The sequence below is a fragment of the Falco punctatus genome (assembly GCF_963210335.1).
Source record: "Falco punctatus genome assembly, chromosome: 6".
Taxonomy (NCBI): domain Eukaryota; kingdom Metazoa; phylum Chordata; class Aves; order Falconiformes; family Falconidae; genus Falco; species Falco punctatus.
This window is the reverse complement of record NC_137585.1, coordinates 56,829,342-56,890,289: the sequence shown is the minus strand read 5'-3', so window position 1 is coordinate 56,890,289 and position 60,948 is coordinate 56,829,342. Positions and strand designations below refer to the sequence as shown.

Below are 60,948 nucleotides of genomic sequence, written 5' to 3'. Positions count from 1 at the left end.
GATTAGAACAAGCTTTGATAATTCTGTGCCAGTGAAACAGGAGGTACCAAGTATTTGGGTGTGCCATTAATTTTCAGCAACACTGCCAAAATCAGGAAATCATCCACAGTCCATGCATTTCACTTCACAGTCCAACAGTGTTAACAGATATTTGAAGTCTGCAAAACTCTACCCTCAATACTGAAAGAATGCTCTTCTGCAGATTTCCTTGAAACTAAACAAATATGGTTTAATCATGCAGAAAAATGGATGTATTCCTCCCCAAGAGAATTTTTTTTAGCTACACTAAGTCAATTTTAACAATGAATTCTTCCTGGAAAGAAGGAAAATAGCAAACAACAAATTTTCAAGTTCCCAAAACAGCCACTGATACTCTAACCTTTGAAGACATACTTTTCTGTTAGACTTTCCCTTACGTTAGAACTTGGAATATTCCAAGTCCAAAACTGCTAATGGAATTTGATTCAGTCTGAAATTCATCCACCCTGGCACATGGGATGGCATTAGATGAAATATCTGTGGCAGAAGACAAAGTCACAGTAGTTCCTTTTCATCCTAAGATGTATGAATCTGCACTGCGCAAGAGATTTAAAGAAATCAGTATTTACTACCACTACTAAAACAGAAAACATTCCAGTAGTATATAACTGTAATGCAAGCCCTTGCATGGCAATCCAAATTTATTGAACTACTGATGCTAAGTCATACAAAATTGCACCACTTTAATTAAGGCTTTTAGTTTACATTTGGCCACCTCAAAGCAGTTGTAACATTAGGTTGGTCAATTTAAATACTGTGGCTCCCTGTTGGATATACACACAATCTTTACACCCAAACGTTAATGCATACAAAGCAACAAGGCATTGTTAAATAAATCAGCAAAAGTTAATTACTGCAACTTAGGCCCTGTGACCAATTACACATGATTAAAATTACTTCCCACATTCACATCCACAGTACTCTTCCACCATTTAACATCTCAACCAAAACGTTACACATGTAAAACAATCACTAACAGGCAAAAGTACTAAACCTGTATATTTGGTATTGCAAATACACTTATGCATGAGCAAGCAAGGGAATTCACAGTGAGAATCTACAGCTGCAGAAGCCCGAAAATGATTTACAAAAAATTGTTAAATCATTAAAAAATTGTTTTAAAATATACACTTCTTGTTGTAGACCCCCACTGTACACACAACTATAAACATTGTTCCCTATGTAAACAAGGAAAAGGAAACATACAATAAAAGGTTGAAAAGTCTGGACATTTCCTTCCCAACAGATATTAAAGGCCATGTCTTTAGTCAGACGTTATACTGAAAGGATTCTTAAAGACTAGATCACTGTCTCCACAGGTTTTTCCTAAAATTAAAAAACTATATAGCTGTTGTGTTAATCAAAGCGCTTTTGTACAATACGATGATGATGATGATCCTGTATTTCTTTAAAAAAGTTACAATAAGCTACAAATACCGATGAAGCAAAGTTATCTGGAGTAGTCTATATAGGAGCTCTTTGGACTTTCTTTTATTATGCTAAAATAGTGGTGCTTTTAGGATTTACATTATTGTACTCTCCAATAGAAAGTGGGGGTTGTTGAAGTATACAGTACACAGTTTTCATACATGTACAACATTGGTGGATGAACAATGTCTCTTATCAGTAATACTGGATGTAGGCTCTGGTTTTACCAGTTGCATACACTTAGAATATTTATAAGTAAAAATCTCTCATGACACTGGAAAGTGATTAGAATGTGCAAACTGATGTAGTAGCTTTCATCCATTTCTTAAAGGGTACCACCACAGGAAAGTCCATTTAAGATGTTGGTAGGTTTAATAAAGTTGGAATGCTGGCACTGTTGAATTGGGCAACAGTTCTTCAGACCTGTAACAACAAAACAAGATGTTAGTCTTAGGAACAACTATTTGTCATTGTTCTTTAGTTAAAGGAACTAAAGTAGGAACTAGCGAAGTTCTGAGCAAACAGACTTCAAAAATAATCTTATTACTTCTCCCCTACTAACATAATTTCTACCATACACATAAAAGTAACAGTCTACCTCAACTAGTAAAACTTAATTGGGATGCATATAGTAATCCCAGATGAACTTGGAACTACTTGTGGAAGTAGTATGTGATGGATAGAACTGGTTTTGCTTACTGTATGACAGTTCCAGTAGCTTTAAAAGCAAAAACACATTTGGAGGATCAAAGCTCCTGAACCAAAAGCCCTGTTAAAGAAATAAGGCAGCCATTCTTGCCATCCTCAGCTAATGCTTTTAGAACTCTTTCAGTTTTGCTTTGAACGGATTCAAGTTGTTCAAATTAAGTTAGTTTTAATACCAATACCAAAAATATTTAAACATGGCACTATCTGAATATTAATAAAAGTAAAAAATTTATGACAGTGAAATACTGGAGCATCCTGGTGGGACATAACAAATAAGTCTATCAGAACAAAATAATGGATTATAGCACTGAAGCAACAGAACCACCATATGTCCAGTAAAATCAAAAGGAATCAAAATAACATAAAAAATCAAAAAAAACATACATAAAACATAAAAAGGACATAGACCTGTTGAAGCGAGTCCAGAGGAGGACCACAAAGATGATCAGAGGCTGGAGCACCTCTCCTATGAAGACAGACTGAGGGAGCTGGGGTTGTTCAGCCTGGAGAAGAGGCGGCTCTGGGGAGACCTTACAGCTGCCTTTCAACATATAACGGGGGCTTACAAGAAAGATGGGGGCAGACTTTTAAGCAGGGCCTGTAGCAAATTTAGACAAGGGGGAATGGCTTTAAACTGAAAGAGGGCAGATTTAGATTAAATATTAGGAAGAAATTCTTTACTGTGACTGTGATGAGACACTGGAACAGGTTGTTGCAGATGCCCCATCCCTGGAAACGTCCAAGGTCAGGCTGGATGGGGCTTTGAACAACTTGGTGTAGTGGAAGGTGTCCCTGCCTATGGCAGGGGGTTTGGAATTAGATAATCTTTAAGATTCCTTCCAACCCCCCATTCAGTTCTATGAACAGGCAATCTGCATGATGTCAGGTCAATCAAGGGAGACCTCGGCCCATACTGAGGCTTGGAGGTAGAAAGAAGGAAACAAGCTGCCCTAGAACATGTTGCAGAAAAAACCCCCATGCCTGCTGACTAACTTCTGAAAAGGCTTGCTTGAATGAGCCTTTAGCAGCATTCTTAAAGCACGGATTTAGTCATGTAGAACATTAGCCAACTGCCAATGAGTAAGAAATTGATCTAGTAACCAACAGCTCCAGGTCAAATATTTGTAGTGTTACAATGATCACTTCGTGATTCTCTTCCAAATGTACTAATTACAATAGAGTCTGTGAAATACCCATGTAGCTCAAAGAAAGCAAGCTAAATTCTTATGATATCATTCAGATATATTCAGGAGTTCAACGCAGAAAGTGATATTTTAGCATGCAAACTGCAATATTTTACAGCGTGCGTTCCTGACCAGTATATTTGATCAGCCTTTAAAAAAACCACCCGTTTCCAAACGCTAAAGTTCTGAACTATTGGAACACCACCGTTAATCTGGCTCTACCAACACATTAAATCTTATATATTAAAAAAAAAAAAAAGATGCTAGTGTGAGCAGTATATCTTGCACCTATTTGTAGTTCTGACTTTGGAAAGACAAAATGAAGACCTTAAAAATTTCTATGATAATGTAAATCAAGAAATTTCAATGCTATTCTGCATCAACAGCTACCACAGTTGTTTTAGGTTTAGTTTTTTCTTGTTTTGTTTGTTTTTAATAGACATAATACACAGACAATTTTAAAAGGTTTACCTGGCTCAGAGCTACAGTACAACTATGTATTAAAGTAGCTGACATGATGACTTTTTGCGTGCTTTTCCAGGCACTGGAGTTTTTCTGTTAATTTGTCGCACAAGGTCATAAAAGATCTGTGAAAAATAAAATCAGTTGGTTATTGGAATTAAGAGGCTTCTCTCATAACCTTAAGCCTTGAATCTTCACACATAATGTACTCACGTACTCAAGAACCCCTGTAAATATTTAGTTATCAAAGCCAGAAAGTTACATTGTATGCTTAATTAATACCTGGGGTTTTTTTCTGTTTAAGATAATTGTCTGCCAAGGGTTTTCCACTTTCAATGAAGCCAATTGAAGAGGCATCTGTAATCCACATCTATTTAACCTCTGGGTTAAGTTAATCTGAACATGCACGATACATGCCATAGCGATCAACTACTATATGCTGTTACTTTGCAATTTAGCACTGAGGTCAAGAAACAGGGCACAGCTTTCTTTAACTCAAATCACTCTAAGGATATTTTTTATAAAGTAAGTTTTATTATGTTTTAACTACACATCTTCATGGTAACTCAAGTACAATGCATATTCAGTAATAATCTCCCTTTTTTGAATGAGATCATGCTTTTCCAGATATTTTAAAAATACTGAAGTCCACAGAATTAATTTAGCAGCCTCTCTAGGACTGCAGCATGACATAAGCGTAACATTTCCTAGAGAAGTAATTCATGTATGAGACTCACTCACACTTTGAGTCTCCTAGAATTCTAATTAGAACATTATTTTGTTGAAAGGCTAATGTAAGACAAGTCTACATACTACAATTAAACAGCATCTGTTTCATTCATAATTGACATTGTTCCAATTATTTCTGCATCTCCTAAATCAAGGAAGTGCTTATACTAAAACCGTCTTAACAGTTTCCTAAGCACTGGCTGCAAAGCAGCAAACATTCCAAGAAGGGCTTTTAGCATTTGATGGAAGTAAGTTCTAGTTTGTTGAACATATGACTTTTATATAGTTAAGACAATTAATTTGTATTTAAGAAAAACTGAATAGCTTTCAGGAATTCCCAAATAATTAAATACACATTACTCATTTTAAGAAAAATCAGCTGTGCTTAAACCCACCATATTCTTTTGATTACATGCAAGTCTTGCAGAGGCCCTTTCAACTTGACTGATATGGCCAACATTTTCCAGAAGACACAATGCACTGTAGAGTTTATCATAAAATTCAAGCTGTTCCAGAAATGTAAATACTGACACAGCTTCTTTCTGTAAAAATTTTTGCATTCTTTTTTTATGCTGGCACCCCCACTGGATAAGAAGGCATGTGCCATGGCAAGTCCCAAAAAATGCACATTTGATCAGTCAGCTCATGCTAAATAAGTAGCTAGAAAGCGAAGAGGCTTTTGCCCATTTTTTTATTTACAGAGCTGTTAGTTTTGACAAAAACCTTGAGAGTTCTTGTTCTTACTATCTCAAATTATGTAATACGAAATAACTTCAATTAAATAGTGTTAAGGACTTCACTCTTAAAAAAGTAGTTTAGCAGTACATTCTCAGTTGATACATCTCACATTCTCACAATAGTAGGGTACAGTTTTTGTCCATTACATGGATTGTTAATCATTCTTCCTTGACAAACTGTAAATATTTGGTTACTAGAACAGCATCCCCATCCTTCTGTCCTTGCCATCTCTCCCCCCGCACAGGTAATGGGCCTTACCTCATTAACATTTATCTTTGATTTTGCAGAAGACTCTAAGAATGCACAGTTATTCCATTGCCTTGCTAGGTTCTGACCTTGTTCCTTTCCCACAACTCTTTCATCTTCCAAGTCACACTTATTGCCAACCAGAATCATAGGCACCTAAAAAAACAATTTAGTACCAGCAAAAAAATCATTAAGATTTTGGGAAGGCACAATGTGAATACACACCTAAAATCTTATCTGAATCCTTAGAGGATCCCGACTTCCAGAATAATCAAGCTCTGATATAACTGAAAATTAAGTTTACAGTTCTGTGATACTTTAATCTTAAAATCAAAGTAACTGCATTCTTTGCTTGCTGTTTGGTCAGATGGTGGTGGGAATGGTTTGAGGATTCAGTACACTGCCAATTGAGCGCATTTCACATCTTCTAGGTGACCTAACGAAATTTCATTTCTAGATGTTTGAGGCGTCACGTCTACTGAAGAATCTGCTACCAGATTTTTAAGTGTTCAGAAATCCTGGAAAAAGAGGCCTATAGCGGGTAGCACAATGAACGACACTAAAGCTCCTTTCACCATTCCTCTACTTCCAGCGTATCTGCACTCTTTTCAAGAGCAGTTTGCTCACACAGTTCTTCTTAGGAAGCTGGCGCCCACACAGGAAAGAAACATGCTACCTTAACAAAATTACCAATGACAGAAAATGCTGAATTGACCTTTGCGGCAAGAGAAGGTAATCATACAAAGTTGTTTGGGTTTTTTTTAAACTTCTTTTTACTAATTTAAGGACATAGCTACATTTCTTCCAAATTCAAGTGCTAAAAAAAGGTTTACAATATTTTGACCATTTAATTTCCTCCCACTGAGAAGGCAAGTCATGCCTCAGCTTTGGCACAGGAAAAACTTAATGGAAAATCTGGTGAAAGCTTGTAACTTAAAGCTTATTATCTTTCTCCTGACACTATGGAATGGCTTTCAAGACTGAGGGGAGTGTTCTAAAAAGAAATACAATTCCAAGGAAATACTACCAAAGAAAGCTTATGCTAGTGAACATAAATATACCATGTGAACTAAGGTTTCAGATATCATCACATTTATCTTGATTTTAGTGTACAAAATTAATCTGATGCTAAACAAGGCTGTAACTTGGTAGGTTCTGGATGGGAAAGGTACACGCAATTTCAATACTATCCCCTTTTGAGCTACATTTGTGATAACTGGCAATAAATCACTTCTAGAAGAAATCTGCTGAACATAGACAAGACCTGCAAATGCTTATGATTAAGAAACTGCAGTGTGGTTTGCATTACAAAAGTCCCAATGAACTTCCCTGAAACATTATGTATCAGGTTTGCATAGCAAGGTGGGGGCACTACAGGGGTGGCTTCTGTAAGAAGCTGCTAGAAGCTTCCCCTATGGGTAGAGCCAATGCCAGCCAGCTCCAAGATGGAACCACCCCTGGCCATGACTGAGCCCATCAGTGATGGTAGTAGCACCTCTGAATGAGATATTTAAGAAGGGGCAAAAATAAAACACCTCTGCAAGGGCAACTGCAGCTGAAGAGAGAAGTGAGAATCTGGAGAGCAGCAACTCTGCAGACACCCAGGTCAGTGCAGGAGGGGGAATGAGATGCTTCAGGTGCTGGAGCAGAGATTCCCCTGCAGGCTGTGGTGAAGCCCTTGGTGAGGCAGGCTGTGACCCTGCAGCCCATGGGGGTCCATGATGGTGGAAGATATCCACCTGCAGCCCATGGAGGACCCCATGCCAGAGCAGGTGGATGCCCAAAGGAGGTTGTGGCCTGCAGGAAGCCTGCGCCGGAGCAGGATCCTGGCAAGACCTGTGGCCCTGTGGAAAGAAGAGCTCACACTGGAGCAGGTTTGCTGGCAGGACTTGTGACCCCGTTGGGGACCCACGCTGGGGCAGTCTGTTCCTGAAGGGTTGCACCCCACAGAAGGAACCCATGCTGGAGCAGTTTGTGAAAAACTGTAGCCCGTGGGAAGGACTCCTGTTGGAGAATCTTGTGGAGACCTGTCTCCCATGGGAGGGATCCCAATGCTGGAGCAAGGGAAGAGTGTCAGGAGGAAGGAGCAGCAGAGACAAGGTGTGATGAACTGACCACAACCCCCATTTCCTGTGCCCATGCACTGCTAGCGGGGAGGAGGTAGAGAACTCAGGAATGAAGTTGAGCCCAGGAAGAAGGGAAGGGCGGGAGGGAAGGTGGTTTTAAGTTTTGGTTCTATTTCTCATTATCCTACTCTGATTTGAATGGTAGTAAGTTAAACTGATTTTTCCAAGTTGAGTCTGTTCTGCCTGTGACAGTAATTGGAGAGTGATGTTTCCCTGTCCCTATCCTGACCCATGAGCTTGTAGTTATATTTTTCCTCTGCCATGTCCAGCTGAGGAGCAGAGTCACAAAGCAGCTTTGGTGGGCACCTGGCACACAGCCAGGGTCAGCCAACCACACATTTACTACATCCCACATCTGCTGACAGCAGAAGCATATATGGGTACATGCATTAAGGAGGGCATGAAAGTTTCCATGAGCACAGTTTAAATGAGATGGGCACACTTTAAAACTGCTTGCTTCCCCCCCAGCCTCCCGCAAAGGAGGATTTTCCTGCCCAATGGCTACAACCTACAAGGTGTTTCTGTTAAAAACACGCTCTTAGCGCTGTTTCACATTTGAAATACCATTCTTACTTTTATTTTATTAAGGGATGGAGCATTTGCTTCCTACAACCACAGTGGTTTTTTTAATCAATTATAATCTGGAATGTCTTAGCCTCACTTTATATCTTTAAAAATGCTGAGGTGCATATCAAAATTGTGTAGAAATAGGATGACCAAACTTACTTGCAAACGTATACACGAAATATTAAACTTGCACGTTACGCAGCTTTTAAGCTCACAGTATTGTCTTCCATAAGAACTTAGAATTTTGTTCTTTTAAAATACCATACACAGTAAGCATACTGAAGACAAATTAAAACTGTAGGGTTTTCTTTAAATGTACATTGCTACTAAGGCAAGAATAGAGTTGCTTTAGAAATGTTTTCTGCAGTATTAGAGAACAAGGTTACATACAGTTTCAGATGGAGTCTTTTAAAGGAAGAGATTAGAAAGACAATTCTCTATGTGACACATGAGAAATTAGAATTTCTCCAGTTTGCCTTTCTGTATTATGCTGGTTGATTTGTGTCTTAATTTCAAGCTTGGAAGCTATCTGATTCACAGTGTATATATTACAACATCTGTAATGAAAACTCTAAACGTAAGTATTGAGCATTTTTAGAGATGCTTACATCATCAGTGTCTTTGACTCGAAGAATCTGTTCTCTTAGATCCTGTAAATCATTAAAAGTGGACTGTGCTGTGATGGAATATACTAATGCAAAACCTTGTCCATTTTTCATGTATAGGTCTCTCATTGCTGTAAACTGTTCCTGTAATTAAAAAAGATACAGATATTGCATTCAACCTGCACTTTCATTGCACAAACTACAATACACTTCAGGTCACAAATGGATCCACAAGTATGATGCATTTGTGTCCCCTCCCTCCCCACCTTTAAATTGACCAGTATTTAACCGTTCGACTATAAATATTACAATAAACCAAACTGCTTTTAAAGAAATCTTAAGTTTAGGACAGTATCTGTGGGGTAGCTGAACAACATCTAGATATTGCCAAGGGGTATACTCTGGGAAAAACAGCACAGAAACTAGAGTGATTTCTTAAGAGAGGAAAGGTGCAATAGAAGATGAAGTGTAATCTGTAGACTACAAAAGTTAGATTCCTCCTGAATCTCTCCTTACATACCAACTTCTTCCCCATCTCCTGACTGTTCTTTAAAATGCATCAAAAAATAAACGCATCACTTTTCAGCCTCCATTTTGTAGTCTAGGCACTTGCCTATATCAGATTCCACTTTAATTTTCAAGGAGATTGACTATAGGATGAAGACACTCAACAGACTCGCCACATTTCCTAGCCTTCGGTGACAACTATGATACTGCATATTAAGAGCTGCTGGTGCACTGCACAGCAGCATTAGGACTTCTCACCATTTGAAAACTCTCACCAGTAATGACTGTGGAATAGCATTTACCTTTCTCACACTGATGACTGCTATCTTGTGCCTGATCAATCACTCACCAAGTCCCTTACTGTACATCACATGAAAAGTGCAATTTATTTTGAGAACAGCCACTCCATCTTGCTATAGTTTTACATGGCCTTACTCTAGTAAGGAGTTTAAATTAAGTTATTATTATTATTGGACCAGAGTACTATTACAGTTCAGAGAACACATTACACTCTAAGGGTCTTGAGCTTATGCTCATTGGAATCAATGAAGGAAATTATTGGTTTCAGTAATTTTGTAACAAGATAGAGAAAAACCTGACCAGTATGCAAAGGGTCCACATAAACCCCATGCTTTGAGTTCCCATAAGCTGACTAAAGCAATTTTTATCCCAATGTCAGAGTACATCTTACACACAAAAGAAAAAGGAGATGAGAAGAAAGCACATATTCTCTACAGCAACAGAAATCAAACCTGAGTAACTATTGGGCATAAATTTCTCTGGGCAATATAAACTTGAAAGCAGCACAATCTTAAAATGCTCGGTCTCGTGTTTCCCCTATTACAGAACATCAACTCACAAGAAACCTGCAATTCATTTTCTGATGCCATACTCAAGTTTTGTTTAAATACCACTATGTTAAAGAACATCCTTTAATCCAATACACCAATCACAGTTACTCCTTAGAGAATAAGGAAGGAAACATGTCACCATTTACATCCCTACAGCTTTTGATGATTTTTAACACTGTACGTCAATATTTCAGGAAGTCTGACATACCGTTCCTGCAGTATCTAAGATTTCAAGCATACACTGTTGTGCATCTACTTCAACTTGCTGTTAAGAGAGAAAAATGCGGTTAGAATTCTTCTTCTTGCAACCCCCCCTCCAAAGACACCAGGAATTGTGTGATTTTTATAAGCAAATTCATAATGCACAAAGCAACATAATGGCTAAAGTAGTTCATATGGATATACACTTTGAAAACAGCAGGAAGAAGCCTTTCAAAAAGCCCTAATGACATTTTCAAAAGCAGAGTCAGCAGCCAAGAATCACTTTGCAAAGTGATCAAGAATTTTTGATTATTCAAAAGGAGACCACTAAATTTGTAATGATTGTTATCAGCAACTCACACAATTTCTACTTGTTTCAGGGATCATTCACAGAAAAGTACAAGTGAAAGCTAGAAACTTGGATTGGTATATTAATGCTCATTTAATAGTAATTCAGATGAACAAGAGTGCAAGTAGCACACAGCAAACAATAAACCAAGCAAATAACTAAGGGTGCTGTCCCCAAAACAAGCTTTTAGTGATACTAATTAGGAAACTGATCCAGCTTAGAAAAACTTAGAAAAAAACCCAGAAGGTTTAAGAAGCCAGATCAATTTCTTCATATATTTCAGAGTTCCTTTATCTAGTTTCTACTTCAAAAAAATCCCACAAGCCTGCAAGGGCAGCAAAAGACATGGAAATGCCCTCAAGCTGTTTCAAGCATGCTATCCACAATTTCTTATTATTTTTCCAAGCTATTTGCATGTAAAATTTTTAGTTGGCAGATCAGCACCCAGAAAGAACTTTGTGTCCCCTATTCCCAGTGTATGCATTATCACTAGTATAACTTTGAGCTTTTCTTTTGTATCTAGGTTTGGGGGCGGGTGTGTGTGTGGTGGTGCTGGGAAGAGGCATATTTCCACTCCTCTCACAACTCCCCCAAATTCCCTAGAGATGGAGATTCCTTCAACAACCACTACTTTAGTATGTATTGCTGACAAAGTTATTCAGCTAGTTAAGCAGCATCTATTCTCTTTATAAAGAAATATTTGGGGAGTAAACCAAGGCATCAAATTTCAAGACTTCATGCTCAATGTAGTTATAGACAAAGTACTTCAAGCCATGTCTTCTCAACTTCAAATATTACAAAATTAGATTTAACATTAATAGTATAGAATTGCAACTGCCAAACCAATATATTTTAAAGTCACCCAAGTCAAGAAGCAAGACAGAATTGTAACTAACAGTCAGGGGAAGAAAACAACTGCATAAAGTGTTGTCCAGATTTAAGCAAGGCTTCCTTCAACAGTATAGCCGATTTGGAAAGAATACACAGAGATATTCCTAGTCATTTCAGGACCAAACCTGAAAGGAGCATTATAAGATCTTTGTGCGGGGGGCGGGGGGGCGGGGCAGGGGAGGTGTGTGTGCAAAAAGCAAAAAAAAAAGCAAAGGGCAAAATTTCTTAAGATGGCTTTACTTTTTCAGGCTCCACAGAAACAACCTGTGGAAAAAAATCCACCCAGCAAACATCATGAATCTAGTATGACCTGAAGAATGTAAATATATAACAAAGGAAACATTTCCACTGTAGTACAGCTTGTGAATATTTCTGGAGTAATTTACTGGGCCTGACCCAGCAAAGGCCTGCACCAAACACTGGGCCAGGGTCCAAAATTCCTGCTCCTCTAATACAGAAAAAGTAAGTGGCTATATAGAATTTGTTGTTGCTGTTGCCTCTTTAATAAGAGCTCTAGCTTTGGCTGGAAGCCCACATGCTTAAAACAGACTAGGATTTTTCCAGCGTACAGATTTCTAAGAGGTCAAAGAAAACAAGTCTGAAATTATCATTTTGCTCTTGCTAATTCCTCTTCTGTTCAGAAAAGATTCTGGTGACTCTAAGCTGCAATGGCTGTTAATGCAGTCTCTTTATACCAATATAAATGTAGTCCAGTCCTGAAAGAGGAGGTCCTGCAGTTTTTGCCCATTCCCATCTTGGGTTTGTGCATCTTGCCTCCCTTGTATAGACACTGGCATTTTTGTGGCCACATGGTGAGCTACATCAGATTATCAATGTATCTGAACAGTAATTCAGCTAAAAAAAGAAGATTAAGAAATTGACACAGCCAAAACCCAATCTGCCTCACGAAATAGTTAACTCTTTTAGTAGCAGTCCAGACTTAAACTATCTCAGTCTGGAATATTAATCACGGTCTCAGCTAAAACTGAAAAGCGAGCAATATGGAGATTCAAGATGATGCAAGCAGAGTCAGACCTTTCAGCCTGTCACGCCAAAGATATGAAGAGAGAAACTAACAGCCCGCTGTGTTTGTTCTTTTATGATAAGTTTGTGTTAACTTATTAATAAAACAACAACAATGGAAGCATATCAAGCTATTGGTCAAATTTTTAGAAATACAGTACGATGCCTCCAGTGTTCTGAAGGTGGGCATGAAGTTGTTTTTAGCAGACTTTCCTAGTAGCAAAGCTTAGAACCTCCAACATACAAGTCCAAATGTACCTGCAGATAGTAACACACAAACTAATAGTAAATATTATAAAAAAATAAAAAGTGTCACTTTTTTTTTTTAAAAAAAATCAATGTTCCCAAATCTAACCATGAAATTAGCATTTTTTACTGACTAGCTCATAAGGTATTATGCTTAAACATAAAAAAATTAGCTTTGAATTATTCCTTTCAGACAGACTTTAAGAGCACCATTACATTTCAAACTTCTTACTTGGTATTACATGGGATCACCATGCATACCCTTTTTCAAGCAATGACAAGCAAATATCTAACAACATATAATGCAGTTTTAAGTTTCCGTAACACTAGACAGGTCTTTTGCATATACCTTTCTGTAGGAGTCTTCTATCGTAGGATCGTATTTTTCAACAAATATTCCTTGAACAAACTGTACAGTCTGCAACACAAAAGTTCTTGTAAGATTCTTCTTGTATAGTGACATATTGTAAACACTGTAGACAAATTACTGTTCTAGGTGTATACTCGGTTATCCATTACATTTTTGAAGGCAAGTGATCAACATAACTATAAATTGTAAGAAAGAACAGGAAGTTAGATGCATATGCCTGTTTAACTAAGTACTGTTAGATGAAGCAGTGCTACACCTTCCTTTATGCACTCTCACTTAGGAGTGTAAGAATTAAAGCATGCATTGATTTAAGGTTTGTCTAACTCTTGGAATCATTATTAGGTTTTAGTTGAATAGGATACTATACAGCTGCATGGCTTTTACATTTAGAACTACCGCACCTTCTGCTATTTATCTGCCAGCACAGGAATTAGTCAAAAAACAACTGCCAGCATTTACTAGTCTTAACTAGACTCAGTAGAATATTCCTTATACCTAGCACGCAGGACGTTTTTAGCACAAGTCATATGGAACTTTAAGACTCAATGGCCAAGTCAGAGCAGACAGGTTCAAATCCAGAAATGCTGCAGTAAGATAAAGAATTCAGAGGTGAAGAAAAAGTTCTTTCACAATTTAACATGATCTGTCATTTTAGGTTTTCCTTTAGGAACCGCTCTGTAAGAGAAGAGTTCTTACCTTATAAGAGCGGACCTCTAGACCTTATCTTATGATAAGGTGCACAATTAAACTGGAAGGCGTGAAGTTCTTAGGTGGGCTGAGAACATCATATTCTGCAAACTTTTTCCATGCTAGCCTAGGTCAGACTAGACTTCTCTGTAATCATTTAACTAAAATACATGAGCTCTGGGGTTTACAATCATCTACCTGCCATTTCTATACATCTACTTGCAAGGAAAGATGTAGAAAACATTTTAAACTTCCTAGAAACATGCAAATTTGTATTTGCACTAAAAACCCTAGAGCTTTAGAGACTGCAATTCAACATTAAGCAAACAGCACCCTGAAGACCTTTCTAGAGACAGCAGTTACCAAGGCCAGACATAGGCAAACCAATTCATCGTGCGAGTTTCATGAAGCAGCTTTTCCCACAGACCTATGGCTGGGTTATCCAGTGAAGCCAGAGACCTTCATAATGCTGTAGCTATGCGCTTCGCTGCATAGGACAGGCAAAAGACTGACCATGCACCATCAACCAACCCCGTACAAAAATAGTAGCATGTGAGAGTGCACTGCTAGATGCAGATACACCCAGTAAAGGATGTACCTATTCGAGCCAGGAACCCTCAGCAGTCATTACTTACAGATATGTTTATTTGTGCATGCTTACCTAAAGAAATGAGGTAGTAGAGAGTGTATTAGAGAAAAGAAGCTTAAGAAAACATACTTGAACTGCCTCACAGAATACTTACCAGAGCAGACTTTCCAACACCTCCAGAACCAAGAACCACTAGCTTGTATTCACGCATGATGCAAGAGGTAAATCACCCTCAATACCTGAAACACAATAAATTATTCACCATTTCGATCAACAGGACAACTATGTTATCATTACGACAGCCACTGCAAGATTGCATATATAACAAGACATGAACAATTAAATATCGATCAACTGATAAATGCACGAGATATACTATCATAACCAGGCATAACCTAAGCAAGATGTCACTTTATTACACCATACGGAAACTACAGATATTTATTCAAGACACGGTAATTGCTGAATGATGCTACTTTTTCATCCAGCACAAATAAAGTACCTCCAAGGTTTTCTTGTTATCAAGTTTTAACACATGGATAATGGTGGTTCTTTACCTGTTATCTAACCTAATTTCACAGTACAGACTTGGCAAGTTTTTAAAATTCCGATTTTTTTATATCCCATGAAACGGTAATTTAGATAAGAGGCAAGAACAAATTAAGACTCTCTGTAATAAAGACCTCAGTATCATGATCCTGCTAAAGCATCACAGGTGTTTCAAAGAAAGCACATTAGTATCTGCAAGAACTGCTCACACCTATATGCACGTATCACTTCCTCAGAGGCCTCTGGATGAATTCAACTCCTTTATTTACAGCAAAGGGGAATCAGGCATAGAAACTAGTTCACCCCAACTGGTAGACCCATTACTTGGATTACAGTGAACCATCCAGTGAGGCATATTCATCTCATAACATTTTCCAGAAATCTACAAAATCTCTTCAGTCAAACGGGCCTGTAGTACCTTTCAGCTATAGTCACAGCAAGTATTAAGGTTTTTCACAGGTTTCTCAAGATCTTTCATTCACTCACAAGTTGCTCATACTGTACATTTTGCAACAACAGACCAAACCCAGTATTTCCAAAAGCGACACAGATGCCTAAAGAGCTTGCAGTTTTATAACAGCTACAGAGTATTGTATAGGTTTATCAGGTAAACAGCTGCTAATGTTAGTTACCTACGGTACTAACACAGTAATTCTAAAAAAGTTTCTCAGATTTCACAGCTAGTATCTGCTCACCCATCCCCCAAACTTATTTCATATCACACAAGTTTTTGTAATTGCATGTATGTACACATGTAAATGAATTGGTTCGTACAAGCCGATACGCATGAAATGTCTCCAGTCCCCTCTGAAGAGCTGAAAGCATCAGCATGCTGACAAAAAACCCACACAGAATGGGAAACTTCTTTAGGCAACAGCATTTCTTTACTTGCAGTTATTTACTTGAAGTAACAACCAGATCTACTGACACAAAGTTTGATCTATATGCACAAAGTACAACCATGATGCTAAAATCCGGTACACTAAGCAGGGTTTGATAAAAAGGCTTAGTTAACTCTTTTAATAGTGGCCATTTTCAAACTATCAACTCTTAATGCAGCTACGATAAAATGCTGCAAACCATCAGATACTGTATTTCCTCTGCCTCATTACTGTTCTCCCATAAAGAAATACTGAATAAACCCTACTACAGTAAAGCTAACAGTTACTATTAATAAGAAACAATTATCCAAGAGGATGTAACATGCATTTTCTCATTCTGAAACATTTAAACACTAAACAAAGAACGACAGAGATCTGTGTAAGAAAATTAAACCAACCTCCTTCCAGCAAACAAACATTTCTCAAAAAGAACAGCAGGATCCCAGAAGTCAGTTTTCAAACTGATCCCTTCTTAAGTCTGAAAGTTGATTAATGTTTTGCTAGATATCTAACTGCAGTTATAATGACTGTAGTTTCATGAATAACTGGAGGCAACTAAAATACTCTTTCGAGACCATTGTTCTACAAGCTACCTCTGTTCCCCTCTTCCACACTAGCTAGTGGGGCTGCCTACAGTTGTCTGCCAGATCTGCTTGCTCATCTTCATTCAAAACTGACCAGCAAACAAAACAAAATTTAAGGACACATCTTTGGGTTATAATGCTCAAGAAAACACACCTCTTACAGTCCTGCTAGCAACTGAGCTAACAGGACTCTTACTGCTGCCCTGGGAGGGAGGTCTCATCTCAGTTCCTTTCCTGCAGGGGCTCTAGCACTTACCCGACTGAGTTACCCGTTTTCTCCCTTCTCCACCCCAGGGGAAAGAATGAAACCCTCCCCAGCCGACAAAATAATCTGGGGACAAATAACCTGGGGGCTGGGGGAGAGAAGCGAAGGGAATCCAGCACAGGTACTTGTACAAGACAAGCAGCAGAAGTAAGGTAAGAAAGACCCTTCTCACAGCATCTCTGTAATTTCACAGCATCTCTGGAGTCACACCATCTGTTAGGTGTTTAGCACAAAATGGTAAGATGATTTGCATAGAAAAAGAGCACCTACAAGTTACTGTCCATCTTTACTATCACTGATTAACTCCACGCTGTCAGAAGACTGAGAAAGCAAGAGGCCAGATCCTCTTTAATTTTCTTCTTGCAAAATACATAATGAGCAGTCTTTCAGCTTACCAAAACCATTCCTTGCACCTTAAGCAAAAGGAATACAAGGAAAAAATCACTAACCTGATGCCCAGCAAAGCAGGTCTCCACAGGTTTCTCTTACCAATACGTTTTGGGGCTCTTCAGTGTTTTTCACACCTAGCAGAACAACTTTTCACTCTTGACTTTAAAAAACTGTTTCTCCTTCCCCACACTGATTTTTTTGCAAACATGGACCACCAGAACCATTCACACCACAAGTTTCATCTACTTGGCACCACTGTAGATGTTCAATTAGATCCACAGACTTGTAAATCGTCCAGCCTTTCTACAAAGGAGAGGAATAAAGGATTGTCTCTAACTGTACTGAAACACACCTTTCAAACTCATGATGAGTTAAGCCTATAACTACATTACCTGTCATTTCTTTAAAACATTTAGTTATGCCTTTAATTTTGGAAAGGTGTCAGTAGAATAACATAAAGCTAGTCAGTGTAGGGGAAATCCCAGTACAGTAATCTGAGTGAATTGCAGTAATTTCACTACAGTTTAAGCTGAGTTTTTCAGTCTGAAGTTAGCAACTAAATATGGAGATGTCAGTACTAAAAGTGCCTAATTTAGGAGTAACAGAAATTAAGCAGCGGGTACCAAATACCTGTTTTACCTACTGTTTTGAGTAATCTGTGACTTTTTCTTACTGAATGATCTAAAATTCCTTAAAGAAAATTCCAAGTACTGGAAGAAGCAGCCAACAAACTTGGTTTTAGTGAAAGACTAGCAATTAATTCCATTTTGGCTCTCAAACAGGGATTTAGGAATTTAATGCAAGCCAAAGCTTCTTTCAGTATCTAGATTTAGAAGTTCAGCCCTAAATATCCAATTGCTGTACAACATTCTGGAACCAATTTCACTACTTTTAAGTGGTGGTACATAATTAAAGTATTACACACTATTACACATTGGTTAGCCAATCATCTTAATTTCTGAAGCACCCAAGCAAAAAGCATTTTTAAGATCTTTGAAGATGAGACAAAGCCAGACTGTAGTTCACTCAAATGTTTCTCTGACCTTCCACCCAAACTTGGGCAATGAGCAATTTAGATACTGATTTCCTCTTTCTCTATAAGAACTTGTTTGTCATTTGTACAGTTACTCCCTAACTCACCGGGAGCACACAGTAATCCTTTATATATACACACACCTACACAGCATAGAAGTAGCTTGCAAGTCATCAATCATGATCAGATAGTCTGGCCATGACATCTTGGAATGAAACACAAACCAATGTATTCTCCAAAACACTTTAAGAAAGCAAACTTGGAGATCTCTAACACAGCATGCAGCAGAAGCACCATCTATCATTTGTTCCCGCTTAGATCCACCACCCCAACAGCTTTGAGGAGCAGTCCTGATGTCACTTTACCTTTCTCTTACTGTTTTCTAACAGAAAACCTCAATTCCTAGTTAAGAGAACTTCTGGTTACATACAGGTCTTTGCCACCTTCTCAGCTAAGAAGCAACCAGCCCATGAAAGTAGGAGCTGCTTTACAACACTGAGGTCTGCCAAATTATTTGGTATAATAAAAGCCTATCATGCACCTTCACTGATCAGTATGCCTGTTGGCTGCAAGCATGCTCCAGACTGAGTTCGGGCTCTGATCTTGCCTGAACTTGACTTTCCAGCGATTCCCAACTAGCCTGACTTGACTGCTGTAGCTCAAACCCACTTTTTCATATCACAGGTTGTACAGACTGCTTGCATCCTAAACCTCGACCATGCTGTAACTTTACTTTTAAGACTGATACAATGCTTGACTCTGGAACTAATATTGTATTCAGCTCCATCCAGTGCCAAGAGGATTTCCTTTTGACTCATTTATGACAAATGAGTAGGGGGCAGAGGAGGAAGACAACGAAGTATAAAAGAGGATGTTTAAGCCATAAAAGCACCTTTCAGTTACCCAATAGTAGTATTTGAAACAACAGAAGCCATTAAGCTTCAAGCAAGACATTAGAAGTAAAAAGTTGAACTGCTGAAAGAGATGCAAACTATAAATGGCAGGATGGAAGTGCAAAATTCTGGTGGATTCCCTTTTCTGCCTGGAAAAAAAAAAGTGCACTTCTCTAGCCATTCTAAAACTGATACTGGATTTCTTGCATGGAACACCTCTTTATAAAGCCTGTGCCTTGCATTTCACATACTGTCATCCTCTGCCACCCCCCAAAAAAATAAGTTACTGGAAGAACTTTGGAGGAATTTGTAATTATGAAACCATCTGTACAGTCAAAACAGAGCTCAATTTAGCACCTGAACAATAATTTTCAGCAGTCTGCACTGACCAGTCATTTCAACGATACCCTTCAGTTCTAAAGCTATCAGAAAGAAATGTATTAACTGGAAAGGAGGAGAAAGGACCATTAGATCACATGACCTCAGCCATTCAAATAAGGAGACATTCAGGTTTACATGTTTCCTCATCTACAACTTAGCATTCTAAAGCTACAGCTGTATCACAGCATGGCCGTAATTTCTAGAATATGAGTGTTAAGCCTAACAATAGTATTTGTCTGTACTCCCCAGAACACCTCATCTCAGGGCTGTAAAATTGGTATACTCAAGGGTCCACAATAGAAATAAAGAGACTATGATAACTAACAGATAAGCAAAAACCTCCCAGTTTCATTAGACAGTTGATGAGAAGTATCCACCTAATCACTCAATAATTAAATACAAGTTTAAACTTATTCCTAACCAAGTAAATCAAGTAACCTGTTTGAATCCCTCTTCATTTAGTGGAGTCTATTTCAAGAAAGAAATTTTGCTTTGGATGCTGGCTACCTTTACAATGACAGATCTGCAAAGAGCGAGAGCAATGCCAGCTTCCTTTGCTTTTTTCATTTTTCTGCTCCTCCATCTTTAGGCAGGAAAATACTGTTAACTGGTCTCCATGCAGGTGCTAAAGAAATTTCCTCTTAATTGGAGCAGGTTTTGGCTTTGAACTGCTGAGTCAAGTATTTATATGGACAGATGTTCGACATAACTGTGAACTCTGGAGATGTCTAATGCAAGATTCAGCTAGAAAAATGAGGGAAATTACTCTTCAAGACATAGCATTTTCACATAAACTGGACTGGATTCTAATGATGTCAAGTACTACAATCCCTTGAAATTACACAGTTTGCTTTCAGATTGCCTCCATTAACTGCCAGTGGCACTTCAGTAACTGCCTTGTACACTTCTGGAAACATACAGTCCATAAAACCACCACATCTGTGAAGTCCCTCTCACTAGTCTGTTCATATTACTTTCTCTAATTAATGCATGTATGAATGTATTAGTATAGTGTACTAATTTAACTGCTTAATTCTCCTTCTTCATGGCATACCTCTTAAAAGCACTTGATAAACTAGATGAGCAACAGCTTCACATGGACAGAAATGGACACTTTTTCCCATAAAGATTCTCTTTGAAGGATGAACAGATCTCTGAATAAATGCACAGAAGAAAGGTTAACCAGAACAAGTCACTAGAAATGAAGCATCTTAAAAGCTTCACATCTGTCAAAGACCATGAACATGGAACTTGCTTTCCACTTCTGCCCTTGTCAGATAAACCAGGAAAAAGCGCCTCTCCGTCATTTTCTTGAAGCATGTCTCCAGAAAAAGGCAAACCAAAGTGATGATGCTAAGAAAGTTGAGGAATAAGAAATCCTACTTTAGCAGCAAATGAAGAAACTGCACACTTACTGCTTTGTAAAGCTTTCCTGAAAAGCAACCACGCAACAAAGAATTCACGGAAGTTCTAATACCATTGATAACTGAGCTTGATATGATAGTTATGAAAGCGCGTTGTTATGTTTTTGGTGGATTTTGGGGGGTTTGTTTCTTTTTTTGAGTAGAATTTAGTTTTCTTTCAACTCCTTCAGCTTCAAATTTTCGTTTCTGATTCAACTTTGTTACCTGAGGAATGGGAAAGTTAATAATACAATCTTTCCAAGTGATATTAAATCAAATGACACTGTAACTAGAGCTCAGCCGCAGACCAAAGACATGAACTAAATACAGTTACTACTCAAAGACATCCCCAAGACTTGCTTATTTGAACTAGTTGTTCAAGTACAGAATTAAACAAATACTCATCTGAGAAACATTATCGTTTTCAAAAGGCATCATGATTATTCAGCACTTTGCAGACACCATGATTCTTGTTCAGACCCTGACATTCTGGTTGTATTGAGAAGTTGCAGTGTATTCACTAAAATTTTCATAATGCTTCTGCCCCAGCCCATTTTTATCTCTGGAAGAGATGCTTTGTTAGAACCACCTTGGGAATAGCACTCCTAAATTAATCTCAACTGTTTGCATGAGGAAAAAGTTTCAAGCATTAACATAACAGACGAAGCAAATTAACCAACTGGTTTACCTGCTTACAATTAGCAGTGGAGGGGAAAAAAAGCCAAGGAACTAAAAACCTGCTTCTCAGAGGGTATACTAGCGCTGAGATGGAGCAAGACACCAATGGTCAGACATCTGGAAAAATAGCTCTAGTTCAGTCACAGGACCAACCAAGGTCAGAAGATTAAGTCTTTCCAGACAAGATGTTTCCCACTTCTGATACTGGAGCAGCCTCAGACAGCCAAACTTTCTAATTGTACCATCCAGATTCCACTAAGTTTTGAGTCTCTTGGTTTAGAATCCCTTCTTCAGGGAAGCAATGAATTAGAGAAGAGAGGATGTGTGCTGTTCTTAACATTCCCCAAATACTTACATGTAAGGGGAAGTCCAAAATTCTTATCCCTCAGCTCCAAGAAGGTTCTTTTTTCCCCAGAGTAATCTCAGGGTATAAGCAGCAACCTACAACATAACCTGAAGTGGAAGCCTGTTCATTTTCACCAGTTTTTAGATGCAACTCAGATAATCCTTACTCAACAGGGTAAGCAGTGTGTCTTATGAAAGAAGCTAAAATACTCCAGAGCTGACTTTCACACTTATTTATAGAAAACATTATTCAGAAATCAATTCTGAAGACAAGATACACTGAAAAGCTCATCAGGTCTAATTAAAGGCTTTTATACCCAGGACTCCTGGAAGTAGAGCTATTTCATTACTAATGCAGACTCTTTGGAAGTGAGTCAACTGTTCCATAAACAAAGCTAGAAGCAATTTTTATTTCCAGTTTTTACCTCGTTTTGAGACAGCTTCTTAACAGACACGTATTTTATCAGTTGGGCAGCTAGTTTTTATGGGCACCAATACAGTAATTTCTCTTGGACAACGGTATTTCTTCAATCATGTTCAAATATTTTAACTGACACTAGAGAATCTTCAGAGGATTTTCAAAAAGCTGTCTGGGTGATTAAGCTTATCCAATGACATGAAAACATACTAACCACCTGAGAACAAGTTACTACAGCACAAACATAGCGCTGAGGTTTAAGATGCTCCTTGACCTGCCTATAGGCACACTTATCCACAGCTTAACTAAGTTTTCCTCCTTTCATTGAAGGGAGCTATCTTGAGTAATACTGCACACAGTGACAAGTTCCACAAAGCAGCTAACATGAGCTTACCTTGTGAGACTAGTTCCACTCTCTATAATTAGTATAGCTGAATAAAATCTGGTGGGTTTTGGGTTTTTTTCTCCCTTAACTCAGTTACTTCCCAGCTAGATGTTAAATCTGAACATAAACTTAACACAGGTTCTAAGGATGAAAACTGGCCTGCTTGAAGCCACCATCTCGAGATGAAAGCTTCCTAATGCAAAAGACTAACAGACATGTGCAACTTGCTGTAGTTTCATACAAAGTGTAAAAAGCAAATTCAAAGCAAGTGATGCAATGAACATTAAGCTACTAAAAATATGCTATGCTTCAACACAGAGTTCAAGTTTCAACTTTGTGCAAAAATTCAAATCTGGAGTCCCTTATAAAACCTAAGCTACAAGGTCTATTTAAGCCCCAATTGGAATTTGTAACATTTATCAGATTTGTTCTTATTTTTTGGTAACTGTTTGCTATGGTTTTACATTTTCTCCCTACTTCTGTAAAATAGTCACTGTCCTCCATGAAAGTTGTGCATGTTCTACCATTCAGATTTCCAGCTGAAAAGATGATCTCAGAATTCCTGAAGAAACTAAATTGCAAATGTTTTTTATGCTTGCAAAGAAAATCCAGGCAGACAATAAACAGAAAGACCACCACTCAGATTTTAAAAAATACAAATATATTAAATTCAGAGAATGCATAATTACCACTTGACGATACCTTGCTATGCATAAGCTAAGTATTCAACCATACAGCAAGTTTTGAGAACTGAGACAGCAATTTACTGCTGTACATTTGGCTCTACTGTCATTGCAGAGAATAAACAGTATTTAGCTCTAAAACTTTTATCAATCAATGGATTGGCACATCATGGTATATGCAACATGCTTTACCTGATATGCATCCTTCTGATTAAAAGCAGGTATAAGCATTTGTTTCTCCTCATAACTGTTACAGTAACTTTATCTTTCAAGCTACAAAAACAATTAAAAACAGCAGGACAAGTAAGGCATGGAAATTTTCAGCAGTCAAGATACCTCTCTAGTAAAAATGCACTCGTGTACAGTTTGAAAGTTACTTCAAGAATAAACTTGCCAGTTGGCTTAAGATACTCTACTTTGGAAAAAGGCAGATTAACTTCTGTTGTAGAAACAAGACCTAGCCTCAAATTCCACGTGATATCTGCTTAACATCTGGCAATCCTATCTGTACTCTGATTGTGACACTGGCTGCTGAACCAGTAAAGCCTTGTATTGGGTTTCCTTCTACTGACATAATGCAATGCTCAGTTCAACTGCAGTTCCAATACCACCTGAATTTTTGTTCCTCTTGTCTATTCTTCCCTATAACCAACACATCATATACAACCCCGGCAATGCCAGAGCTTGTATCCCAAGGTACCATTTCTTGCACTGTCTTCGGTATTAAAAGTTTCAATTCACAAATGCTTACCTTACTAACACATCATCAAGGCACAGATATATGTTTCCTTCATGACTGTATGATCTGTTGTTACTGACCATTTAAGACGGGCTGGTATAGGCCCTTTATATACAAAGTATTCTTCCATATATCATTTGCAGTAATTCTATTACAAATCATGCTAGTAGCCTGAGAGCAGTCTTACAAATTCCCGTATGTCATTTTAATTAAGTTTAGAAGTTTTATCTGTTGAAAGGACACTGATTCTATGCAAAATGAGAATACTAGCTACTAGCACTCATTAACAGGAATAAAATTAGTTCTTCCATGATAAATGAACCGTATCAGCAAAGTCCTGAGTAATTGTAACTCGTGTCTGTTTTGACCTCTCAATCAATACTTCCCTAACAGAAACACAATATTTGAATGTGAGCAGCAAAAGTCACTTGAGGTCACCCAAATTATACCTAGTTTCACAAACAGTTCTTTTGTTAAAGCTTGAGACATCCGTCTTGAGGTTAAGTTGAAAAAAGTATACACCAACACCCACCAATAACTACCATCATCTGCCACATGGTTTTGCTGGCCCTGCAGTAATGGAGGTGCAACCTTAACTGCTTCTTTTCAGTTAACTTTATTAGCTGAATCCACTGATGAAGGTGGGTTTGCAAACGGTCTGAAATGTTTAACTGAAGTGGCTGAAACTTGGGCAGAACATCCTGTTCTGTTTTGGGCAGTGAGGCAGTAGCATCTTGAACCTAGGGATGGCAGCTCCTCAGGGAACATTCAACTCAAACACACCTTGACTAGAAGATGACAACTGTAGAAGTTGACCTCCGCAACTCTGCCAACAACCTGGTTGTTTCTGAGGTAACTGCTAAGTTGTCACAAGCTGCAGAGCAGAGTATTTAAAAAAAAAAAAACCAAAAAGACAAAAACCCCAAACCAAACCATCCCCGCCTCCCCTCCTCCCAAATGCTGACTTATCATAACATGCCAAGCTGTGAACTGCCATAGTTCTGCATCTGCTTTTTGAGCAGCTGATACATCTTAGACAGGCTCAAGTCTCATTTTTAATGGGTCATGTATTTCAGAGAGGTTAAAATCTGACAGTTATGAGCAGGAACCCAAAGGTAAGCAATTCACACTTGCAAGCCTGAGCTCATAGACACAGTGACACCTACACACACACAAAAAAAAAAGTAAAAAAAAAGTAATTTTAACCAAATGAATCTGAATCACACTTATCCCCACACCACTTTCTATTATATGGACTAGATCTTTAGCAGAGAGTTACCAAATTAATGAGGGTTAAACTTCTTTAATCGAGTCTACTTGAATCTTCTTAAGATCACTCTAGTTCTTGTTTAGACCATGCTTTTTGGTTCCTCTGCATCTTCAAAGCTTGCCGTTTTCTGAAGAATCCCATTGTACCTTAAGACTCACTTTGCTTTACTTTGATAAGGTAGTAGAAGATGTCCAAAGCATACTGAAATTTAAAATCAGCTCCAGAAGTTTGAATGGGAAAACCTTTCTGAATACAAATCAGCATGTCTGGTCTTCTAAGAGTCATCTATTATTTAAACTATGACAACCACCACGGCATTTAAAGAAGTGTTACTAGAACATCCTAAATCTTCTACTGGAGAAGACACTTACTTTCAGCAAGTTAAAGATACACATCTCAAAACAACCTATATTTTGGTCAAAGCCTGAGCGGAAGAATGACTCTTTAGCCCACCCTGACTGTTCCAGCAAAGTAAATTTATCCTTCATGAAACCACAGCCTTGTATTTCCACATTGCTTTGGGTGCTCCCAGTTTACCCAGTGCACTCTCTATTTAGGTTCTTGGGATCTATGACTTTGACCTTTTGTAGGTAAGGCTATGAATGGCTCCTTATTTTCACTTTCATTATTAAAGGAGATTCAGCATTCAGCTTGGAAAAGAGGCTTCAGCTTTTCTCTGTAAAACTTATCACACCGGATTTCATGTAGTCCACTATAAGATTAAGCAATGGAAGGAGAAAATTACCTGAAAATACAAATATTTTCAAGTTTATATATTTGTCTGTCAAAAAAGTATTTGCAAATTGTGTCTTAAGATCTTGCCTCTGGCTAGAAGCAGGATGTACTTTCAGTCAGCAAGACTGCACATTGTTTAATATATTGGTTACAGTAATTAAATTAAGTCCAAACTAACATGCACTTAATGCTGCTTCTTCATCAGTTTCCTGGCTAAACAGAACCCAAATTTCTAGCAGAAAAGCATGAGGATTTCTTTGTTCTTCAAGAATAAAACTGTGCAACCTACTTGATCTTTTTATTCGAGGCTTCACTTGAAATCTTTCTTTCTCACTGTAATTCCTACTCATATAGATACAGCGCTTTTCTGAGATTACTCTTAAGAGTTTGATGAAAAGCAACACAAAGATCAAAAGGATGCCAAACACCAGCAAATACAGTGGTCTAAAGCAATTAATTGTAAAACCTTGTTTTCAGCCACTCAATTTTTGAAGAACTTCAGCTACCACACTTAAATTTTCTATGCAAGATCTCCGGCTGAACCTCAATTTAGCTTAGAGCATTTCCTGAAATAAAAAGTTTAGGGAGATCAGAAAAAAAACAAACCACCAAAGTATCCTTAAAAAAAGGCAAAGTTCTTGCTCAAATACAAAGAAAGGTGAAAAGGTAACAATAAACTGTAAGAACATACAAAGAGAGAAAGAAGCATTTCTGAATGATACCTATTTCTGCTTTAGTATTCAGATATAAAAAGCAAGTAGAAAATTGTACACCAAAAAGTAAGAACATCTGAAGACCAAGCATCCAGTTAAAAGATGAGTTATGAATGTCTGCTTATTATAGTATCACAGACTTCTCTCTTGGCCTCCAAACTTATACAATGTCCAGTATGATCTATATCAAGTAACAGGGTGTCTCTTCCTTGGTGAGATCCCACCTAATGTGCAACTTAAGTCAAAAAAGATGTATTGGAAAAATCAAAGAGGTTCTCCAGCATGACCATCAGCTATTCTTGCCTCTTCCAGTGCTCCTTCTTGGTGCCACAGGACTACTATACACTTAGTTTCCACCAAGTGCTAAGATGACAATTCAGCATCAGGAGAAGCATGGCATATTCTCAAATAACTAATGTCAGCAGAAGCTGGATTTTGAACACAGCATTTTACAGCCCACTGAGAACACAAGTCCAAGGCATCTCAAATTGTATACTTATATTCAGTAAATATTGTTAATATAAAACTATCTTGAAAATTCATCAATGGACTGGTATATGTGCAAGAACTCGGAAGATGAATTCACACTTGCCAAGAACTCATTTCTGATACTGCTCATCATAAAACCCACGAAAATACATAGTATTTTCTGGACACTTGCACCAATATAAACAATAGTAAGTAACAAAAGGACCACTCCCTGAACAGAAATAAACCCACCACACTCACAGAATGCCTACTGCCCATCAAATCTCCATTTTAAACAAGCCAGAAAGGTCACAGAAAGACAGTAATGGTATATCCTTATACATGCTGCGTAACTCCAGAAACTAAGAGTCAAGATTTTGCATGCTGTATTCATTTATACACTTTCCCAACCCTGAGAAAATCCTTCATCAATACTGAACACAAAAAGCAATCACACGAAGGCTATGTTTATGGGTCATCTTGTACATCAAACTTTCAGAAAGTTACCTTCTAAGTAGCTTCACAATGAAAGATAGGAGGGTTACTGACTGCATCTTAACGTCTAACAATTCACCTTAACCACCTCACATCTGCAAGATTAATAAGATGTTCCTGCACAGTATGTTGTTTGCCCCTACACTTAACTGAGCACATGAGACTGAGTTGTACATGGCTCTGTGTCCAGGCACAACTGTAAATGACACACTATAAACAAATAAATCTAGTCCTAAATACTTTATTGCAGAGAGTAAGATTCTTAAGTAACTTCCACTTAATAGATTACTTCCACTCCACATTCCAGTCTATCGTTCTCCACATTCAGAAAAAACAAAACACATAGCAGCTTTCCACTAGTTTTCTAATGAATCACTTTAGGGGGGAAGCATCAGACTAGATGTTATAGAAGTTTGATTAACCGCACAACTTAACTATCAGTATTGTCTGCGTTCTGATCCAGTCCAAGCACTGTTCGGCATTCTAGCTTCATCTCAAATAAAAAATATTGACCATACACAAAACCTTTAGAAAAACATAGAAGTAGCTGGTCTGGCCCTGCAACTACTGAAAACACTTTGATTTCAGTAGTGCTGAAGTGCCACCCCTAGCAACATACAGTCTCCTGTACCTCCCCTCTTGAACTCCACATAGGCAACTCACGTTACCTGCAGTTCATCTTTAACACAGATGATGTGGTGGTACTCTTTTTGCTTCTTCCTGATATATGTAGAATGCTTTTAAGAAACTTCCCTTCATTGCAGACATGAAAAAAAGTAAAGGCACAACTGGTTAGGTTGCAGAAACAGAGATTATGAGTGGAAAAACTACAACAAGACTTCAAAAGCTAACAACTAATACAGAGAAACAAGAAGAAACAGTTGCAGGGAGTATCTGTGTCCACATCTTATTTTAGATCAACTGAAAAGCAGGCTGGCCAACATACATTATTTGGGCAACAGCAAATTCGTGTAAGAAAAAACCCCAAACTTTCACATGAAGTTATGCAGTAAACCACACTAAAGAAAATGTTGTTATACTACATCTTTTCCTTTAACCCAGATTACCTACAGAAATCAAGTATTTCTAATAAGTGTTATAATTAAAGCAAGTGAGAGTAACATTCACCTCAATGTCAACAAATTTTTGTGCAAGAAGCACTTTCTCCTCAGAGTTTCTGTGAAAAAAAAGAGTAACTACAGATCCTTTTAATTTATGTTCATAACTGTAGGGAACCTTTTCTCCTGTTCCACTTCTTCAATACTGTCCAGAAATTTAATGACAAAGTTTCTCACAGCTCTACAAATAGACATATATTGAAAATTATTTAATGAATGAGTAACAGCAGCACACAATATCCTTCTAGCAGAAGACCTGGTCAAGTCATTCAGATTTGGGACACCTTGCTGTGCTGCAACAGCTGCAGGAATGATACAAAGCGATCTAAGAAACTAGGGGTTCCATGAAGAGAATCTCCGTCTGGAGAGAAACATGAGATGCTGCTTCTCTGCCACAGGATACAAACACCGGTCCATGAGAAGGGTTAGGCTGTCCCCCTCCTGCACTATGGTCTGGCCTTCCTCCCTTGGCCAGGAATAAACTAACCATGTGTACTGTAATTGGCAGTCTCTTTTCATAGTTGCATATCAGGGATTTACTTCAAATAACACCAAGTTCTTAGATTAATAACTAGAAATGTGAGTGGGACAGCATACAAGATACTGTCAAATGCCTCCTCTTCCTGGTTCAACTCTAAAAAGTTCCTTTAACTCTGCTACACACATTCCTGTAGGGTCTTACAGTAACTGTCACTCAATTGCTTCAGTAGTAAGAGTTACTATTAAAACACTGTTCTTGAAAAACGAGCATCCTGAATAGCTAGAGGGCCCCCAAATAATTTTATATTTCAAAAGTTGCCTAGTAGGCAGATTTCCAACCTGGCGCTTATAGCCTTCCTCCCTTTCCTTGCTGCTAGAGGAGAGGAACACGTCAGGAGCTCACAACAGCATATACTACACAGGCACACACAACAATTAAAACCCCCCCACCCTTCTCCCTTTTAGTTGTCCGACATTTCTTTAGGCATTCTAAAGCTCAAGAGGTACCAACTTCAAGCCAGAACCCACTGCTGCTTTTAAAGGTAGCCTCATTCAACTGCTCCGTGGAAGAAACATTCTGTGCCAGCAGACAAGGTCTTTGACTTTCTACAAATAGTGCTTGCCTACTACAGGCAAAATGCCATAGAAACTTCATCAGAATATTGCTTCTAGTACGCCTGTCCCACTCTGTTTTTTCATGGTTGACAGGTCCCAAGGAGAAAGTGATACATTAGATGCTTAAGTGAGATACTAAAGCTCTACTGTAGTCAACTGCTGAACAACTCTGAAAACAGGTTCCTTATTAACAAGCATTCAAGTAGCAAAAAACCCCCTTCCTTTCTCCCTGCTTTATGCAAGAATAGAAACAGACAACCTTAGCCATGTCTCAGCAGGAAAGCAAAGTTTACCTTCGAATATGAAGGTGTAGCTACTGTAGCTACTCCTTTAATCTCTCCAAACAAGGAGGCTGTCTAAAATATCCCTCTACCTGACCTAGATGCAACAGAACACAGCAAAAGCCTGTCCCAACTCAGCAGGGATTCAACACACTGACATTACACAGTGCACTTCGGTCTGCTTTCGTATTTGTTCTGAGGCAAAAGAGTGGCAGTGCTTGCAGCCACAAGCTAAACATGAACTTCTGTTGCACAGGGTATGCTTAGTGATCTGTTTATTGAGAGCAATTTTGATTAAAACTCACAACAGCTTGAACTTACCCTGAAGAACACTCTCAAACATCAGTTAGGTATCCAAAAGTCATCTAAGTGTTACTTAGGCCAATTCATAAAGGACCCACCTACCCTCTTACCATACACCCAAGAACAACAGAATGCCTGTTGCTACCTACAAGATGCTCTTACCCCGAAGAGCACCTCATACCTAACTAGGAGCAGCTAGCAGAGCTCTGCAGATGACAGGATTGGCACTACAGCAGTAAGCATCAAGTATTTCCGTTACTCTTGCACTTTACACATCCCACATGATAGGTGGACAATTGTTTTAGTTCCCAAGTCACATTTAGTAACTGTTAGATCACAAGCTACAGTGCACAGTCTTCAGCACACTTCCTTCCTCAGCCATACAAGTAACTTCTCTCTCCTTTTGTAGGCCCTCACCTAGATTCCCATCTGTTTGCCTCTGCTCCAGAAAGGTTCTCAATTAAAAAGACAGTCAAGTTTTACTCTGCAAAACTGGCACAGCACAAAAAGAACTGTCATGGCTCATTTCAGGTTTATTTTTGATGAACTGTCCTACAGCAGAGCTTTGGAACAAAATAGCACAATTTTAATTCCACTCAGAAAACTTATCTGGTGCACGTATGTAGTAACAGAAGCAAGACACGCAGTTTCAGACAGTAAAAAGACTACTGGGGCTCTGCTGCTGCCGCTGCCCCCTCCCCCCACCCCCAAATTCTGTTTTTACACTTATAGTCTTTCAGTTCTGTTTTGCACATTATTTCACACTCACTCGGCAGACTGGTGCTCCAAGTATGATCAGTTTTGCCGCAAAAAGATATATGACAGTTATATCATACGGTGCAACTCAAAACTCCGTTATTTAGCTACAGATAATCATGAAGCTTTGCACCGCAGTTGCAATTTGAACTTAAAGTAGTTCATACCACTAGAAGCAGCATCCCTGAAAATATGCAGGTACCAAGGAATAAACCCTTGCATCTAATCAGTTACTTTATTTGCAAAGCCTTTGATGTGAACAGCCAAGGTAACCTCCACTATTCACTCAGCTCATTTTTAGCTACAATGAAATCTACAGGACAGACTTTGAGCAAGCATAAAAAAAGATGCAACGAGTAAAGAAAGTGAAAACACTTGACTATATCAAGTTTGTTAGTGGTTATTTTGTGTGTGTATGTGTCTATCCCCCACTTGCGATTTTAACAGAGGCAAGTCTAACAAAAGATGACATTTTGATTAATTTTTCAAGTTTCCCACAGAGGAGAAAACGACTCTTTCCAAAGGGAACTACATTTGATTTTGAATGGTTATGATATAAGACAATGTGATTGCTTCTTTACCTTTTAATTATAACCTATGAAAAAGACGACTGTTTTGCATCTTCTTTTTTATAACAGTAATTTCAATGTATATTTTACCATGAAAGAATACTGAAAAGCCTTTGTCAAACTGTGTACACAGTTCGCACTGGGATAAGATGTAGCCATTATATGCTGGAAATAACAAATTACACTAATCAAAACATATGAATGCAAGAACACACAGACAATCTGTGCGACTTTCAAGCCAGGCATCTCTGAAACACCCTCCGTTCCATCTTGGAACCGTACTACCTTACTATCATACCCCACAACAGCATAGAAAAAGACTTTTTTTAAAATTTTTTTGTGTTTTACCCTGAATGGCAAAACCCATCCCTTTAAGATGGAAATGGGAGTAAAAGCACACCGATCTTTTTTTGCAGGAAACCTTCGTTTATTATCCTTTTTGTAATCCGAGGCCAGTGCAAAAATACTCGGATTTGGTTTTATTTTCCCCTCTGCAAACTTCACTTTCGTTCCACCACTTCTTCACCAACACAGGCAGAAGGATATGCGGATCTCGGGCTTATTAGCCGGGTTTGGCGCAGGAAGCGTCTGTCAAATTCTTCCATTTGCTTTGACACGGGTAGTGGTGGTGGCCGGGTGTTCAGACGAGACGCACATCCCTGTCAACCCCTTTTCCTTTATGTTTTGCGATAAGCAGGAGGGGAACTCGCTGGCCGCGACGCTGCCCGTCCGTCCCACTCCGCGGCCGCCCCGGGCACCGGCGGGCCGCACCCGGCCGCCCCCCCGCCTCGCCCCCGCACGCCGGCCGGAAAGAGCGAGCGGCTTCTCTCCGGCGACCGGACTAGGTGGGGCTCCGGCTCGGACTTCCCGCTGACAACGACGGCGGCAGCCGGGGACCGTCCCCTTCCCCGCCCGCGGCGGGGCCGAGCCGGGCGTCACCCGCCCCTCCCCGCACCCGGCCGGGCCCCACGTCGCGGCCCCGAGCCGCGGGGTTACAACTTTCCGCTTCCGCTCCAACTTCTGCTCCGGGGACCGGCGGGAGGGGGATGGCGGCGAAGGGCAGGGCCGGGCCCTCAGCCCGGCTGGCAGCAGCTGCCCCTCGGCGCCCCGCTCTCCCCCCTCCGCCCCCCTGCGGTGTCCCCCCGCGCCGGAGCCCGGACGAGGCGGCGGCTCCCAGTTCTTCCTCCGCCATGTTCCAGGCTCGTGCCCCTTCCCTGGCAGCGCGCCGCTCCCCGCCGCCGCTCCCCCCCCCCGCCTTCGCCGCCGCCGCCCCCACCGGCCGGTCCCCGCCCCGCCACCTGTACCAGACACGCCGCTCGCCGCTCCCCCGCCACAGCGGCCCGGCCCGCACCCCCCGCCGCGACCTACCGGACAGCGCCTCCGCTCCCCGCCGAACCGCCGCCGCCGCCTCGCCGGCCGAGCCTGCTGCGCTCCGCCCGCCGCCCGCTCCGCTCCCTCTCGCTGCCTGTGCCGGGGCGCGGCTTGGGGCCGTCGCCGTGACGCCGCACGCCCAGCCTCGCTCTGGCGCGGCGGGGCGGGGGCGGCGCGGAGGGGAGGGGTGACCTCGCCGCTCCGCTCCCCTTGCGCAGGCGCGCGGCAGGGCGGCCGCGCCGCCCCTCCCCCACCCCCCGCGCCCCCCGCCCGCTGGGCCCCACGTCGGGGCGGCCGCCTGGGCGGCGAGGGGCGGCGCCGCTCCCGCGGGGCACTGACACCCCGCGGGCACACCCCCGGCACCGGCGACTGGTGGGGGGGCGGCCGCTGCTCGGGCCATGGTGCCAGGGCTGGAAACCCCGCCGGGCCGGGCCGGGCCGCCCGCCGCGCGGCTCTGAGGCCTCCCCCGGCCTGTCCCCGGCCTGCCGCCTGCGGTGGCAGCGAGTGCGGGGGCCGCCGCCGGGCCCGGGCCGTGTGGGGGCCGGGGGCGGGCCCTCGTTGTCAGAGGTGCTGCTTTGGGCTTGGAGGGTTTCGCCGAGAGACGGAGCAGGGGCTGAACGTGCTGTTGCAGGGGCTGGGAAAGCGCGGCAAGGCTGGAGCTCAGAGCCTAGGGGCGCCCTGCGGGCCTGCAGAGGTTCCCGAAGACACCTCGTGCTCCGTAGCGGCACGTCCCTTGGGGTCACACAAATCCCTCTTTCCCCAAGTTCTCGTTGGCCCCAGGTAGGAGCCGTAGGTTAGCTACAGCTCGAAGGTGGGTGAAAAGCACGTTGCGGTTGCTTTAAGTTAATTTAGAACATCAAGAGCCGGAAACATAAATGCCAGGGCAGCATTACTTACAGTTCTAAAAGGGGTTTTGAAGAGTGTTTTGCAAGTGCAACATACTGCTGTTTTTACAGCTGTGGATTATTACACCTCTGGATGCAAACTGCCTATCATTAGCCCTGCTGATACAAAGCAGGATGCCCGTTGCCTGCAAATAATTGAGGTGGTTTTTAGCCTTTCTCTTATTTCAGTCCTAAATAATATAAGTCACTTTTTTCCAGAGTGTCGCTAGTATTTTCCAGTTACAAAGGGTTTGATTGATAAAGGTTAAACATAAATGAGCATTTATGTTTCTAGGAAACAGTAAGCAAATAGTTAACGTGGTACCTTCAGATAAAACTTTTGCTCAGAGGAAGTCCACAGCAGAGTGTGTAAAACTGACAGGAAGTTGCAGTGAGGCTTCTGGCAAGGAGTGTGGGTGTGGAGGAAGCACAGGCTTTCTGTTCGTGGGACAGAGATAGAAAAGGGATAAAGAGAGAGATTACATTTCCCCCAGTTGCATGATGGAGAGTTCCTTGCTGTAAATGCTTGGAGACCATACAGCTTTGGGTGATGTTTGAGAGACAGAGACACTAGAGCTCAGAGCAAATGATGTCAGAGAATGACTGGTGAAGTGAACTGCCCTTGGTAAGAGAAGCTTCATCTAGATTCAAGGCGTCCAGAAAGTGACGCATTTAAAAATGTTTTTCTTTTAGAGTGTTGCTCCTAAATCCCAGACGTCATAAAATCTCTTCCAAAGTCCAGACAAATCTCTTGGTGTTTTACAGCTTAAACCCTTGTGCAGTACTTTGATAATGAATCCCTGTAAATGACGGATATTGCAAGAGAGCTCAGGTTGTGAGAAATCAAGTGTATAGAAACCAGTCCTTTCTCAGTGGGGCGTCCCATGCGGGGCAAAAATTGTTTATGAGAGATGTCAAAATAGGTAAAATATGATCTCTCAAGTAAAAATCGTAAGAGCATCTCATGCAATTATTTGCTGTATAGCGTGTTTATTCACCAGATAGAAAAATGTTTCTATTTCTTTAGTCTTTTCTGCCAGCAAATACTATTATCAGCACCCAAAAATATTCAGAGGAAAAGAACAAACAGAAAGATATATCCTCTGCCCTCACAACTTTCTTCAGTGAACTAATCACAAATAACAAGCAGTGTTCTGGGAACAGATGTGTGTCATTACCCTAATAATACTTTACAGTGTGCCTTTAATTGCCTTGTGTTTTACAGGCAGCAGGGCAAATACTGCTCTTTGCTATACAATGACAAAACAGGAAGGGGCCTTTGGGAGTCTGAGTGAATCTCCTGTGAGCAGATCTCAGTGTTTTGAGTTTCATACAGAGGAATCTGAAACTCAGTGTTCTAAAAGAATTGTATTTACACATATGGCTTACTTAATGCAGACATTATTGGAGATTGATCACTGTAACTAGAAGAAATAAGCAACTAGGATCCGTTCTGACCAACTCTCTCAGCCACATACTTTGAATGTAAAGTGGGCCCTTAAGTTTGGATATTCCTGTGAATCATCTAGCTAATGCTCAGCATCATTCTTAAACCAGCTTTACTCATATCAGTGTGACGAGCAAATAGAAATTGATACGCTTGTTAAGCATACTCACCCGGTACTCTACAGGGCTTGTTCTGCTTAGCTTGCTAAGCGTTTCACACGTGCCTGAGCTGCTCACTGATGGTCACTCAAGCGACTGCACCAGTGCAGAGGTGCCCCTATGATAGAGCAACTCCCAAGAGAACCAGGAATACAGAAAAAATGGAGGAGATAGGGCCAAAGTGCTGTTGTGTTAATAGGAACAATACAGACACATCAGCTTTCCTTAGCAGGCCTGCCTGTGCCCATCATCAATCTGGAGTTTTTAAAAGAAGGAGGTCAAATACCCAGCTGCCTGCTAACTGAATAAAAAAACAGAAGAGACTTGCTTATGTCCATAAACCTTAATGACAAATAGACCTCTCCAAAACACTTGTCCTTTGTGCTGTAACTTCTGTCTCCCAATTTACCAGTTGCCTGCCCGTACTCCAAAAACTCTTATTTCAATGACCAGTACTTAGTTGGAACTGATTCAGCCCGCTCACCACTAACACAGTGAGCTGTGTGATAATGTCATGGCTATTGTGAGGAACAGCTACAAGGGAACATAGAAGATCCCTTCTGATGGAAGAAGAGGAGGAAAATACTGACGGATCTTAAGAATTTCTGTGAAACTAGTGCGGGGGCAAGGGGGAGTTGATAGATTATTTGGGGAAAATAAAGGAATTTTTTTTTTAAAATAATGCTTTAATAAAAGCTTAACAAGGTGGCCTTTGGTCACCTCCGTACAATTTTTCTAACTTTGCCTGCATTGTTTTCACTGGGGCTGCATGGGTGTTGGAGCAAAGAATGTAGCTCTATGTGTACTGCAGTTTCATTACTGCTGAAATACAGCCATCTCTGGGACAGAATGCAGAGCTGGCTTGTGCCAGCAAACCCTGAAGTTTAATAGGCATGTGGTGCCAGGGAATGTAGTGCTGGCTACATGCCAGCTAGCTGTGAACTTTTCTAGAAATTTGTCCTGAAGGGAGAAGAAATGTCATTTGGTTAATCTAGGAGGATGCTTTGCTTTCAGAGTGGAAGCAAAGTTCTTGTCTTTGGTGAATGGACTGAAAGGGGTGGATTCTTAGCTCAGACACTTGGTTGTTCCAGCAAGAGAGTGTTTACTAGATCAGAATGTGCTTTGGATTGTGAGAGCAAAAAGGAGACAACATCTCCAACACTAACGAAAAATGTCTGTTATTTTTGAGACATAGATGCGTGAGAGCTCTTTATCATTCTTTATCTTTCAATATGATTTTTGTTTGGTGTTTCTCCATACTCAGAAGATTTATCCACATAATGTGGGAATACCTGCCTGCCTGAATAGCTCCTTGAGATGTTTCAGAGATGTGCCTTCTCCTGAAAACTCGATGCAATTTCTCTGTGTCTTCATATCTGTTGATACAACTTCAGCCTGAGATTTTTACACTGATAATTATCAGTTCTGCTGGTTCATCATCTTCACTTTTGACATAGCTACCATTATGCAGTCCTGCGTCTTAACCTCTCTTCATTGCATCTTCTTGATCTATTGCCATTTACTAATCAAAGCGTTTAAATTAATTTAATCACAAGCTTGACTGAAACTTAACTCCAAGATTATTTTTTTTCCCCAGCCTTTCACTTGCCATATGTTTACCTCATTGTTGAGGAAAATCCTCAGACACTTCTCTGCTCCTCTTCCTCAAAACTACCTTGAATTAGTGCTTTTTCCTATCTCTTAGGGATGTTTTATGACTCTTCCAATTTATCTGCAAATATCTCTTACTGGGCTAAGTCTTTTCCTTGCCGTTGGCCCAAATCTGACTATTTGTTGATATAACATAGGCCTCCCTTTATCTTGTGATTTGTCTCCCTCCCTACCCTGTGATAACTGCTTTGAGGAGCAAAATTTGCTTTTATTTTTTTAAGCTGGGGAAGCACAGGCAATGGACGCTACTGCAGTTTAAATTGTAAATGTCAGCATTTATTTACAAGGGTCTCATGTTTTAATCTATTTTCTCCTGTCTTTGAGGGACTACTTTTATGTCACTGCAGTTACTTCAGATAAAGCAAGGAATAGCTGTTTCACAACATGGCTGTTGTGAAAGCACAGTACTCTGAATTGCAGAGAGATTCAAGAAAATGCCCTGAGCTCTGGAATTTCAACTCCTAAAAATAAGGATTAATTTGATAAAAAGAATAGCCTACTTTATTTTATCCGGTGTTGAAAACATCTTTCAAATTGCATTGGACAACCAGCTGATCAGATAAGGAACAAGATTGCCACAGCAATGTAAGTGTTTTAAAAGAGTAAATGAAGAATAATGTAGCCAATTGGAACTAGAGAGGGAATGTAATTACCCGGAGCAGATCTGTCGAGGATATGGGAGAACACTTATCTTAAAAAAAAACACTTATCTTAAAAAAAATGCATTTTAACACATGTATTTTAACAGTTTTAGAGCTTCACAAGTTTTACTTCCCTGCTTTTCCAGGAGTACACTTTTAGCAGTATATGATGCAGAAGAAGGTTACTACCTTCTTAATCAGATACCTAGATAGTTCTTTAAAGTCTTTCATAAAAGGACTGGGTGCAACAGCTGGTAACCAATGATGATGTTTGATACACTCACAATTTAGATAACATGGCAGTATGGCAAGTGGGTACTTTTGACTCTGCTTTACCAGAACAGGAAAGTACAGAATTTTGACTTGGGAAAAGAGTGTCTATAATTATAACTGAATGTCAGTATCAACATTTTAACTATCATACCTTTCTTTAGTTATTTGATTTTTTCTTTTCCATTGTTACTCTTGTTTAGAATACTCTTTTGTATCCAGATTCAGACTCTTCTGGAGACAGAGGAAAAGTTGCTGCTGATTTTAATGAGCTTTATACCGGGACTTAAATTCAGCCCTTGAGGGATGTGCAACATTTAGCAATACCTGCATTTAAAACATATATTCACTTCTGGTTTATGTCAATATTAAGACAGGAGCAAGTATATTTAATGATGGCAGGTCTAAAAATACTCGGTGTTTTTTGTCCTGCTTCCCCCAGCAGCAGAATTATATCCCAATTAACATAGTAATTTACCCTGAAATATAGAAATAGATATGATTTTTCTTTGCTTCCTTTCGTTTCCTGTCCGCTTCAGAATCAAGCATTAATTAACACAATGGGCCAAAAGCAGTCACAGGGAAATCATTAGTTACATTAGCAGTTCATTAGTTTTGTTACTGGGTTTGGTTAGAAGAACAAAACTGAAAGGAGAATTTATTTCATAACTTTGTTAGGTATTTTTCTCCTTAGCTTTCTTTGTAGATATGGCCTTGTTCTGCCATATCTTTCCTCTGGCCATGGAAGCTGTTGCTGAAACTACAATCAGGAGAGAGGTCTTAATGAGGATAGTTAAAAGTCTACACCAAGGAATACGCATATTCCTTGCTTTTTAAAGCTAGCCAAAAGCGGGGTAATATTTTTTTTTCATGAATCTTTTTTTTTGCAAAAAGAATGCATTGTGGGTTTTTTTAGCTGATAAAAATGTCTTTGTTTGACTTCTTTCTTAACAAGTCCATAAATGGCAAACCCCTCAAACAGCCCTTTCGTTGAAGTGTTTATTGCTAACCCAACTGTATATATTTTAGTTTTAACATGATCTTGTAGTGAAACTTTGTATGCTGTAAATAACCAATGTAAAACCAGGAAAATGTTGACTGCTGATTTTGGGTGACTGCATATATTCAAACCATCTCCAAGTAAGTTGCTGCATCTGCCACAGGCCATGACTCTCAGTCTGGTCTGGGAAAGTTTTGATGTTCTTTCGTGTTTTACAGGTGCTGTGATAATCAATGGCATCAGAGCTGTGCGGAGGCATGTTGATGCCCTGTTCTGCCTCCTCTGCCTCCTGCTTGCCATACTCCTTGCAACTTGCTTGGTTCATTTTAGCCTTTCTTTCAGGGTGCTTTACCAGCTAGTAGGCCTACAGCCTATTTGCCCCTTTCTGCTGTCACTTTCAGAAGGGCTCGGGGGTCAGATCTTTTCTTGTTCCTTAACTGGTTTGAGGTTATAAATAGATTATTTGTGTAATAGATTTATTTTATGAATCCTTTCATTTTACTGCTGTTATACTATGCAGTTCTGCTGAACTTCAAATTGAAGATTTCATAATATCCTATTCCCATGAGATATCTGTGTTGTTATATTCAATTTTTATCAATAAAAATATGCGTTTGAAATGAAAATGCTATCCTCTCCAAACCTTCCTTGCAAATTCAGGATTGCTTCAAGGTCCCAAGCCTTTTAACTACCTCTGCACTACACAGAATCTTCTATTACGACTTCGAGCAGCATAAAACTTATTCTAATTTGAGCTCTAGACGTTATTGTGGTATTCAGAGGAGGCTGAGTGAAGGGGAGCCCTATGAATCACTACCAAAGATAGGGACAGAATGGAAACTGTTGCTCTGGTGTTGCATTTCCTTGCCTGAAGAAGATACTCCTGTTGCCCTGGTGCAGTGTTTCACCTGGCTATGCTCCAGTATGCACCAGCTATACTCCACTGGCTATGCTAGTTGTACAGCCTGTTTGTGTGTGCCATGTGGCTTTTCCAAATTCGGTTCAAGTGTGAGAAGACACAGGGCCGTGATTTTAATGATGTAATGTAAACTAAAAATTCTAGGTTTTTTTTTTGTTTTTTTTTTTTTTAAATTGTATTGCCTCGAGTTGTTAGTTTTGCTCCCTGCTTCTCCTAACTCTTGTTGTTTTCTACATTTTTCCTTTTCCTTCCATTCTTCCTCTTCCTTAAAAAATGAACAAATTATAGAAGTTTTAGACTCCAGTGAGGACACATTGAATTGCAGTAATGGATGTCATGCCATCTTTCTCTAACTCATGTATTTTTGTCTAAGCTTTATTATATATCATTCCATCATCTTATAAAACAGCAATTTTCACCCTCCCCCCTTCTTCTTGTCTCTGTCTTTTATCTTGTCTCCCATTTTGCTTTAACACAGCAGTTTAAAGATTGCAAGTTAGTTTTGGGGTGGGGTTGTGTGATATAATCAACTTCAAGATAGTCTTTACATTTCCTTTCATTCACTACAATGCTGAAATTTATGCTCAGAGATCAGCATTTACCCTTACTTTATTTCTTTATGTTCCTTGAATGATATAAAAAGAGAGGAATGTAGCTTATTTTCCTGAAAACACTCTTAGATTAGCACCATGTTATTTAACAATTTTGGGGGGTAACAGTGGATTCAGAGAAAGATCAGTGCCTTGGAGATAACAGTCATTTTATAGCCAGTTCTTGCAAATAGCTTATTATCATTTAAGCAATTTTTTTGTCTGTCTTTGGCCATTCAGTGATGGAGGAAAAGCCCTCAGGAGGGAATCCTTCCTTTTATAGAAGTTCTGAGGCGCTTCAGGCTTTCCTAGGTTGGCCCATGTCCTGTTCTCCCTGTATCTGCCCTGGTCCAGGCATAACATTGTATTTAGTTCCTAGGAACATTCTGTGCATGGTTTAGGCTGTTCATGAAGGCTGCATGTGTGGGGTTTGCAGTATTCAGGCACATGGACTCCAGAAAGTAAACAGAGCTGTCCACATTATTTAATGTACAGAGAACACAGAGTGTTGTCAACTCACTGGACCAGTAATTCCCAGCATTTTCCATACTCAGGATTTCTCCTCATCTAGCCAGAGTGTGATTAGATGGCTCTCTCCTATTGCAGTGTAGGGAGGACAGTCAGTCCTGACTCCTTGCCACACGCATACATTGATGACACCCACATTGAAAAGCTGTGCATATACTTGTCCAAGTTGCGCTCTGGAGATGTATGTTTTTCGATGCTCTGTAATAAGCCACCTATTCACAACAGTCATCAACCGTTCCGTCAGACAGATGCCTGTCAGCTTGTTACAACTCATTTCAGGTTTGTTAGTAGATTTCCAAGGCTGCTTTGCCCATAATTAGGAAACCTAAACACCACTAATCAATCTCAACTCCCATTTTCTTTCAGAGTATATCACTAGCAAAAAGCTTGCCAGCTGAACCTATATGGAAGCTGTCATTTCTTTAAAGGACAGTTAAAAACATATACACCCAATCTCCTATGGTTTGGTACCAGTATTGCATAAAATAGATCCCAGGTAGTTACATGGAATTTGTAAGATGGATGGATCAACCTTAATTCTGCCTTCCTATATATGCAATCACATAATATATAAACAAATTACAAAATTCATCAAAGAATATTGTTAAATAAATATCCACAGCAAAATTGAAGTAATTGGTTATTTGCTTACCCACACACTTCATAAACACACACACGGAGACAAATAAACAAATAAGCAATTTTTTGAGACATCAGTTTCCTAATAATTTGTCCATATTTTTAATAGGTTTTGAGTGACAGCAGTAAAAATATCTGGGAAAATACACTATACCTATATACATGTTAACATACAGTTAGAATTGCTGTGGGAATCCTACCTTTTAATTTCCACACTTCTTTGCAATGAAATGTTTGACCTTCAATGATGTATTAACATACTGATTTTTTTTTTTTAAAAAAAATTAATATACTGATGAAATTGGGGCAGAGAACACAGATGACTGCCTCTGAGCCCTCAGGCTCCTGATTATCTCAGGATAACTGTGCCTTCCTGGAGTTGCTCAACTGCTGCATTAACAGTCTTTACTGTGAAGAAAGCCGTGTTAGATAAACATCATTCAGAACAGTATCTGTGATTGTTTGAGCCTACAGAAATAACTTGCCCCAAGCATCAGCAGTAGATAGGTGCGGTTTTCAGATCATCAAGAAATATCTTTGGCTACTATCAACTCAGTGCTGTGTCATCCTCTTGCTTTAATTGACACTGAGTGTATCACTTACTCATTCTAAGGTATTTAAAAATCTTGATTAAGTCACAATAGTTAAATATCAATATATTCATAGCAGTTTTATAGGCTAGGGTGTTACCTGCCTTTTTTTGTGTGTTTGAATACCTCATGCAGAGACATTCTTGCAAATTTATTTATGCCTGGTTTTGGCTAGTGCCAGCAACAGCTGCCAGCATCTGAGAATGGCAGTGGTAAGATGCAGCGCTCGACAGAGGCATCCTGGTAGATATCTTCACTTCCCGATCAGGCAGCTTTTGGAAACAAGCCTCATCCTTGTGATTGCAGTCATGATAGAAAGCAGATCTAGGGAGCGAGGAGTTTTAAGCCTCACAGGGCTACCACATGGATGCAAAACTGGCCTGTAACTCCACTAGAGCTGGAGACCTTGCAGTTGTCATCTGTGTGTGTTGTTGTCAAGGAATGTTTTGAAGATGATCCTCTTTGCCTCTCAGCTTCACATCTTCAGTGTGTGTTTGCTCCTTTTTACACATCCACCATTTTTTCCTGCTGCATATGTCACCCAAATCTTCAAATAAATGTCCTGCAGTTTCCTCCCTGCTCAAGTGCAAAGGCTATGCACTTTGTGTCACTACACCTGGAGTTCATAGCTTATGTTACTACCAGCACAGAAAATGGATATATACCCTACAGGAAGCATGCCAAAATAGAAATGTTGGGGTGCTTGGAAACTCCAACTGGAAGGTCTGTGCCACATAAGTGAGGCCACTGTTCCAGTAAATGGTATCTGTTTCTGCTGTGTAAAACTAGGTAAAGATTGGTTTCCTGGGACCTTACCATACTTCCATATTAATGGCATCCAAATGAAATAGAAAGTGCTGTTATTATACTGGCAATATCAGATATTACTGTTTCATATACTGAAAGACAAGTTCTGTTGTATTTCCCCATGAATAACAAGTGGCCTGATGGCAGTTCCTGGATTTGGGATCTATTTGAATACAATAAAAATCAAAGTCATTCTATGAGGGAAAGAAAAGAAAATATAGTTTGATTGTTGATAACTTTTTTTTTTTTTTGGGGGGTAGTTTTATTTTAATCTGTCCTAAAAAATACTTTATCACTAACAATTTGGATATTGATAGAATATCTATAGCACTGACTTGCCATCAGAATCTATGTGTAGGCTAAGTTTTATACACCGCTTTTATTTAGCTCTTCTCTCTTGTTTTCTTTCCAGGGAATTTAGTTTGAACTAACATAGCTCCTTTTTTTTATTTCTCAATTTTTTATTCATATGTGATTCAAAATACAATACCCTTTGTCAAAGTATCCATCACTCCCTTGTGCATATATTTATCAAAGCACCTACATATACACTAATACCTGCCATTTTATACAGCACAATATTTTAAAGACACAATACATATACTTACATATACCTATAGCATATATAATTATCATATAGGGCTATGTTGTAATAATAATAATAATAACAACAACAATAAAAATATTAATAGCAATTGTGTGTAAATGTATGTGATGAGAGAGATCATAAGAGGATTGTAACAACATGCTAGCTATTACTAGTGGTACTTATTTGCAGAGAAAAAATTAACCAAAATAACTGTGGTAGATTACCTGTGCCTGAAAAAGTAGCTGTCCTGGAATTGTCATTATAATTAAAATTCATACCTTACTTTAATCCAGAGAAATATTAGGGGGTACAGAAACCCTATTGTTATTACTGATAGATTCCCCACAAGTTGAGAGATGCATGTTGTGAGCATTTATCTGTAGGCAGAAGTCACTGTACTTTTTACAAAACCAACACATTGCCACAGAAAAGTGTTAACACTTCTGCTCTAACATTGTGGTTTGTGAACACTGATGGCTTCTGAAGTCTCTCCTCTTTCCAGAGCGAACACTCACAAATCAGCTGTAGGAAGAGATAAATAGCTAGACTTCAATCCCGGCCTGCTTCGACTCCTCTGAACCGTTTATTCAGAAGCACTTGGCTTTACAGACATTTTATCCTGAGGCTTTTATCACTGAAAGGAAGTGGGGACATAACTTCCCTGTTCCCACTGACAGCTTCCCAGGTTGCACATAGATCTGCTGCCACGATAGGCTGTAGTCAGGTTTCAGCAGCAAACACAAAACAGGCCACAGCTACAACAAACAGAGAAAGAGGAATAATAATAGTAATAACCTCGGCTGTTCTCAAGCTGAGATAGGTCCATGAAGTACCACTGGTATTTTGTTTGCAAGATGAAGATATGTGAACTTGTTTGAATGATACAAAGTAATCCATTATAATTATATTAATTAAAATAAGAAGGATGGTAGACCAAGCACTTTTGCATCATAGATAGTGGCTGTGAGGTTTTAAGGTCTGAAAATAATTTGTTCAGTCATTAAAAAAATGTTTCTATCAGTGCAAGGTTTAGCAGTTTAATGATAACTGCATTCTATGCAGCAAATATTCCTCCATTTAAACAAGTCAAGGGTCTGATCTCATGTTTATGACCAAGCTAAAACTTTCAGAGCTCTGAGTGCACAAGGAATGCACAATCGGATTTTAAGAGACTCAAATCTTCAGCTCACAGCTGCTTTGAATGTCCCTTAACAACATCTATTGCTAAGGCTTCCTCCCAGCTTAGAGGGAGAGGAAAAGATATTAATTAAGAGTGCTGCACCACTTCATACCAGCCAGAGATCCAACCTAATAGCTATAGTCCGCAATAGAAAGAAGAGTTTTGATGGAGGTCTCCAGGATACATATGCTAATTATCCCAAGGATAATTACCGGGTGCAATGGTAGGAGATGATGAGTACTCTTTACTCACACTAGAACCTGTGGGTCAAGTGTAAAATGGTGCCAGCTCCTTTCCTGCTGTCTCATAAAGTATTAACATGAGAATCAAAGCAATGCTAAGGAAAAAGTCCTATATGAAGACTGTATTTATATTAACCAGGAGCTCTTTTGAGCAGAGCAGGAATTTTCAGATTTGTATTGATAGTCAAAAGGGGTGCAAGAAACTGGCTGTTGGATTTCAAGTAATGAAAACTTTATCCCTTTCTCCTGTCCTGTCACAGTAATCTAATATTTCTTCTGGGTATTTCCAGTCCACATGTTCTGTATTGTGCCTACAAGGTTTTCCCAACAATTAGTCCAAGATGTTGATCTGCTAAAAGGACTCCTCTGGACCAGAAAATAATTTGGGAATGTGGCCTATTGTGGCCATCCTGCAATTCTTTTTGCCCAAGTGTGACAGAAGCTTTCCTGAATGCCCGCAGTACATTTATAACATAGGATACTACAACAGAGAGATTTGGGTTGTGAACTTACATTGAAGTTTACTCTGTCATCTAATACAACATTTCTGAAGGGATTTAAGAACACAAGCACATAAGAAATGCCCTATGAGATTAAACTGACAATCTATCTGGTCCTGAAATCTGCCTTTAACACAGGTGGGAGACACTGTACAGGTAGAATAGTGAGTAAGCTCTGACATGCTTTGTGGGCCATTCCTTGCATATTCCCAACATCCAGAACTGTTGTATTGGGGGTATTGAAGGGTACCTGGTGCTTTTGATACTAATTTATGGACCTGTTGTCTGTGAATGTGTTGGAAGTTGTTGAGCAGTTGTGCCACTGAAATCTGACTACATGTCTGAAAACAGTTGAAAGCTCAGAGTAAGGTTTGCCACTGATGATGCTGTGCACTAAATATTTGGAGTTTTATCAGCATGAAGACAAATCACAGGAAAAGACAAAGAAATCAGTTTCCCTCTCTTGCTTCTTAGACTATTATCTTACCCCTTTAAATTCCTTTGTTCCATCTCATATTTGTAGCACTTTATTGTTGTCGTGGTTTAACCCTCGCTAACTGATAATGAAGTATTGCTGTTGCTGTCTGAGTCCTACAAAATTCCCAATCTACCTCTTTGTACATATTTCCTTCATTCCAATTCCTAAATTATTTTTTTTTTTTTTGCATATTAGGTTTTCACTATTTCTTTTCTGTTCTTTTCTGGTTCTTGTACTCATGTTTCCTTTCATACCACACATCCATCTTGTAAAACAACTAGCTTAGTGTCATCTACCTCATTGCATTATACTACATTTATTTCACAAAGATTTTTCAAAGTAGTTCTCAGAAAAAAAGATATCGGTGACCCTTTAAACTGGATATTATATGTGGCTTCTTATGTAGTTTTCTCAACTGAAAGGTGTGGGAAAGCATTCACAAACAAGTAGTGGTGGCTTCTAATACATGGAAGAGTTAAGTGCCTGTGTTTGCATTACAGTTGCCAGTAGAAACACCATGTAAAATACAGAGTTATGGGGAGGGGCAAACCCAAAATTTGGAGCAATCTACTGATCCTCATACAGCTTGTAGTCTCTTTTGGACCTTTAAATGTTCATAAGTTTCAGTGGCCATGTGAGGAGGCACTAGATCAGGTGCCTGAAGTTGTCCCAGGATTTAATGCCATGTATCCATCCCCCACTTGTAGACAAGTTGTGCTTACTGCAAGATCAGGCTGATGAGAGCCTCACCTCTGCTGCTTTGCTGGAGATCACACCAGGACCTCTCCAGGAAGGACCAGGGTGATGTGTGGGGTGTGTGTCCAAAGATACTGCTGTGAGGACCACGAGACTGTGGAGGTCCACCAGGTTGCCTTCCTCAGTGCACAGGAAAGCACATAGCTCAGTGGACGGTTTCCCAGGCTGGACCCCCAAAGCCAGGCACAAGGGCATGAGCCAGCTGGGGCAGCTCAGCCAGATCAGAGCCAGCAGCTACACAGTGTGCTGTGCAACAGCAGCTCCCTATGCCTGCCCTTACATTGGTGCTACTCTGTTGCTGAGATATAGTCAGTAGTTCTAAATCTGCTTCAAAGCTGGCTTTTAGTGATTGTGAGGAGTAGGGGACACAGAGTTGTAACTTCAGTCCGTGTTAATTTGCCACTAATTAGAGTCTGGCCATATCTACAGGATAACAGTTCTTTGTAATGAATGTCCACATAAATCAGAACCTGAATTTATTAACTGAGCTGCAGAAAACATATCTCCTTCTCCATCATGCACATTTTAAAGAGTTCTGTCAATAAATTAAAAATCACCTCCAAAATACTTCTCATTCCCCAAGGATTGTATAGCATCTCCAAAGTCTCTCTTACTGTCATTCTCCCAATCTGTTTTGTACTGTTGTTGAACAGAGCTCATGCGTAGCAGCAGTTCTTCCAGAGTGCTTCATGTCAGCTATAGGTCCTCCTAGGCCTGGTGCCTATTGTTCTGTTTGTCTTGAACTTAGTCCTGCAGGGACCTAAGAGAAATTAACCTTTTAATTATTCAGAATTCATTAGCTGCTTGGGACAGTATAGCTTTGTGATTCATTTTATTTTGAAAATTTTTTCCAACTTCGTACAGTTATACCAACCTTCCCTATACACCTTTCATCCCCACAGTCTACAAGCAGCTCTGCCCTGCAGACACAGTTTTAGGGAAAGCCACAATTCTCTTATAAGCTAAATGTAATTGAAAAGTAAGGCTACACCTTGGGCACTATTCTTCCCTAGCTTTGCTATGTGGGGGAAATATGCAGATCTCAGCTTTTCAGTATCTCCTCCAGTGCAGAGGGAAGTTAGGCCTGAGTCCTTGTTTCCTTCCCTGTGAGCGAGCAGACCCTCTGCTTCATGCAGTAAAAATAAATACTCCCTTTACAAGATCTTCCTTTAATTTTTTACTAGGGTATCATGGAAAGGTCAGATGAAATCTGGCCCTATGGCATTTAATCTGACTAATTTTTTTGTACAGCTTCTTTCATGTAAATAGTACAGTAAAGCACTTTGCAGAGCCAAGGAGTATTTGAGAAGCCTGCTAAAGATGTTGTGTTCATTAGATTCACATAAGGCCGAATTCTGTTCTTCAGGACACACCTTTCATTAAGAGTTAGATCACGCATCGGGGAAATGGAAATTATCCTCTAATGCAGTCATATCAAAGAGATTTCACTTGACAGTTTTCTCATTTCTTTTCACAATTAAAAATGCTAGCAAAAGCCTTAGAACAATAGTTAGTTTTTCCTTTGATTTATTCCATGTCTCAGGCTTGTTGCTTAGTTTTTTCAAAATTCTGTATGACCATAGGAGAGCCCTGTTTCTGTTGGCACCTTGCAAACAGCTAACTTTCCTCTCCTGCCTTTGCTGTCCCACAGAAGCCAGATCTTCAGTTTCAAACAATTTCTTGGCCTCTGAAAAATGAGAAGGAAGACATTCTAGGAAGGGACCCACATGTTGATGTTTATGGCCCAAGGTCTGTCTCTCTGAGGCAGCTGGGCCTTCCTTTGGAAGATGTGGATAGAGTAGAAAGGCTTTGTTGTGTTACACAAGTGATAAGGGAGGCTGGGGGAGCAGATAGTATCAGCAGCACAAAAAGGCATGTGTTGAAGACAGAATACTGGATGAGATGGATCTTTAGCTTGGCTTAGTGGGACATTTCTGCAGCTTTTAATTAGGATCTGATATTTGGAATCATTATTGTTTTTAAGTGAAATTTTCATAGCATGGACTGTAATAGCAACCATGAACCAAATTATATAAGCAGAAGTAATTTTTGTCCTTTTTATTGCCATAGGATGCATTTGTGTCTTGTAGGTGGTGTTCATTACTGTCCACTTGCAGCACGTCATTGATGTCTCAGTCTGTGTTTCTGAGGGGGTGCATCTAAAAGCTAGTGCCTGAGGGGAGAGAGGAAGGGAGAGTGAGAGAGCTGGAAACATAATTCACCAGATGTGGGCTTGTTCTTCTAAAATCCAATATTTCTGTTCCAGTTTTTTTAAAATCTAGGTTTTATTTCAGGTAGAAGGGTGATCAAGTCAGACACAGTGAGTTTTTTCAGACTCATATTCTGTTATCAATCTGATTTACCTCACTTAATCCCTTTGGAAATTGTATCTGACCTAATTTTTTCAGCAGTGACTCTTACGGCAAGAACAAATAATAGGGGTGACCCTGTGCATTTCTGCCATATCTCTTCCTTTGTAGTGTGGATTATTCTAGTTTCAGTCCACATTCGTCTGTGGAGAGACAAAGTCAAAGATCAGTTCAGAACAGCTGATACATTCCTGCAAATTCACATTTGGCAGTGCTGTAAGTGAGTAAATATTGCCAACGTGTATTGATTGCTTTTTCTTTTTCAGCCAACAGACCCAAAGTTATCTGCCAAATATTTTTTTTTTTGTAAATGACACCTCATATTGCCTGATGTTGCATGAGCTGTATCAATTCACTGTGAACCTCACCTGCTCTGAGAGTGTTATTTGCTCTATAGGGGATTATGCTCTTTTCAACACCAGATTTTGTGATTCCCCCTTTAATCCAAATTCAGCAGAGAAACAGAATGCTAATAGTGAGACTTCCAGTTATGGCCAGCTGCCATGTTTTAGGGAGTTGTCTCTCTTCTAATTTGCTGTTGCACTGCAAGGTGCAAACCTTATAAATTTCTTTTATCTCTCTTGCACCATTATTATTTCTCTGTGTGTGTACTTGTGTGTGAGCCTGTGAGTACTTGTGTGTGAGTGTGTGGGTACTTGTGTGCGTGAGTGTTTGTGTAACCTGATAAAATGCCTTATGGTCTATTCTGTTAATATGCCTTCTGTGTTGCTCCTGCTGCAGCCAGCAGCTGAGCTGCCCTCACTGCTTGTGGTGGGTGATGGAGAATGCTCAGAATTCAACAAGTGTCTGCTGGCTCAGCTGCTTTTTTATCCCCTACAAAGCAGGCCTGCAGTGTGGTGGGAAGTGTGCTCTGCTCCAAGCAGCAATATTCTGAGTTGCTGGTGGTCTTGAGGGAGAGACAGTTTTGGATTCAACGGCAGAAGGAAAAAAAAAAATGTTTCCCCAAAGAAGTTCTTCCCTTTGCCAGAAACAGACCTGTTTTATGGAACAACTGCGGAGCTGGATGGTGTTGCATCATCTAGATATTGGAGCTGAGAAAAGGAAGTATTTTATTGGGTTATTGAGTTATAGTGCTCTTACAAGGATTATAAAATAATTACTCCTTCTATTATGATGAAGTTTAATAGGTCCAATATCAATGTCCTCGGCATGACAGAAATGTGGCAGAGACATACCCTGCTTTAAGAAAGACAGGCTATTTCAAGGTGATGTGGAAATCCATTATTTCTGCTTTTGACATGGCATTGGTGGTTATTCTGAAGACCTGTATGAGTAAACAATATCAATAATGCAAGATGAATGCCTTCCTTTAACAGCAACCACTGCATGATGTAGTACGTTTAAGAATCCTTCACCAGACTGGAAGGTATACAGTGACTTAAAAATGCTTTCACTACTAGTTCTTTTTCTGCCACTATTATTAATCAACTCTAAAACTTTCATTTAGCCTACAGTTATGAAGAGAATCGTGCCTCTTTTATTGCATAGCTGCAGTGTGATGGGGGAAACTTTAGACTCTTCTTCCTCTAACCTAACTCATCCTCAGTGTATCCGTGTAGTGGCAGCAAAGGAAATGAGCTTAATAGCTCCTGGCCTAGTGCGTATTACCTCCATTAGCTATAGAGAATAGCTCATCTGGGAGGGCAGCTGGAAAAGGCTTGAACACCATCCTTTCACCTCACCTCACCATTTTTCTGTTCCCCATTCCCAAAAATGGGCTTGAACTAGGAGTGATTTAACTCAGTAATGAGATTCCTATTGATTGGATCAGATCCTCAAACACAAGAAATACCATCTTTAATGTCAAAGTATTTGTGGTGCTAAAAGCCTTAGGGTTTTCATTTTTTTTATTTTAAAATGAAGGGAAACTGAGACAGAAAGGAACAGTAGCATGAGAAACAGAATTCAAGGCTTCAGCAGCGTGGTCTTCCTCCCTTTTTATGCAGGGGGATGTGGAGGTCCTCATGTGGGGTCCTTGGGATAGGATGGATGGTGTTTTGAATGAGCTTACAAGCTCTGCAGTTGGAGGGCTAATGGGCAAGGAATTATTACCTGCTCTTGGATCTCAATTACGCAATCTTTGTCTCTGGTCTTCTGTGAAGCAAGAAAATTGAAGCAGAAACGAAATTTATTAACAGGACAAGCTGCATTATGAATGTGGTAAATGCTGATGTCTTATTGCAAATGAGGTATTTGCTAAATAGAAATGCTTTTAAAACAGTATAATCCTTCACTGTCCCTCCAGGACAAACAACTGGAGAGCAGTGATTGCAGAAATCATTTAGGTCATGCAAATCAAGCTCCAGCAGCAGTGTTCATGCAGTGAGAAAGGAAGGGTAGACTGTCCTATTAAGAAGCCTTGTAATGATAAAACATGAATAAAATGACTTAGAAGAAATTACCAAGTGGGGGTCAAGAAGGGCTAAGAAGGGCAAGCTGATCATGGAAATGTGTTTTTAAATGGACTAATTCTAAGGGTGTATGTTTATCATAGTCACACATAAATGGCTGAACAATAATCACCCCAAAATTATGTGAAAATTATAGCCCTTACAGGGTCTGAGGGTAGTTTAGTAGCTTTTTATATACAGAGCTGATTTACATCAAGTGACATAGGGGTCTAAAATTCTCACGTAATGTTTTCACAAAAGATGACAATCAGCTTTCTTCTGGACTTAAATTTAAATGTCATTTGGAGCAATATCAAGTTACCCAATATTGTACAGTGTAAGCAGAATGTAACGAATGGTACTGCAGCTAAATGCTGCTGCAGTAAGCTTTATTGTACAGGGGAGCCAGGTCTGTCAATTGCAGATCCTGGAGATGAATTTCCTTTACAGTGGCACTGGCCTGCCAGTCCAGCTGAATGAACATAGTGTAATTGCTTTCTTTAATGGAGCTAAACAATCTGGGATATTTTTTATGTATGGCAGTACCTGGAGGAAATGTATCAAATGCACTGTTTGGTTACAACAGGCTGTGCATAGGCCCTCCACAACTTGGAGAGCACTGACTCTTTGGTGTTACTGCACAGCAGAGCTGAGAAGTACCTTTTTATAAGCTAATGGTTATAAAGCAGATTGAACAGCAAGCTGTCTCTTGGCAAACACCGAGGAGCATGTCTGTTCCCCCTCCTCCCCGCAGCACCCCCCAGCCCTTCCCAGTCACCCCTGGATTCAATTCGCAGAATTATTTCTGTTCCTATCTTTCAGAGGTTTTGGTGCTGAGGGCCAAGGGCAGTTCTGGTGCATCCAACTCCCCCAAGTCAGTGACCCTATCCTGAAATCACATGCTTACGTGACTGCTGAAGCTTGGCTTTGGAGTTGCCAGCTCCAAATTAGGTTTTGAGGAAGGCAAATTTTTGATGAGCTACTAAAGCAGGAAGCCGGCTGGCTCTGAGGCTACATCATATACTTCCTTGCCAACAGCATGTGGATGGTAGAGTGAAGAAACATTCAGGAGGACAATGGTGATGGTTAGCATGAAGGGGAAGGGACAACCAAGGCTCTTTGGCCTGGCTATGGAGTTGTAGCAGGGAAACTGAGAGGCCAATTAGATCTCTAGCCAACAGTACAATGGAAGAGCACAGGAGCTAATTATGTACAAGGTGTTACTGTGACAACCCACAAGGCAGCAGCGCACTGAAAGCGAAGTACGGAAACGTAAAGCTGAAACCAGAGAAGAAAAAAAAGAGAAGATGAAAGAAAGCGGAAAAGAAGTACAACAGAAGCCAGAGCAAATGAAAGGGTCAAAATACAATTTGAAAGGATAGGGAGAAAAAGAGCAGGTAGTGAGGTGGCATCAAGACAGGTACATGATCAGAAATTGTTTGATAGTCTGGTTAGCAAACAAGGTACCAGGATGTGGTGCTTTCACACCAAAGACCAGAGATTTTTTGGGTGGGGCTTTTAATCTGACTTTAACCATCTCAAAATTAGGTGTTTAGCCTGAGGAGGTCTCCTGTCTCTGTCAGTAGTTAGCAGAGTGGGACAAGTAGCAGGGGAGGCTCAGTCGGTCTGCAGTTAGTGTGGTCGTGGTGGCTTCACAGATATTTCCTTTGCTGTCAGCAATGGCTTTAATTAAATTGCAGCTCTTTTTGTCTCCTTGCCTTCTCATTCCTCTGCACTGTTGTATGACTGGTGCTGTTGAAGCTTCTGTTGGTGGGATGCAGTGAATTGTGTCCACATTGGTCATTTGATCTGGTGGCCACAGAGTGGCCACAGGGAGTTTTTCTGACCTGCTGAGGGAGTCTTGTGGAGGCACAAATGAGTGGCTAGAAGAAATGGTGAGACCCAGTTAAGCTGTCAATACCAGTGGAAAAGCTGCCCATTTGCTATGCTGGTGGATGGTGAGTGACCTGTCCATTGGAGGTGTCTCTGTAGAGAGAGCTCTAATGGCTAACCTAGCCTGGCAGCTTCACTTCTTCATGGCCTTTCTCTTTGCAACCAGCATTTCATGTCGACTACTCATCGCAACCTATGGTATATCTGGCCTGCTAAATGCATGGCAGCAGAGTCAGCTTCATGACAGAGGGGTCCAGGAGAATGCGAGGGAGCTGGTCCTGAGGACTGTTGGTTGGTTGTGGTGGGCCATGGCTTTACGTGGCTGGGTGGGTGTTGCATGCTGTGTGTTCACTGTGTGGTTCTAAGGCCTTTCACTACATCAAAAGACATTTCATACGGCAGCAGTTCACTTCTGTAAGGTCTCCCCTATTCTTCCCGCTGAACTCATTTTCCCACTTTGGCAGTGCAAATGGCACCAGTGTCAGCTACCTTTTGTACTTAAAAACTGTTAATATATACAAATTTGCAATAATTACAGAAAGGAAACTCTGATGGAGCAGCTGTCAGAGGGCAGTGAAAATTAATAGAAACCAGTTCAATGAAAATGGTCCTCATTTGAAACAGCTAAAATGCATGGTTGATTTAAGTATCTGGCCAGCTTGGATTAAGTAATTTACACTGGGCACAGACCTTCAGCAGTCACTGCACTGCTAATGAGTGAAACAATTCTCTTATTATAAAATCATTATCAGTCAATAAAATGAGCTCAAACCACACAATAGGAGCAAAGTTCAGAGATCTGAGAATTTATAATTTAGCCTCATCACTGAAAATGTCAGGAAATTAAAAGAAGCTCTATGTAAGTCACCACACAGTGGAACCCAACGCACAAAACCAGTCCTTAAGTGCCATGGCAACACTCATAGGCTCTTCTGAAACAAAATGCTGTTTCTAAGGTGAAAGAATGGGGCCTTAATCTTTGCTCTCAGCTCTCCATGCCCACCTTCATCCCATAAGTATGGTTCACACAGCTGCTAATTATCTAGCAAAATGCAGGCAAAGACAGAGGTGAACACTTGGCCTGAAGAAAAAAAAAGCCCAATATGAAACATATCTAAGTCAGGCTGTAGAGACATACAATGAGAAAAAACAGCAAGCTAGCATTATGCTGACCAGACAGGTACAGTTCCCCATGAAGGGCCTATACTGTTTCTAGACCTGACCTGGGCTTGTGCAGAGCTGTTTTAGGTGTTTCCAAGAGCAGGATGAATAATCCATGATGGTTAATTGACGACTGACTGTTGCTGAAGTTGACAGCGAAACTAATGTGATTTTTCTCAACAAAGGTTATTATTACATTACATCTCTCATTTGGCTAGGCTCTGCTCTTTGAGTCTTGGCTTGGCTGGTGTTTATTCAGCACCTTCTTTCCCTTCCATTTGTTCAAAGGAAAGAGGTTGCTTTTAGGTGGCTTCAGCAGCTCTGCCCTGGGACTCGGCTGGTCCCAGCTTCCCAGCTGGTCCTTGAGCTGCCTAGTTCTGCCTCCTGCATGCGCAGCTTTCTGCCTGAAGAGCTGCAGACTGGGTGTCTAACAGCCTACTTCCTTTCCTGGTGGTTGAAGGAGGAGTTGCTTGATCCAATTAATTTGCTCCTAAAGAGCTGAAAAAAGGGCAGTTTCAGAGAGGTCATGGTAGGACAGAAAAAGAGTAAACAAAGTGTTGGAGAAGAGGTTGGAGAAGGAAAATATTTTATGAAAAAAGGCACTGCCTATTTTTTCTTAGACAGATTTTATACCCTAGCCGCAGAATCACAGCGTATGCATGATCACCTGGAACACGAACAGGCAGTTTATTGTGCTAAATTCAGACTGTCTGCAACCTCAGGAAGACATTACTACACAGGTTGATGACACTGTCACAGTTTCAAGGTTACCTTTGCGACCATACAGGAGAGGAGCGGACACCATGGCTATTTAGATTCTGCACCTCTAAAATCCTGAGGAAAGTGAATCCTTGCAAATTCTAGAGCATGACATCAGAAAATAATCAAGAAACCACAAAAAATGTATAAACTACTACTAAAAAGAGAGCAAATTATGAATCATAGAATATAGATATATTGATTTAAGACACAACAGTAGAATGAGTTAGGCTAATAGTACTGAGCTCTGTTATACAGCTCTTATTTTTAGATCTTAAAATTCTTCACAGAAATGAAGGAAATATACTTTTGTTTTGCATATTGCAGATATCAAGATGATTGAATCACAAAGAAGCCTAATGGAGAAACCCATGGAGAAACACTGGGTCATTGTCCATCTGGGTCTAACCTGGACCTTTTTGTATGCCAAATATTATCTTCATCTGTAGGTTTTGTTGGAAACTGATGCATATCAGAGTCTCCTGTAAGAAACCTTTGGGTTTGTGTTACATTGCCAAGGCTATAGTTTTCAGGCCTAACATATTCAGGATACCTCGGAAATGGGCTAACCTTGTAATATATGCTTACAAACTCTGTAACTAGGCAACTAAAAAAAGAAAATAAGCTCTGTGGCGATTATCAAATTTGTCTTAGGAAACCCTTGGTCTGCTGTGCAACCAAGAGATGGTGTTGCAACAGAATTACATTTTCTCTCAAGTTATATTGTCTCATAATTCATGCAACTGTATTGTCCTAGTTTTACTCTGAACCACCAGTCTGCATCATATCTTCCACATCAGACAGGCAAAATGCTATTTTTTATAGGATTTTACCTCTTGTTATTAAATGATTCTGTTATATAAGTAGTAAAGCATTCTGGTCTTAAGTACACACATTTTAATTCACTGCATCTGGCTTCTCTATTGGTAATGAATAAAAATTAAAGGAGGAAGCATAGCTTTGGGCTTTTTCTGTTCCTCTTTATCTATTCCAGTTTGTACATCCCAAAAGCCATTTGGACTTACTGTTTTGAATAACCATGAAAATACACAGATCACTGGTAGTGACCACATTGCTTGTCAGAAAGGTTCTGCAGATGAATCTTCACTTGCCTCCACCAGCCAAGCCAACCCCTAGTTACTACTTGTTATGCCGAGTCCCAGTGACCTTCAAGGAGCTTACATGAAGCAGATGTTGCAATGCAATGCAGTGGATGATCTTTCACAGAAGAGGCAAGAAATCCAAAGCCAAATTTCTTACAGATCTTTGTAAACAAGCCATAGCAAGACACAAAGGAGTAAAGTATTCTAATTAGCACTATGTACCCATATTAAGAAATGTACAGAAAAGTACAAGATGTACATCTACATGGAAATGTAAGTATATCTGAAGTGCAATTAAATACTCTGAACTGAACTGAAGGTGATAAAAGCCATAAATACCATGATTACCTGACATAGTAGATTATCAGTTTTGATGATACCTATAAAGCTTCCCCAAAAAGAGAAGTGCCAAATACAGGGTAAAAACACCCATCCCAAATATTGTCAGGAAATATGACAGCTTTTACATGGACTCATCTGTTTCTGCAGAGGGTTCAAATGCCTCCCTGGGGAACAGCAATTCCTAGGCAGAAGTGCCAGTGTGAAATATTGTGTGCAACTGGAGCCAAGAAGAAAAATCAGGCCTTTCATTCTGGATGTATCTGAAGTGATCTGTGAACAGTTTAGGAGTCTATATGTCTTTCCAGAAGGAGATTAATGATTGCCTGTTTTCCTATCATCTGTTTGTAGCAGCTGGGCTGTGTGGAACAACTCTTGTGCACTGCATCCTGAAAAGTTTGCTATTTGCAAAACATTTTGCCATTTTCTGCTTCAGAAGCATCTAAATTTAGTAATGGTACATAGTTCTGCCTCCCCGGGGTCCTCCAGTTCAAAAGTCCAGTTCTGTTTTGAATGTAAACTTACAGCAAACAGCACAGTATGACATAGTAGTGGCTGAAGAACGATCTACGTTTGTTCCTTAGGGCAAAATCTTCATCCACGCAATCTGAGGGTGCAGAAGCCCAAGTGGGATGCTTGGGGGTGTGGCAGTTGAAGGCACTTTCTCTCCTCCTTTCAGTGTGGACTTCACAGAGACAAGTGATGTTCTGGTTCTTCCCCTGGACAGCTTGGCCTCGTGGCTGCTTGCCGCTCCCACCTCGTGTTGTCTTGCTCAGAAGCAGTCAGTCAGCTGAACAACAGCCCTGTGGTCCAGTTGCCCACTCTTCCTCTGCAAAATCCTGCTTGCTGGACCATTGTAATCCATGGAGCCATCTTGTCCCCTCTCCTGCTTACACCACTGCTGTTCACCATCCCACTGTGTCTGGGCCCTTGGTGTCCTCAGAGGGAAGCAGAAAGCAGACCTTGTCCTCCCTGAATTGCGAAAGCAGAATTTATTTACCACTGCAGCAAGCAGCAATACACTGCAAAGATAGACTTTTGTATAGGGGAAGGTACTTGCACATATTACAGTAAAAAATATGAGTCTTTGACACTTTCATTTATCGTCATATTTCTTGACCCACATCTTCACAGAAGGCATTTTGGAGTTTATAAAGATTTTGGATTCCTTTCTAACCACTTCCTGCTCCTAGTTAGTCCCATGCTGGGTCATATCATACTGAATGTCTCCCATCATACCAATTTCTCTCTCTGCTCCTCCCAGCTCCTCTTCTAGCATTTTTGTTGGAAGGCCTTTCTTTCCATTTTCCAGGTTTCTAAACAGATCCTACGGGCAAATTCTCCCTAGTCTTCTTTTCTCCCTGCCCACCTTCAGCAAAATCAGGTGGCATATCCTTGTGGGTATCTTGGACTTGCACCTCTCCGCCGGAGCTTTCTGTCCCAATCTCAGCACCTCACTCTGTGGCAATTCCCTGCTGATGTCAGGTCAAACTGGGTGTGCCAGCAGGGTGCTGTGGCTGCTGCTGGCCAGGATGGCCAAAGTCATCTCACTGCTTAGTGTTTCACTTCTTTCTGTCTGTAATGCTTTAGTAAACTTTTTTTCCCCCCCCCTTCTTCTTCTCAGTAGCATTAGTAACAATAATAAAAACATTTCCCTACTAACAAATTCTTAAGTTATGAACTCTAGATTTGAACAGGGAGCATTTATATTTTGTGGAAAAGAGAAGGCCTTTGAACACAACCACCAGATGTGAAGAAAATACAGAAGTACGCTTGGCCAAATTTTTCAGTTTCATTTTCTGACAATAAGCTAGTGGTAACAGCACAGAATTTTTCTTGCTAAGCTTAATGCTTGTGCTGTATTATTTTAGATATGCTCCATTACCTTATGGCACAAAGAATCCATTTTTTCTGAGTATATGATAGAATTCACACTTCTGTTGTGAATTCCTTTGAATCTTATGAGGAATTGCACGGGGAACTGTCTCCTTTGGCAAGAAGGAATGGTGGAAAACAGAAGATGCTGCTTATGAAACTCCACGGGAGTGAGTCTACTAGCTACACTGCAGCATAAATTCTGTTCAATACTTATCAAAAAGCAATACATCTGCACAGTCCCACTATGCAGCCAAGTTTAGATTACTTCTTGAGAACTTTTCTAATGGATTCAGCTGTGCATGACAAAAGGCTTGCACCTGAAACCAGACTCAAGTACTTGAACTGTGTAAAAACATATGCTACTGTAGTGCTCAGCTGTGGGTTTTTTTGTTTAAAGGCAGAGGTACATTTTTCTGATCTTCTGAAGGAGAATCACATCTCTTCATCTCAAGGTCAGAGATCAATGCTAGTTTGTCAATTCTTGAAATATTTCCTGAAATATCTCCTTCAGATATCAAAACCAAGAACCTAAAGCAACAACATGGAGGACTGAATGCTGAAGATGTGACCCCCCTCACCACAAAATGCTGTAGATGAGTAAAATTAGCATGGGTTCCAGAGTGACTAGACAACTTAATGGAAGATGAATCAACTGGGGGCTATTATATGCCAATTCACCATGTCTGGTTCAGGAATCCTCCGAACCACAAATTGCTGTGTGCTCGATAGATATTCTGGGAGCAACATCATGCACTTGCTCTGTTCCTACATTCTTTTCTAGCCATTTACAGCTGCCCACTGTTAGAGATGGCATACTGGGCTGTGCTGATGTTCCTTGACTTGGTGTCCCTGTTTCTATGTTTTGAAAGATTTCTGTGGGTTATTTCACATTCCTTTATAGGAAAAGTTGGAGGAAGTGAGGAATCAAATGGTAACTCATAGAGGAACGTGAATAGAGGTCAATAGGAGGAAAATTGAAAGTAAGAAAATCTCCGAATATTGTCATTTCTCCATGTATTTTCCCACTCTCCTTCCACAACATATTTATGATGTGAGGAGAGGCTAAGTCACTTTGGGATGCATTGTGTGTAACCTGATGAATCTTAGAAGAGTGAAGAGCTTGTTGCAAGTTCCGATTCTCTTCCAGTCCGAACAGTCTGCCTCAGAGTCAAAAGAAACAATGCGGTCAGTATCTCTTGCCCTCTTCACATACCCATTTAGTGCTGCTAAATGGGTAATTTAAAAAGGCACATGTAATTTTAGTCAGTGATGCCTTAGCTAACCCATTTGGGTATAAAGTACCTGTCCCCTGCTTTTCAACTTCCAAATAGCTTTGTTTTCTTGATCATTTTTGTGGTATCCTTATGTAGTCATGAAAGCTGATTATTTCAGTCCCCATTAATTCAGTCCTGTTATTTCTGCTTTCCGTCTGCTGAATGATCAGTTTTGCAGTTTCCATTTCACAAGTTAGGAGTCCCTCACCCTGCCGTTCCCTGCAGTTGGGGAAGGCAAGGACAGAGACTCCAGCCTTGTTTTGACAGAGTAGCCTGGACTAAGACCTAAAGCTTGGAAACTTTGAGATAGTTAGCAGCTATGCACTTCTTACTGACATGCAATGAGACTTTGAATAAATCTCTTATCTTTTGCGTATCTCAGATGATTTGTCTTTAAAGCAGTCCTTTCTCAGCGATCTGTGGTTTCAGGCTAAATTATATTATGATTACAGAGGCAGCTTGGATCTGACCAGGCTTGGTAGTTTAGACAGTGTTGCATAGACAGGCATATCTAAAGTAAGTTTG

The 60,948-nt window shown here is 40.1% G+C and overlaps 1 protein-coding gene across 1 annotated transcript; it reads right to left on the bottom strand.

The window, feature by feature from the left end:
• Positions 1-648: 648 nt before the first annotated feature.
• RAP1B (RAP1B, member of RAS oncogene family) lies at positions 649-33,480 on the bottom strand. The gene is made up of 8 exons (XM_080392220.1): positions 33,345-33,480; positions 14,701-14,785; positions 13,250-13,318; positions 10,399-10,455; positions 8,836-8,976; positions 5,547-5,690; positions 3,831-3,946; positions 649-1,890 (listed from the first exon to the last, which is right to left on the bottom strand). Exons 2-7 carry the CDS (start codon positions 14,755-14,757, stop codon positions 3,860-3,862), a joined length of 555 nt encoding a protein of 184 aa, XP_080248346.1. The 5' UTR covers positions 14,758-14,785; positions 33,345-33,480; the 3' UTR covers positions 649-1,890; positions 3,831-3,859.
• Positions 33,481-60,948: the final 27,468 nt, after the last annotated feature.

Coding starts and splice junctions, on each gene's coding strand:
- RAP1B (XM_080392220.1), bottom strand. CDS start 14,757: ATGCGTGAATACAAGCTAGTGGTTCTTGGTTCTGGAGGTGTTGGAAAG. Junction 13,319..14,700: donor GTGTTGGAAAGTCTGCTCTG/GTAAGTATTCTG, acceptor TTTGTGTTGCAG/ACTGTACAGTTTGTTCAAGG. Junction 3,947..5,546: donor CAAAGATAAATGTTAATGAG/GTAAGGCCCATT, acceptor TATTTTTCACAG/ATCTTTTATGACCTTGTGCG.